This window comes from Varroa jacobsoni, unplaced genomic scaffold (assembly GCF_002532875.2).
Source record: "Varroa jacobsoni isolate VJ856 unplaced genomic scaffold, vjacob_1.0 scaffold_815, whole genome shotgun sequence".
Taxonomy (NCBI): domain Eukaryota; kingdom Metazoa; phylum Arthropoda; class Arachnida; order Mesostigmata; family Varroidae; genus Varroa; species Varroa jacobsoni.
In genome coordinates, this window is record NW_019213717.1 from 1 (window position 1) to 69,037 (window position 69,037).

The 69,037-nt window shown below is 40.6% G+C and overlaps 4 protein-coding genes and 1 long non-coding RNA gene across 7 annotated transcripts in view; 2 read left to right on the plus strand and 3 right to left on the minus strand.

The window, feature by feature from the left end:
* Positions 1 to 272: 272 nt before the first annotated feature.
* LOC111264062 (inositol polyphosphate-4-phosphatase type I A) lies at positions 273 to 20,013 on the minus strand. Of its 2 annotated transcripts, XM_022839637.2 has the most exons (17): positions 19,526 to 20,013; positions 18,362 to 18,511; positions 16,864 to 17,016; positions 16,341 to 16,550; positions 14,297 to 14,448; positions 13,904 to 14,097; positions 13,421 to 13,475; positions 12,963 to 13,120; positions 12,181 to 12,504; positions 11,538 to 11,817; positions 10,384 to 10,667; positions 9,879 to 10,166; positions 9,336 to 9,608; positions 8,779 to 8,937; positions 8,374 to 8,563; positions 2,960 to 3,114; positions 273 to 1,868 (listed from the first exon to the last, which is right to left on the minus strand). In XM_022839637.2, exons 2-17 carry the CDS (start codon positions 18,480 to 18,482, stop codon positions 1,736 to 1,738), a joined length of 3,129 nt encoding a protein of 1,042 aa, XP_022695372.1. In that variant the 5' UTR covers positions 18,483 to 18,511; positions 19,526 to 20,013; the 3' UTR covers positions 273 to 1,735. The 2 variants fall into 2 exon arrangements, with proteins under 2 accessions (XP_022695372.1, XP_022695373.1); XM_022839638.2 differs by lacking the exons at positions 18,362 to 18,511; positions 19,526 to 20,013 and having other exon boundaries at positions 16,857 to 16,935.
* Positions 20,014 to 20,120: 107 nt separating this feature from the next.
* On the plus strand, positions 20,121 to 30,819 carry LOC111264065 (uncharacterized). 2 transcript variants are annotated; one of them, XM_022839648.2, is made up of 6 exons: positions 20,121 to 20,909; positions 28,321 to 28,513; positions 28,803 to 28,968; positions 29,405 to 29,635; positions 30,004 to 30,132; positions 30,646 to 30,819. In XM_022839648.2, exons 1-6 carry the CDS (start codon positions 20,611 to 20,613, stop codon positions 30,723 to 30,725), a joined length of 1,098 nt encoding a protein of 365 aa, XP_022695383.1. In that variant the 5' UTR covers positions 20,121 to 20,610; the 3' UTR covers positions 30,726 to 30,819. The 2 variants fall into 2 exon arrangements, with proteins under 2 accessions (XP_022695383.1, XP_022695382.1); XM_022839647.2 differs by having other exon boundaries at positions 30,004 to 30,819.
* On the plus strand, positions 24,596 to 27,400 carry Ahcy (adenosylhomocysteinase). Its single transcript, XM_022839646.2, has 3 exons — positions 24,596 to 24,868; positions 25,280 to 25,443; positions 26,261 to 27,400. The coding sequence occupies exons 1-3, from the start codon at positions 24,769 to 24,771 to the stop codon at positions 27,305 to 27,307; spliced, it is 1,311 nt and encodes a 436-aa protein (XP_022695381.1). The 5' UTR covers positions 24,596 to 24,768; the 3' UTR covers positions 27,308 to 27,400.
* On the minus strand, positions 30,803 to 40,330 carry LOC111264063 (fatty acid CoA ligase Acsl3). The gene is made up of 5 exons (XM_022839644.2): positions 40,257 to 40,330; positions 38,666 to 38,849; positions 36,381 to 36,543; positions 35,995 to 36,198; positions 30,803 to 35,815 (listed from the first exon to the last, which is right to left on the minus strand). The coding sequence occupies exons 2-5, from the start codon at positions 38,845 to 38,847 to the stop codon at positions 34,154 to 34,156; spliced, it is 2,211 nt and encodes a 736-aa protein (XP_022695379.1). The 5' UTR covers positions 38,848 to 38,849; positions 40,257 to 40,330; the 3' UTR covers positions 30,803 to 34,153.
* Positions 40,331 to 63,724: 23,394 nt separating this feature from the next.
* LOC147752996 (uncharacterized) overlaps positions 63,725 to 69,037 on the minus strand; it is an 8,062-nt gene continuing 2,749 nt past the window's right edge. Inside the window, exon 2 of the long non-coding RNA XR_015312537.1 lies at positions 63,725 to 67,644. This is a non-coding gene — a long non-coding RNA (uncharacterized LOC147752996). The remainder of the gene's footprint in view (positions 67,645 to 69,037) is intronic.

Sequence of the window (69,037 nt, forward strand, 5' to 3'; positions counted from 1 at the left end):
CATTTGCATTTGAGTAAATATCCTGCAAGGTTGACTAGGTCAGCAGTAGCACAGGTAGTAGTTGAATACAACAATCTACTTCGTTAGCAATGGATATGAATATTTCCATCACAATTCACCATTTCATTTACATACACTCAGAACGTCACTGCTCTGAGTTTACGTAAACTTCTTCACTTTAGTTTTCCATATTTCTATAGAAAGAGGTCCACATCTCTTCTATGCAAAGACACGTTTTTCCTAATATAGTTGGCTCAAATAAAAACTGAGGCTTAGTTTTATACATTTCCTTGCAGCGTCCTTGAATCAACATGTCTTTATTTTACAACTATGTCACGTTATTTCCAGCAATAACTAGGACTACAAACACACATCTCTGCAATGCATATATGTGAGTATGTGGCTATGGATGTGAATATCCCATAAGTACATTTTACATTTTGCATTTATGTGACTTTTATCCTGGTCGAAATTTTCACTAGAGTTGTTCAGGTGTTTATTGGTTCGCTGCAGCAATTTGCCAATAAACGCAGATACATTGTCGGTTTTCCCTATTGTTGCAGGCGCAGCGGGGTCTCGTTCAGAGCAATCTCAATCGGTGAGTTGGCCGCACCTGCACAACCCCGCTTCACCATCGATAAGCGTCGTCAGAGGCATATGCTTTGAGCTCTTCAATAATTTGTTAGTGACGCGTGTTTCTGAGGGAACACCACGGCCTTTTACTTGCTCCAATCAATCAGCACGATGTGCGTGTTCCATTTACCAACACACCCCATAATTAACATAACAACAAAGATGTTAATGGCATGAATATTGTTTGCTAATATGATCACGTCAGCCCAATCTGATCACCTCTGAAATAAGAATCCGATGTGGGTGATGTGCTATTCTTCGCGAAATCAGGATACACTGCAAACGTCTCTCGCTATTGTTGAATATCATCACTATCGCAATATAGTTCCGGTCAACTTAATATCATATTAGCATTTACTAAACTTAGTAAAGTAAGCTACGCGGCATAACATTTGTGCACACATGTTCATGTATGCCTTTTTCTGACTATTTAACTGGTATGTTGTCTCAGTAGAAAATTGCAGTGATTCTCTGTGTGGGTTACATGAACCTTAACATGGTGAGCACTGTATCTTTTCCGAGCATCTTCATCGTAAAATTCTAAATACTGCACCTGATAGAATTTTTTCTTGAGTTCTTCGCCTTTTACAGGTCTAATTTTGGTGAAAACTTGTGCACTATCGTTGTTTCATGTATTTACCAATACACTAGCCTAGTCGTCAAAGTGCCGAAAAGGCTACATAGCGGGGGCTACTTTTATTTGCCTACGTCACGGTGAAAATTGAGACTACCTTCTATGTGGGATTCAAAAGCTAGCACGTATTATTTGTAAGCAGAACTCCGCGCTTCTAAATAATAATAGCTAGCATTTTAAAAGTTTGAGATGATTCGCGTCACTTCGAACTTTTAAAATCGCAAGCTTTCCCTATCGCTCTATCCGTTTAAATGTCTCTAGCCTCTGGCTACAGGCACATAGATATCGTCAATATTTGTGCTTATTAACGGCCAGCATTTCAAACACCGCAAAAGTTACGTGGCGTGCCTTTTAAATGAAGAATGACTGCTTATTAAGTTTTTTTTTTTTTTTAATAACTTCTTCGGTTCTCATGTAGATTTAAAAAGGCAATGTATTCGCTCTATTAAATTTCATGACTTTTGATGACTAAGTATCCCCATATCCAAAGGTACCGACTGGTGGTCGATACATCTTTGGCATATGCATAAGTTGTAATGTGTTGATAGCGTACTTCGGTGATCCGATGTTTTTGAAGCAGTTTTGCAGCCGCGAGCCCTCACTGAAAAGAAGCGTAGTGGCAAAACCGATGCAAACCAGTAAGAAACGGAAGTATGTACCGTAATTTTACTGTCTATAAAGGCGTGAAAGGAATGTTCATTGACTCTTGTCCATGTTGTACGCTGTTTTCACATGTACGGTCACTATAAACTGCCTTCATTCGTTGCAGGTGTTCAGTAGTATTACCTTAGAAAAATGGTTATATAATCTTGAATAAATTTAGAAGTGTCGGGTTAATTTGGCTTCTGCTTCTAGGGAGTCGCATGTTTTTTCCGAACGCAATTTTAGAACATAAACAGAACGATTCAGAGCGATTTCTACCTAGTGATCCTATGGCGTATATGATCATTATTAAAATGTTTAATTCAAATGCCGTTATTTAAAATAAGAACCAATTTTCGACATAGAAGCATAAGAAAAACGACAGCCCTGAACGAATTACGGTTATCCCAAAACTCAATTACTTGCAGCGATAGGCATTCACTTCTGATTTAAAATCAAAAATAATTTTCGCAAAAGTGTGGCAAACATGGCTACGTTTAATAATCGTTTCTCAGCCTACTTCATTTATTTCATCTAATTCATCAGTTTTTTTTTGTCTCCTAACGAGCTTAGCGCGCGTTCTACTCTTAGAATGAACAATGTGTGAGTTACCGCTTACAATGACTGTAACATTTTCCCTAACATCCCAACAAATTAAGTGTTTGACATCTCAATACGCTGAGATGTGCACCTTTGTTTGGCGGAAATCGAGAAGAACTGCATCTTCCGCTGTTTAGAGTGCAAGGCTGGGAAACTGCAAACTTCGATGCTTCTATTCATTCATAAATTCGTTCAAGGTCTTGTTGATTTAGATACGCGTTGTTCAACGATCGCATTAGAAACTGCTGCCATTAGAAACTTGAAGAAAAAATTGTTAGTACTTATGGTACTTAACATAACGTCAACGCCCGAAATCCAACTTTTGGCAAGACTTTGGCATCTAGCTCCTTACCTACCACGTAAATACCAACCCCGACCTCTGAACGTTAAATAGAAAGCGCAACGTGCGTCAATAGCGGCACAATAAGAAAGGGATTATTTTATACTGACCTGCGCATACACTGGAGAGCATGTGACACTTGATGGGCAGCCAAGTTGTGATCGAGCTCCAATATTGAAACTTGTTCCAGCGTAACCGACATGCCTGTGCGGTCTTTGGCACTTTTGCAGGACGTCATGCGCAGCCCGTGCATTAGACGACACATCTGAAATATTAATTAAGCACGTATTACACTGATTTCAGGCCCAGAGGTTCATTATTTGTGTTAAATCAACGACTAGAAATTTGGGGTTTCGCTAAAAAACGAATATATTAAAATCCGACCTCTCTTCCCCCTCTTTAATATTAACGAGCTCTCTTTTATAGAGCACCTATTACCTGAATGGTATAGAAAACACGGGCTCAGCACAAAAATACTGCATTACAGGGCCATACAAACCTAATTCAAATAGTTGGAGCTATCATTTGCAACTAGAGCGAGAAATAGAACGTTCATGATCTCTAAATATTGTATAAATGACAACCTTTAATTTGCAATAATCTAAATAACGCTGCTACGTGTAGAATAACAATAACGCAATGTATAGGTCCTTATTTGCTGGACACCTGAAAAATTAGAAGACAGTGCACGGTAAGGTGCTATCTTAGCAACCTTACGATTATAATCTTCAAGCTAAGTTGATTGACTTGTAAAACATGGGCCTAGATGGCGATTATTTCCTCTGTAATAGCAGACCATCTCCACAGGTGCTTATAGCCTGGCAGGCAGACACTTAGCGAGAATTTCAAAAAGCGATTCCAAAGAGTAATAAAGCAAAATCCTTTAAGGCTAAATCTACCTTAAAATTATTCGTTTGCTGGGATCGCTCGTAACTTTCTTCCCAACGGATTTTTGGGCTGTACTTCTACAACCTGCAACCGCGACGATCGATGCGACACCTCCTCCTACCGCTTTCTCTTTATATTATATTGTAGGCGATTATGCCAAGGCCGTTCCTTTGTTTTCTTGATATCCAGCTCCTCCGCCATCTCACCGCCGCCTGACTCATAAAGCTTTGCCTCTTCTTCATCACACAGGGCCTCACACAATATGCTGTAATATTTAGACCAAGGCTTCACGATAGGTACTGTAGTGTTTGACAACAATCCGTATTACCTGGTCTACTTCTACTTAGAGGACCGAATTTACCGTTAGAGTACCTCTGTCAAGGTTCGTGATCGAAATATGAGATACTCACATCGACGTACAGGAGCAACTTTGCCAATGCCTGCTGTGCATAAATCTAGCAAGGGAGCCGACGCTTACCCTTTTTCGCTTCGTCTACTACGGAGTACTGCCAGCTCGGTTCAGTGAAATCCTAGGGAGCAAACTGATAATAATGAATAGCCCGATGCATGTGCAAGTGTTGATTCTTCATGCGTGACATCAAAACGGCCGGCGCCCCCGAAGCAGCGTTGAGTAGTTGCATGTCACCCTCAGCGAAACGAACCATGTAGACAAATTTCTCTACGAATTTCATGTCCGCTTCTCATCAGACGCAGTGCGCTCGCTGAGCTATTCATTACTTCTGCAGTCATTTAGTTCCACGAGTCGTGGAACCTTCGTTTTTGTCCATACACTGGTGTCCATATATTCTAACATCGATGCTAATTCCTTCTGTATAAAGACGTCATGCACTCAGCTGGTGCTTCAGCGGTTGGCGACATATAAATGAGGATTAAAGGTAATCCTTACTTATTTCGCACAACATGATGCCGTACCAGACGCAACAGCCATCTAGTCCCAGCGTGCTTAAGCTTCTGTAGACTCACTAGCCAGCTAGCAAGCCATCCAATCATGACCGAGTGGCGTCCGTCTTAGCAGCAAAATATAGAGCAACTGCACAGAGTTGCTTGTATCTATGAAGCTTTGCACTTCCGATTCCGGGTGCAGTGAGCACCATGTGGATTGGATAGCTTTGAGCTTCAAACTCAATCTATCTGCAACATATAGCACATCCAAGTACAACCTCATAGCGAAACACAGCCACCATCTATCTCGATTAGTATCTTAAACAACCCATAGCGGCTTGTTGTCCGCGGGTGAATGCGATGTTGCCCATCCTTTGCCTCAACCGCCTCCTTATAATAATAGCAGTACCCCTAAGTGCGTAAACACACGTATACTCATCCTCCAGCAGCACTCGTAGAAAGCCACGACTATTAGCGTTTGAAGCAACGGTAATCACACCCAGTCAAACATACCAAGCAAGCAAGCGAAGCCTGCCTGACCAACGCACACCCATCAAGCCGCTCGTTGTGGATCGCCGGGCGCATCTATCCCATTGACTCCCAAAAGATCCCTAATCACGTCGGCACGTAGTGACGAACCCATTACTACAAGCGCCCACTACGGCCGACATCCATCCAGTACTTACCTATCGATTCTTTTACGTTCCTTTTCTTCATCTGTGCTGTCTCGCACTACTAGCAGACAGCTACTAAGGGCTATTGCATTCATGAGGTCTCTGTCTTTGCCATCGTACTAACTTAGTAGTCGACTGACCTCAGATTGCTTCAATCACTCTTGATAATTCACTTCTTTGCAGCTTCCTTGACCTCCACTGGGAGAAAACGGCTCGAGGAAGGCTATATTCTCCAGCCACAACTGTCTCGCGCCTCTTCTCTAGGTCAATGCTAGGAGAACCGCCCAAATAATTGCATTAATGTTCATCCCGCCTTGGATCGCTAGAAGATTTCTGCTACCTCCAATCAATACTGGACCTGAGAGACCATTGGAAACAGAGCACAGACACGCTCGCCCAAAAGCTGTCCAGGAAAGCGGAGGCGGCAAATTATGCACCCACCTAAAGACCACTAGAGCTCATCTCTGATAGAGGTGGTTACATTGCTGGCACACTATTGGCAAGGTTTACCAGCGTCTCGAAAGCGGCCAGGCTCGTGTTTGTGTGATGCCTGCCAAAAGAGCCGTATATACAGGACAGTCAGACCTTACTTTGTTTACCTAAAGGATAAGGATCGCACTCGATATAGAGCCACTATTTCTATAAGCACATGAGAGAATATAAAATATCAGATTCAAACCTACATGTGTTCGTAGTTTCTCCTATTATTTGCGTGCTATTATAAACATTATAGTAGGCACAGTATTGAGTAATCTTAAGGTACGGATTACATAAACGTAATGAGCGAATGCATAAATAATGTTTGCGTGATTCAATGTTGAGATTATAGTTTCTTACTCTTACCATTGGATACTACACACGTAAAAAGGTTCACGCTTTACCGTGGCCAGGATAGGACTATTTTGCTGGCTCCGAATGCTCTTGGTAAAAAACTGAATGCTAAATAGAATAGCTACATATATTTGACAGCATAATAATAATAATAATAATAATATCCGTTTATTTTATATTTTAAAGCCTCTGTTTTCTAAACCTATGTCTCATTAGCTTTATAATGTTAATCTTTTAGCTCAATATTGCTGTTACTATAAGAAAACCTGTTAAATCGAAACTACCAAAATGCGATGATGAAGCCCTGCGCGAAACCTTTTCCACCGTTACCAGGGGTTCCATATCTTTTTCAATATATAATGTGTTCGTCTTCATAAATACATCATGCTATCCAATGGGCCTAGCTACCCAAATGGGTTTAGGATCAAACATGAGTTGTATAGTAACACCTGTGAAAAGGACGCCAACTACTGTCGTAAACGACTCTATGAAAAAGTGTTGACGCCTCTATTCAAAGGTCCAACAATTCTAACTCAAGCCGATGTGCTATAGAAACAGCACATAAGAGAACCACACATGACTCGAAGCGACTTAGCGCAAACAAACTCAGACGGTACCGTTACTAGCCTTAGAGGCCGCCTTACCTAGCTTCCCTTCTTCATGAGGGGGAGGTACAGTGAGTTCTTACTCTAGCCTTCCTCTGGCAACTCTCTCAGACCAAGTCTGTCTGACTTGGGGAGCCCTTAGGGACCAAATCAGGCGAGCCAGATATCGAGAAGGAGTGCCAGACACGCCGCAATAATAACAAGGAGAAACAAAAGGAGAATTCGAAAGCAGGATAGGGGAGGAGGTGGATAGATACAATGAGAGAACCAAGCGAAAGAGGGCGGCACGAAGAGAAACCCAGCTGGACGTCTGTTATACTTGTCTTTTGAGGAAGAAGGCAGCTGTGCAAGTTGGTTCTTTAGGGGGTTCTGTGAGATCAGGGATATGAGCGTAAGAGCTCACCTGGATGTAGAGCGGCACACCCAACAGGGATGGGTCAATACGAAGTAAAGGCGAATTTGGGCTAAGCTGAGAACGACACGAACGCGCTCAAACAATTCGAAGTGCCGAAACAAAAATGGCTATAGGGTACGGGGCTGCTATATTGGGTGCAGTGGTGTCTTACCAGTCATAGGGCAGAAATGTCGTAGTAGAAAATTGCTACGCTAATACCTAGCGACTACGCGATCTCCGCCCTGGTACGCTTGCATCGATATACAGACAAATACATACACATACACATATAGACACTCTCGGCTCAGACGGTTCGGTAGGTGCCTCAATCTGAGTGGGGAAACAACGGGGAGCAGAACGAAAAGAAGATTCCCATCAACTGGCGCCGTTTGCGTTAATACTACTGCTGCTGCGAATCCTGCTCGTACCCCTAAATAGTGTGCGGTGGTGGCAGCGATTGTCCTGGTCTTCGGGGCCCCAGGAAACTCAGTCGGATTCGCTTTGGTCACCCTATGCCAGATCAGCCACACCGACATCCCTTGAGTCCTTGGCCAAGGTAGCTGCATCGGCAGAGGGTCAGAAAGTGGTGACTCTATGAGGGAAAGCGTCGTAGACGACACTGAATGCTATTGCAAGTCGAGTAAGTCATCAGCGGGAAGATAGCGGCTGGCCACTGAGGGAGTAATTTCTTTCGCTTTTCGCAAGGATGGAGTAGACACAAACTCACACCAATTGTGTTGAAGTGCTGCCAGAGAACAAAGCTCAAATCATCAATCAGGTAATGCCAATGGAATCGAATAAAAGGGGAAAAAGGAAAAAGTGCGTTAGGCAGCGAGCTGCTGGAGAAGGACTAAAGTCATTTTATAAGTAGATTTCACTACCATTAATTTCGAACGAGCAGATTTAGCTATATAGTACTAATACTTGGTGATAACGAGAATATAGTTTTCTCACATGCTCACTGAAAGCAACATTTTTTTAAATATTTTTTAGATCCACTTTGTGGTAATTTAAAAATAATGACTGCACAAGTGGTGGTTTAATAATAATAATAATGCAAAACCAAGAATACGATACATTTTTAAAGCTTTACCTCAGGATAGATTTTAATTTTACAAAAACTGACTGCTCTAAGCACCTCCTGGCAAGCGTAACGGAGTCCTTATAAATTTCTTAGCCTAGTTGTAACTCAATGCTGTACATGTACGCTGTGAAGGCTGGCAACATACTCTCATAGCTGTGTGCAGTACGTCAACGTTTTTGTTTCGTCGAGTGGAGAGCTGATTATCGAGTAGTTCGGCCAACTTTTGCAATTCAATGTTCTCCTTGACCTGACAGCGTTGGAAGCGTCGCATATAGCCAACAAGTAATTCTGCGCCGCCCGTATTGATGCGTTCTTGCAAATCAATGTTCCCCAGCCTGAGCGTCCACATAAAGCAAGTGAAATAATTACTGTTATGTAGCATTCAGTACGTAAACGAACGTAGAATTATTTACAACTTCTAAGTAAGTTAGATACAATAAAGAGGTACTATGCACTTCATTAGTATACGAATAACGCAATAGACACCACATTTAATCCTAAGTAGGAAGTATTCAAACTGTCCGATTTTTGCAAAGAACTCAGGTCTTACTTTTCGGCAATCGTAGCTTGTTCATTGATGCCGACATTGAAGTAGATTGGGGTCAGACCAAATTGCAAGCGGAACTTCGTATTGTCTAAAGATGTATTGAGAAATGCAGCCGACTCGATCACTGAATCTGGCACAGGCAAAACTACCCGTAAATTTACTCTGGAATGAAGTTCGATTGTGTTAGTTTTGAGTGACGCTCCACAAAAACGGTAATCATGAATTCAATCATTTATATTAAAGTAGGCCCCGTACATTACACCGGTACTTTAAGTTCCAATCTTTTTCAAAAGAAAAAACTATTTTTTGTGAAGATTGCGGCGAATCCTTACTATTGAAGCTGACTTTGCTTTTACTATTTTTGCCTAAAATAGTAATAATAATAATAGATTTTAAACACCTTTTTTTTTATTTCACGCAAATTAGCGAACGAACGACGTTGTTTAGTTGATAACCAGCCTCCTATTTCTGTTCGATACATATACTCAGACAATTCCATTTACATCAGTACTATTAAAATAGGCACACAGTATGGTAAGAAAATACGCTTCCTTGCTTACCTGCTTCCTTCAATACGTGGTCCAGGCCCAACCTTGCTACTGAAGGCTTCAATAATAAATGTGACGTTCCGGAGATCTTTTACAGCGACAAGCATATCTTCCATCATTCCGCGTTCGTCCCCGTAGCAACTAAGGTATGACGCAAAAGTCGCTAGAGCACTTCCGGTTGAACCGAGTGACCGTAGCAAAACCTGATCTGGACTCTGGCACCAAAATTTGGCCTGCAATGCTACGACAGTAGCCGTGAGCGACTGAGCGAAACAGACGTCGCGCCTATCGGATCAATGAACATTAGAATACTTATCAAAAACTTGCTATGCTACACTATAGTACCACTGGACCAACCGTTTTTAAATTCATATATTTCTCGACATAAAAGACCAATGAATTTATACTGTCCTGTTTCAAGTATTTGTATACAATGAATCGAAGGTAGCAAGAGATGAGGTACACACGCACAAGCCAACATCTTTCACCAAAGGAAAGTTTAGTATAACTGGTGGTGTGTAAAACACTCTGAATAGATGTACATGTATTCCGTACCGGTATCTTACGCTGTAGCTTAAAGAAGCAGTGTGTGATGGCTCCTTGAGCGAGAGCAGTCCATAGGTAACCCGGGCGATCCTATCCAGCGTCTGCATTGCGCTTCGGAGTTTACGGACACTCGGTCGCAGTTCTTCAGCCCAATACTCTTCTTGCTGGTTTAGATTGTACACTTTGGTTGTCATGCACATTGTCGATGCTCGAATGTTTAACGATGTAATATCCAACGGTTCGAAATCCTCGCAAAGGTCTTGGACTGGCGTGTGGCTACGCGGTGTGGGCGTAGATCTATAATCGATATATCAGGATGGGCTCAATTAGATGCATGTACACCTTACCTTAAGAGCTATAATGCGTACTTTACGTAGGTATGCTATTTTTACTTTCGGCAACTATCATTGTAAAAATGCCACCTAAATGCAATCTTGTCAAATCATTTTTAGAACAAAATTTTTTACGGGTCCAGTTTTGACGAGCCGCTATAGGGAAAGCATTAATGCTGTACCTCGCATTCTGCAGGGTCGTGCTTCCGCTATTGAAGTCTCGTTCATCCTGTTTGTTGTCTTGCTCATCATCCTCATCGTCGCTAATATCCTTGAGAGTGAAGCCTCCGCTTGAAGAACAGAGCTGACGTGGAAGCGAAGCAGATTTATTTCGGTTTAACGATGGAGGGCCAGCATCCATCAGGTTGAGTGGAAGAGCCTTTCGCAGCTCGGCGGTCGAACCGGTGCAGCGCGCTGTATCCCAAATGGCAAGCGCCTCTTCAATCAAGGATTTTTCACAGGAAACCTGTAGAATATTATACCACAAAATCAATGCTAATGGCCATTTAGTTTTTTTGCGAACTCAACGAGGAAACAACCCGAAAAATATACAAAACAAAAATCTAAAGAAAATAAGATGTTTTTATTATTATTATTATTAGTTGCCCGTAAGGGGCAGCATCAGAACCGTTTCCTCTTATCCTATATACAAATTCACTTATAAACATTGATCCTGCTACAAAACAGTAGAACACGTCGAGTACGTAACGATGTATTATTCGGTTATTATTAGAGAAGGCTATTGAAAAATGCACGCTGCGCTGGATCAATTAAGTATATCGATGGTCAAACATTTGATTTATTTTAGCTTGATTTTTTTTTTACCTGATTTATTTTTATTTAGAAACTGTAACCCATGACTCCCTAAAAAAAAGCAAAATACCTTCTCTCTTTACGTGATTCTTTTCGCGTTCTGCGAGATGACTTTTAGGTGTGTTAGAGTTGGTACAGAATACAAAACCAATTCATGATGAAAAGCTCTTACAGATACAAAAAGCTTGCACGACGTACTGTTTTTAGGTGTGATGAAGCTGTTTATAACAATGTTCTAGGAAGATTACACATCAACGATCTAAACATGATTAATAAATTTAAAAAAATAGCCAAAACGTGCCCTGAAGTGTTTTTCATTGTGTGAACAATCACTAAAGCACAGTAATTATATAGTCAAACGGCAGAAATACGGCCTTCGATCAGCATTCCCTTCGCGTAACCCGCTTAAGAATCCCAAAATGGCACCTCTCTATACTACATCAAATGGAACTAAATCGAGCAGTCGAATGACCCAGCTACGCTAATTAATGTTAACGGTAGCCCCCTACCAGACCGAACTTACCGAGAGTTTTTTTGCTTTTACATTGATCTTTTCGACCAGCGTCATCATGACGTGTACGTTTCGCAGTTGCGCATTATATAAGAGGCTTTCGAGGCTCGACTCAATGTCTTCCCGAAGCTCCTCGATTGTCAATATACTCTGTGCCATCTGTGACAGCCTATCAGGCCCCAGAATTGACTGAGCCTCCCACGAAGCGTCCATAGCAGCATTCTGGGCTTGCGCCGTCGAATGCATACCCTTCAACTGCTTCAACTGGCGATGAAGACCTCCATGCGCGTACCTATGAAATATTGACATAAAATTTGTTTACAGATAGTGCAATAAGCAGAACGCAAGACGAAGTACTTTGACAAGTGTAATGCATTTGAGAGAATCAAGAATAAAGCTAATCTTTGTAATAGGAACGTAGCGTATTCATTTTGTGATTTCAAAATGCGTTCGATATCACGTATATCTGCCAGCTAGTTCTGAAACACGCCCTAAAAATAGTACCCAGTTGGGTTTATTTATGCGAAGAAGTGGTAATGCATACATAACAATCAGAATTTTTTTTATTGACTACTTTTACCACTTCTTTGATTTTGACACTAGATTTACGTTTTAGATATCCTCATTCCTTTTAGAGCACTTAAAATAGCCTTACTTATGCGGATATGCCGTAAACGCGCCAACAGTGACGACATCGTAATCACAGACATCCTTGTTCTTATGCTGGCGTACTGCCATTCTTTGCAGATGCAGATTGACAGGTACAAACTCAAATGGTCTGTCTCCCTTCATAATGCTAGTCTTGAAAGCACTGCCGCAATAATCGGCGAGTGTATCAGAAGCTTTATGGTATGTCTCAATGAGATGCATGTGACGCCGTACTGCAATGGACTGTAGCGACCTCCACTCGCCTTCAGTAGCTGACTCCATGGAAAGAACAATCTCCAGCAATCGTTTCTCTTCTGTCATCCATAAATTTCTACAAACCAAATACTCATTTTATGATGTGTAAATAAATTTTAAAATGTGTGTGTGTGTGTGTGTGTGAGTGTGTCGTGCACTAAATTTAAATTCAGTTTTTAATAAAAAAAATAATAATACTACAGAAACTAAATATGTTTGTAGAAAAACGTCTTCAATTATATCGACTAAGCATAAATTTTCCCTTTTCGGATTAGATGTACTGCTAGCTTTGACTCTAGATGTTGCAGTTACACTATTTCATTCTAATAATTATCTATAGAATTTATTTGTAAAGCTATAGTCAAGCTACTCCGAAAGATGCTTGGCCACCCTCAAATTATCCTCTAAAGCAACAAGCAAGCCATGACTAACATGATTCTAAGGAAAAAAACTAACGTTCGTTTTAATGATTAAAAAATGTGCATACACTAATCTGTGTAAGTAACAGAGACCCATCTGAATGAATATGCTTACAGCAGAAGTTGGGGTATTGTAAACGATAATCTGCTTTCGGCCATAATTTCCGAAACAATGAGATGTGCCCCAAGTCCTGTGTGAAAACGGTACATTGTACAGAACAGATTTTCAAAAAGACCGCTCCGAGAAATACGCTCCTTAAACGTTGATGACGACTGGAACAGTAAAAAATAAATCGAATCTGTTACATAACATAGTACAGTGAAAATATCTATTGGCTTAACTAGTAATTTATTACGTAGTCAATGTGCATATTGTACGCAGTTAGGAATTTTTTCTTAAGCTAGTTAGGAAAGTTAAGAAAATTTTGCATTTAATTTTGAAAGAGTCATGTAATGAAATAAGTTTTTCTCTGGTACGGAAGCTGGGTGACGCATAAGACCTCGGATTTATATAGCGGAATACTTATAATTTACTCAAGTCCTTGTCTCAACTCTGTATTGTTCTACACTTACAAAATCGGTGCGTGCTGCAATAGTGACAAACCCAACCGTCTCATGATCGGGTGATCTGAAAATGATTAGAGATGGCTCTGTTACTATCCACGACAAACTCTATATTTGTGAGTCAATTTAATAAACTCTGTAGGATGTATCCAAAAGCGCTAATTCCATGTGTTAAGAGTATGATTATTCCACGAGCCAAAAACACAACAATGACACAACGTACTTATGGCAGCGGGGCAAGATTTTAACATGTCTTTTCGATGCGGTTTAACAGATAGAGTACCTTGAATACACTGGGGCCTTAAGTGCACACCTGGCCACAAGATTCAACATTAAAAAAAGACATCGTTTATATGTACCGATAGGTTCTCGTGAAGGTCCATGGATAGCGTATCTGACAACTAAGCTTGAAACACGTGAATCGTAAATTCCAACCTTGAAATAGAGCTCATAATTTTTCCCGTTAATGGGCTGAGCTATTGCAAAGCTTACATGAGCGGCAGCCGGGGTTGATTATCTGATGGCATCGTGAGTGATCTTAGGGAAAGTGAAGCACACCCGATGAATGATTTCGTTTTCGTAACGCGCTCCTTTACATCGTAACAACATACACGGATTGAACTTGACGTAGTGCAAAATCGTCCAGTAAGTTCGACATTCAAAAGATACGTTGGATTCGATGAACGCTGTCAGACAGATTGACTCACGTTAAATTTAGAACAAGACTTTCGATTGTTTTTTCAACCGAACTGGTGTGAAAATACTAATATATAGTATTCATACTTCGAACATCAATGCTATTCAAACTGATAAAGAAATTGTTTTAATGTCGTTTAATCACTCAGACTGATAAAGATGATTGTTTAACTTTTGAGAACCACTTACCTCAACGACCTCTGTGTGTCCGCAGGTGTCCCAAATAGCAGGTGCCAGGCTGCCCATGAGAACAAGCATTGAGTTTGGCGGCCGTCCAGAATGATCGCAACGAAGGTTGTCGCAACTGAGCTCCAATAATAACGGCCGCAGCTCATCAGCACCTAGCAACAGAAAAAAAATTACGTATAAAAATAGGGAAAATAACAAACAAGAAGCAAAAGACCAGTTATATATATATATATATATGATGATAGATACACTAAAATGTACAACTTCATAAATCAATCGTGCCATTTGTCTTAACAATATTTGTGTAAAATTATAATTTCCTTAAAAAACAAGTACCATACGCGCTCGATGTACTTCCTAACGGCTACAAGGATTCTCGCTTTCCTTTAGTCTACTCTGTTCTGAAGGAACAAACTAAATTGAATTGTGCACCGTTCGCAGGTACTTAACCGAAGCAAGTGGAGGAGAATCTGGCTGCATCTTGTAAAAAAATACTATGAAAAACACAACTCGGCAGAGCTATAAATAGGTATATTAAAGGTACGTAATCACTGAAGGCTTTGCGCTTATCTTTCGACAAGTATGTCATCTTCAACTATAATAGATTACAAAATAAAAAAAACGCTCGATTAAGCGGACCCACATATGCATGTCATCCGAGCATATATTACTACAAAAGTAAATAAAAACAAATTTGCAATTCAGTTAAAATGACATTTATTACTGTAAACATGAATACAGCGCATGTTCGTCCCCATGTTACAAATTGCACTTAAACTATTAAACAAAGTAATTCGAACGTTCTTTGGTGTCGTACAGATATCGGTTTTCTAATTGGGATTATAACAGTAGTATTAAATAAAGCAGGAATCGAAACGCGGCAAAAAAAAATTAACGCAAGTTATTAATTGTATGACTGGATAATTTTTAGGTGAAATGACAAGCAGCCTTCCGTCGTTATCCTTGTTTTCATATTTAGGTAGAATCATTTCCAGGTGTACCGCATACCTCTTTTGTTTGACATATCATACGACCTTGTACTATATAAATATGAACGCGCTAAATAAAATAAAGTAGTTATTTTATTAGAGAAACAAGTAGTGTTTCTCATCTCAAGCCTAGATTCTCATTCACGCTACAGTCAGATAAAATCTTTTATCATTTGACTTTAGATATACAATAACTGTGCAGCAAAAATCACAGATGCCATTAAGGTAGCTGAGTTTTATTTTGAGGTAACAGGAAAGAAAAAAAATATGGATATCAGGTCTCGTATTTAGCTATCTATTAAACCTTTTTTTTTTTAATTACATCGAGTATTATCGTATCTGGCTTTCTATAGATATTCCACAAAACGCTTTCTATAATATATATATATATATAATCGGAGACTCCCTGCTAGTGACCTGATGTGACCCGCCGTAGCAGTTAACGATTCCGTCTACGTCCGCTGCTCTTAATATTAAAGCCTTCAGAAGGTATTCTATGGTAAAAATACGAATAAACGCTCATGATATAAACATATCCTCGTACATACTTATTTTTTTAGCTCACATTTAAAGCGACAAACCAAGTAATGACAACTTTATTCTCACCTTTACTTGGGGGGGTGGGGTGGGGTGGGGGGGGGGGTACGCTAGAAAGAACTAGGTAAACGATTAGTATAAACAACAACAACCACCACACACAATGGTATGTATGTCCGCTATACTATGTCATTTTGTAAAACTGTTAACTTAAGGAGGAGCCTTAAAAGGAAGTAAGCTATGGATAAATATAGCAACACGAACTCCGTAATTAAAATCTTTCCCATCTAAACCAACGACTAGTCATAATTCGTCAGTAGCCACGTTTGAGTTAATGATTTATTGCCTATTGGCCAAGTGTGTATCGAATATGAAATCTGCAAACTCAGTGGCTATTCCACTAGGTTCTTTTTCACTTGTGTCAGTGGGAATGATGGGAACGGAAGTTATTACTTCAATGACATAATAAACCTCTACGCTATAGTTTCAGTCGAAAGTAATCAAAGGCGCCTGCTCACATTCCTCCGATCCGTAATGGCTACTATCCGATGGTTGAGGCGACGAGCTCTTGGTGAGCGGGCCTTCTTGGGCCAAGGCCAACCCTGCCCGCAGCTCTTCCGCGGTTCGTCGAAGGTTTTCTATCGAAGCACTTGTGAATGCGTGCATCCACGAGTCACGCTCGGCCTCAGACGATGCGCCCAAGTAAATATGGTCTTCCATGTTATACACTGTAATGATGGAAGCAATAACAAACTGTAAGACAATAATTTCCATTTCGTGAATTCTGATTGCCGAATAGTTCGATGTTTATTCGACGACAACCAACAATATACTACTCGAAAAAGACTCACTTCGAAAAGCACGGACACTTAATATACTATATTAAGATCTATTGCAATTTAGATAAAATATTTATACAAGCAGTAGCTAGAACACTCCGCTGGCAAATTTAATCAAATCAATTTAATAATATAACGTAAGAAAGTGATGCGGAGAAAACTTCTGCTTGTGTCAGGTATCGACCAAAGCCATACGTCGGACCTAACGAGAAGCAAAACATCGTTTGATTTCGGGGTCCCATTTCCACGTGGCAATGCTCCAGTACAATTAGGCCTTGTGGCTCCGAACACGGATCTCGGTTACGTAGATAAAATAAAAGATTGCCCTTTAGTCTAAACCATCGCTCCGTGTACACTGAAATGTAGGAAGACAACATTAGATTAAACGCAACACTACGTAAAGCTATCATAGAGGCAAAGCCATTGTATTCGTTTCGTTTTCGTATAAGTATTTGTTATCAATAGAATTAGTCCTTAATCTTTTTTTACTAGCGCTAATGTGTACTTTTTTATAATTACAGCAAAATTAAGTTCTTCAAGGTACTTTATACGGTAAATTACCGCACAACTATCAGGTAATTCAAAAAGTAATTTCAGCAACTTTTGAACTGCATTTCTTGTTTACTTTGCCCTTTTTACTGTTTCGCGTTAGCACCACCCTTGATAATTCGTTTTAGTCCGTTAGTACCAATTACTGAGCAAGAAAATTACAAGACCGGAAAAACGCATTTCCCATATCGTCCTTAACACTAACTTTGGGCTACGAATCGACGGATGCGGTCAAATACTCTGTCTGCGAAAACTAATTTCAATATTTTAAAACCGCAAATCTAGCTACAAGCCACGCTTCTGGAGGCCACATTAGGCGCGCAACGATGCAACGCACACGGCAACTTCTATTTCACGAAAATTCGACCTAGGCATCACATAAGCCTTCTGAAGGGCTAAGCCTTTGCTGTTGTACTATTTGAATTGCCTGTATGTTTAAGGGAAAGATGTTTAAGGACGAGCATGGGTTACATAAAAGTTCAGTAAAAATGCCAATGCAGATCCTTTGGAGATGTGGACATCACTATTTGCCGCAACAAAGAAAAACTGCGATCTCTATACAAAATCGATAGAAAATAAACGCGGTATATTTTATGACCTTTCACGAAAAACAAATGTTTAAATTCTAGATTGCTACGTCAGAGGATTTGCCGGAATCGGGGATGTTCGTAGAAGACTTTAAAACACAGTGGACTAATGAATGCAGCGTGTGGCTCAACCCCGCAAACACGAAGGAAAAAATCGAAGGTTATGAAACAAGGGGATCATGTTGAATTACGACGTTTAACATTGAACAGTTCCGATGAATCGGAAAGCTACAACAAACCCTGGACATTTTTGTACGATCATGTTACATATCAGACCTTGCCCTATCGAATTATAAGAGTTTGGCCTTGAGTAAAAATGACACTAAGAATAAAAATTTAAGAATAGGTAGCTTTTATCAATATCCGTTCTTTAATTGAGAAATCGGCTTGTCATCTAAACACCGTAGCACTGCCATTTAAGGCCAAACATGTTTGGTTTTAAATGGCGAACGTTACGTATAACCTTAGAAAGGGAACTGAAGCTCTTTCAAGATTTGACAACACTTAAAAAAAGCGAAACGACTTTCTTTACCGACCTAATATATCCGAAAAAAATGTCCATACCATCGCTTTTTCGAAAGAGAATTCCATCTTGCTTGTCTTTGAAGAATAACACTCCCTCTTTATCGAACTTGATGGCGGGCTGTGAGGCCACTGCCATCAGCTCTTTCATGTTGTACCTCATCGCGACACCAATCGTTCACTACCAGCTGTCTGTAATTAAAGATTGTAGTTCAAAGTGCTTGTTATTATTGCCATTTCTACATGCTTCCTGATAAAACATCATTTCCAAAAGCTAGAGTGCTAGTTAAATGTTTTACATGTGCTTAAATTAGCGCTTTGAGAACACAGGTGCGTAAAAAGCTCTTCATGCGTTTTACATCTTAAACCAATTTCATAGTGACCCGTGTTTGTATTCTTTCTCGAAAAACGAATAATTAATACAAATCAAAGGAATTTATTGACTTCAATTTACAATAGTGCCGCCGTAGAGAATGCCAGGAACTTATCGACTGCTTATAATTGCAACATTTCATTCATGGACTGGCAATTAAATTTGTGATGAAGAAAAAAACTCTGTCAATTACAACGAATTAGAAGTAGAAATACGTGAAGCGCTGTCATATAAAATAAAATACAGACAGTATCATTAAAACCGAGAATTTTTAGTAACGCATCGAGTATAAAGCCAATTAACTTAATTGCCCTAAACTTAATGACTCTGTTTCACCGGTATCTGGACTATTGGATAATGTTATCTATAACGTTCTTTGCTTCTGCGATTTATAAGCACAAAACACGGTTTGAAAAATGTACGCTACATGAATAAAGATACCCTACAAAGGCCCCCTACTATGAACGTGGTAAGCCTCTTTTATCCAGTGAATTTTCATTCACTCTTAAAACAGTAGGTTTTGATTTTTCGATCGATGATCGATCCGCCGATCTAGTTCCCAAACACTGACTGGCACTATACGAATCTTACTTAGTCCTTGCAGACACAGACGTCGTCGTTCTAAAATAGATTTTGCACTGTTCCATGACAATATCACTACTATACACACCGCAATATATGAATAAGGCAAAATATTTATCGCTATGTTATAGCTTCGTTATATTTTTGGATGAGGTTGCACAACAGCTTCCATGTGTGGTTAGGTAATTGTACCGTTCTTCACAGAATGAGGCCCCTAATAATCAATTATTTTACGCGTGTATATCGTATACCTTTGTTATTCTCCAGGCGCTCAACTATTTTCTCCATCACGATCATATGATTCCATGTGTATGCTCTACAGAGACATTTCGCGAACACTCAAGTTCAGTCGTTCGGCGAAATTCTTCTCATGAGTACAAATGGAGCGCCGGAAAACGAGAGCTTTTCAGAGATTGCTAGTCGTATGTTCGAACCACAGTAAAACCACTTGAGCTGACGTACCAACACACACATCTCTACGCCATCGTATCGTCCGCACTAGCGCAGAGCGTAGAAGCTTAGTAACAGTAGAAATTATACCGTTTGGTTGTAACCAGCCAGATCACTAAGTCCGCCAGCAGCTCTGTAATGACAATCCCCCTTTCACTTAGTTACTCTCCCATGTACCGACGATAGCGAAAGCTCACTAAGCCTTCTACCATCACAAAGAACTATACACAAGCAGAAACATTGCTCACGAGGGCCCTTTTTCTCCACAACACTCCGCCGGAGATTTTATCGACCCCTCGGGTAAAACAATGACTGTGTCAAGCAGACGACTCTTTGCAGAGAGGGCCACCTGTGAGGTTAAGAGAGACACTTTCAAAAGGTGTGGAGTCCCAATTGGTGGAAAGAGTCTGACAGTAGATGGCTTACAAAAACAGATACGGAGCAGGTGTTTTGTAGATGTCTACATAAAGGGGAAAGAGACATGTGAAAAGCAGCGGATGAATCTCTAGATGCGTTGCAGCCTTTAAGAGTAATGCAGATAGCAGTCAGAGCTAAATGGCTGTCTGACGTTAAATAAGCATCTAGGTGTGATAAAACATCATTCAAAGCATAAAATTCTAGGTGTGCTGAAATGCGCGAGCAGCAACAAACGACGGAATTATTCTGCATACTTACAACGTAAAAAATAAACCATGTTTTGATATTGACCATCGGGTAGACCTTATCCTGGTCACACGACTTCCGATTCGAACACGCTGTGTGCCTGTTTTCTGCGCTGGAAATGCGCACCTAGACAAAAGCTATTTGAAGTCCAATCGTAATAGCTTCACTATAGTTGCACGCTGACTTTATTATTTTGTTAGATACTAAACATACAGCATAACCCATGGGCACATTCTCAGGGCCACTAGCTTCAGCTCGGGTTATGTTTCAAGCCAGTTTGTGGCGACCAGTTTCATCGACAACGATTATCTTCAACATTCGGTGGAAACATATGAAGACTCGGTACGTGAAAGCCCATGTGAAGGGCAGGAAAGTGTCAGTCGTAGAAAGTATAACGTTACCGCATCTCCAAAAGCAAGCCGATAGACTAAAGCGACAACAAGTGGTTGACTGGGATTATGGACAAGAGGACCCCGAGGAGATGTTTGGGCAACTGTCTGAGCTTTACGACGCGGTAGCCGAGTGAGTTCAATATAGTTAAATATTTGGGGGTTCGTTTTATGCATGACAAACAATTATCGATTTATATTTGTGTTGAGATTTGTGTGCTGAATAGAATTCGCTTATGTATTGCAGTCGAATTAGCCAACTTGAACACTTCGATTATTTCTTGCGAAAAGCTGACCTCTCGAAATTACTGGTGTAAGTGGCAAAAAAAAAGTTTTTTTGTTTGGTTAAAACTAATATTAAGAGATGCAACATGTAAGATATGTTGCATTGCTTAATGCATACAGATATAAACTACCAGTACGAACACTGTAAATTAATCTTTTCAATAATGACGCATTCAAGAAGCGTTATTAAACAATTTCCATTCCGACATTCCACCGGCGTTCTGGAAAGGGGTTTTGAAAATATTAAGAATTGTTCTCAAACTAACCGAGCGGTTGAGCTGGTTCTACTCATCGTTCTAGCAATTCATCGTTTCCAATTCTAGCCATGAAGTCGTTTTTCCTTAAGAGATCTATACTTATTTTGATTCTATGATGTTTTCACTGAATTTAAGCGTTTACTTCATACGTTTTTTTTTTTACTTCACAATTTAGCGTTTTCTATTATTTACTACTAAAAATTACACGAAAATTACACTAAACTTTAAGTTAGTGCCGGAATTTCTGTAAAGAACAAATTCAATAAATAAAAACAAATTTTTTAATAAAATCTTAAAAATTAATATCTTGGCTCCACGCCTCTGACACTAATTCCTGCATATATATATATATATATATATGCTATTACGTTATTATACAAAGGAAGAAAATAATTAGCCAAATTGTAGTTGTTGGGTTCGCAAGCCCTAAGCAATGCAAGCGTTAATTAATGTCGGTAACGTGTAGCCATTTAAAGAAATTAGACACCCAGAGAAATCTCTAATGTAACTCCAGACTTTGGAGCAAACTGAAGTCTAAGGAAAATTTGAAAAATAATTGTCTATATGTTATAAAAATTTCTAAAAAACCATTACTTTATAGACGATTGTGACAAATTGTATAAATTTCGCTCAAACACAGTTAGTGTACTATGATGGACGACACAATAACTGCATTTTGCAAAATTTGGAAGATCCGTTTCTAGCATGACCTATGACAACAGTTCGATCTCGAAATCCGTTTTTAAAGTTTTGGACGCTAAAAGTAGCAGTGCAGCCCGATAACGTCAGAACTCGAAAGAGGCACTTTACCTTGATATCATTTTGACGTATTTGAAGGTAACTAGAAAATTGAGGATATATAGGCGATTTTCCTAAACCCTCTCCTAACGCTGTAGCCGTCCAGCGAAGGAACATGGCAATCGCGCCTTGAGTTTTCAGGTGCTCCAGGTTTTGATGTCAGCTACTCGGTGCAATAGACACCGTATTGTTCTCGTGACTGTAGGACAACGAGTGGTGGGTAAATCGCTTTAGACGTTACGTCATATTTGCCACTGCAAAAACACCTTGATATCACCCCGCTGCTTACAATTGATAATCTAGAAAGAATTCGAGCATCGCGGATGCTCCCATTCTTGAAACTGAGCTGTTGTTGTAAACTTCAATTGTATATTCATTTTACGCTAGACAATTATCATGTAAGGTAAATGTTTTTTTTTCGTGTCCGGCAAAACAAGATAGCTTTTACGCGCATATGCAGTCTAGAAATGCAAGGAATAAGTTCCACTTTCTTCAGGCTGCGCGACCTCAGCGGTGCCAATCCCCGTCGCATGATCACATATAGTAACGTTTTTACATCCATTGATTCAAAGTATAAAGGCATTTAGCGCTGGAGCTGATTACTGAGCCATTCGATACTACGAAGCAGCAATTCTATTTTATAATATCCACATCTAAGATGTTATATGAAATTGCAATAAAAAAGGCGATAGTGATGTTACGGGTGATTAGACCGCGGTCAGAAACCCTTAGAAATAAATTCAAATCAGTCTATCCATAAATATTCTCTCTCAAATAGAAAGCCTAATCCTCGTAAATGCTATGCCTTATTTTATTCTGGTGGGCTACAAGAAAGTAAACCACCAAAAGTTAAATCTATGGACTTGTAATAACAAACATAGATAGATAAATATTGTATCGTATCATTAACGACACAAGTGCATGCGGCAAACAGTGTGTAGCGAACGGATTATTTACCAGAAGTGCCTGTTTCTTTAAGAGGCCTCTCATAAATCGTTCGGTCCGGCAGATAGTGCGCGCATCGTGGTCACCCACCAAAGCTGGAACTAACATACGTTATTTTCGTTAATTATATGCCGCCATTTCATTGAACATATGCGATTTAACATTTTTCTTTGCGAGACTGAAGGTAGCTATAGGCACTTAACCACTTATTTTTAATTGACTTATGCTGACACATCTGTTATTGATTTTATTAAATTTACCACTTACGACGCGATCAACCAGCATCAGTGATACAAAGTCACTCCATCGTATAGATCATTCAATAATTGTTGAGTGAAAGGTTATTAGTTACCTATCACCACTTAAACAGATTTACTTTAGAACAAGTTAATGACGCATATATTTTCCATACGCCTCACATATAATCGTATCTATCCTAAAAATGAACTTCTGTGATTTGTATATAATCTGCCTATTATTGTTTTTTATTCTAAGGATTAACGTAGCGATTGACGACATGTTTTATAGAATAACTTAAAACCATTTATATATGTATATATACATCCCGATGTACTACTAAAAGTGAACGTCAGTGTGCGCCCCTGTGACAACACCTCTCCTTTTGACAAAATCTTCACCGCCCAAATCGCTTGCCTTCTAACGTTGTGTTTTAACAAACTCCATAGAGTCGATATGGCGATACGATATTACAATGCTTAAGAGTGTCTTTTGCTGAAGTCGGCCCAATAAGTTTTTGAGAAAAGGCCATTAAATAAAGCGTCAAGTTCTAAGTAACTCTGTGATATCGGTTAGCCAGCGTCATTTCTTTTCAGTATGTGCTAAAGCCAACCATTGTTGTGTTGGCTGAAGTTCACGCAGCGATGCTAACATGGATGCGTATTTTATACTCGGTGTGATACAGAGAGGTGTCATCACTCTCCACACGAATTGTCTTCAACGATATCCTACTGAGCGTGGCGCAGAGCTTGCTGATAAATTTAACATTATAGAAGAATATATCTGCGGAGCCTAAGATTACGCTTCCACTATATGGATTATTCATGTAGATCCAAATCGGTAAAGGCTTTTTGGTCCAGCTTGCCTTAAAACGTTATTACAAAATATTACTCTGAGCTTCATTTTTTCTCAATTTTTCATCTCGGCGTTATATGAACTTTTGGGTACTAATACTGGTATTAAAATTTAAGCAATCTTAGTGAGAGAATATGAGAGACTTCGATTCCAGCCTTGATTTATTCACTTAGAAACATTACAAGTTTATTAATAAAATGTAAGCATCTCCCTTAAGTAACACAAGTCATGTTTTTAGCATAGTGGATGATTTCTTACAATCGGCGGGTTTTTATGCCTCCCGACAATATTCACTGCACAGCATATACTTTTTGCTAACAATACTGGACTGCCTACCTTTATTCGTTAGCTGAGCACAAAAGTTATCAGTAAGAAATAATTACGGTTACGAAGCTACACCGATGTTGATGTATGTCACACGCAATGGTAGATTCAAATATTCGCGCGCTCGGATCGCCCTTTCCTTTGGGACCATCACGCATTCTTCCTAGCGAGCCGGCAGCGAGCCGGTTCTCGTACAAAACACGTGTGAAACGCGTAAGAGTAAATACATAAATTGTGCGGAGCTGCATTCGCGTATTTCCGTAGGTTGTGATTTGACTCGTTGATATAACAATGGCCCCAGCCGCATCAAAACCTCCGTACAAAGTGGCCAACATCGAACTTGCGGAGTTGGGCCGCAAGGAAATTACTTTGGCTGAAAACGAGATGCCCGGTAAATATGTTTTTTTTTGTTTCTACATTAGTTGCCGATTTTAACGAATGGAAATTAGATATGCGGTTGCACTCATATCTAATTTCCATTCGCTGCGATAGACATACGAGCGTAATCGAAATTTATATAACGTAATCGAAAGCGTTATGAAGAAACCAAACGTTAGAGTTCTTGGTTGATTAGGTTTTTTCTTTAATAAATAATAATTAATTCAGCGTTTCCCGATAAACGGGGCTAATTTCGATTTTTCATTATATATAACTATAAACTGCGTAGCTGACATAATTCATAAATAATATCATAACAACACCGTTCTCGAAGGCAACAAGATTTTAGAGTAGCATCCTATTGAGCCTCATGCACAGTAACTAAAAGTGAAGGCTTACATCAATATTTTGTTTTCGAATATAGGGCTGATGACTTTACGTCAGAGGTACGGCGCCGAGAAGCCATTGAAGGGAGCTAGGATCGCGGGCTGTCTTCATATGACTATTCAAACGGCGGTTCTTATCGAAACTCTTCTCGAACTAGGTGCGGAGGTTCAATGGTCTAGCTGTAACATCTATTCCACTCAGGTAGGTAAAATTAAAAACTTTATTTTTATAGATATTACTTAAAGCGTAATATCTGTTGTCCATGCACGTCAGTGAATACCAAATTAAATACTCATGATAACGATTGTCGAGTATAGTGAAAAACACAGGACTCACACGAACATTCTACCAAATCCACGAAATCATGGAGAAGTAGGAACCGTGTAATCTGTAAAAATGCCGATAATTTAGTGGGATTTCGGAGATAACTAGCCATTGTTTATAGCAAGTCCAGACTGGACTCCATTCGTCTACATCTTACGTTCTATTCTTATATTGTCATCTATATCTATTGTTACCGGCATTAGTAGCACTTAGATAGACTGTCTGTCTACGCGGCTATGTTTGGGTGCTCTTTGGTAAAGTAAAAAGGTTTTGTGAAAAGGAATTAATATTAAGGGGCGTCGGTGCCGCCTAAAGAGGGTAGCCGGATTCAAGAAGGTGGCGTTCTGTGTTGACGAGTCAATCAATACTGAATTGAGGGAACTTAATATGCATAGAATAAAACGCTATCCTACAGTTACATGTGATAAATACTACTAGAGAACGGAGCATAGCTGAAGTTTTTTTAGTTCCTTGTACGAGTCAATCGTCAGTCGTCATAATATATCATTCACTGAGTGTTGGTTGCCCTGTGTTCCGCTTAAGTAGATTAGAAATTATATCCTTTAAAAACGGGGTTTCTATTCCGCTTAATTAGATGTTGTCGTAAACAGTACTATGCAGCGACTGCCATGGCTCTGAGTGTGGTGTTCTGGAGTACGCAAGAAATTAATTTGTTTTATATGTTTATATACAGGATCATGCAGCGGCTGCCATGGCCAAGCGTGGCGTTCCAGTGTACGCATGGAAGGGGGAAACTGACGAGGAGTACGAGTGGTGCATTGAGCAAACGCTCATTTTCAAGGACGGCCAGCCGTTGAACTTAATCCTCGATGATGGTGGCGATCTCACCAATATTGTACACAAGAAGCATCCTGAATACCTTAAGGACATCCGAGGCATCTCGGAAGAAACGACAACTGGCGTGCACAACCTGTACCGCATGCTGAAAAAAGGCGAACTCAAGGTGCCCGCCATCAATGTGAATGACTCCGTAACAAAAAGCAAGTTTGACAACCTTTACGGATGTCGGGAGTCTTTAGCGGATGGTATTAAACGTGCCACTGACATCATGCTGGCAGGCAAAACTGCTTTCGTCGCAGGTTTCGGCGACGTGGGTAAAGGCTGCGCTCAGTCTTTGAGCGGTTTCGGTGCCCGTGTAATCGTCGCAGAGGTCGATCCAATCAACGCACTTCAGGCGTCTCTTGAAGGTTACGAAGTGACAACGCTTGAGGACGCAGTCAGTCGGTGCAATATTTTTGTCACGTGTACAGGATGTCGCGACGTTATTCGAGGCGAGCACCTCGAGAAAATGCCAGATGATGCCATTGTTTGCAATATTGGACATTTTGATCTTGAAATTGATGTTAAATGGCTGGACCAGAATGCTAAAGAGAAAATTGAGATCAAGCCTCAAGTGGACTGCTACACACTTAAGAACGGCAAACACATCATTCTATTGGCAAGGGGACGCCTGGTAAATTTAGGCTGCGCGACTGGTCACCCCAGTTTCGTAATGTCATCCTCTTTTACAAATCAGGTACTTGCTCAGATCGAGCTGTGGACTAAACCCAAGAATTACCCAGTTGGTGTATATATGTTGCCCAAAAAACTTGACGAAGAAGTAGCCCGTCTTCATCTCGATAAGTTGGGTGTAAAACTGACAAAACTGACGCCGGATCAGGCTGAGTATATTGATGTTCCTGTTGGCGGGCCGTACAAGCCCGACCACTATCGGTATTAAAGCTCAACAAAAAAGCAGTACCAACGACTCTACGATACAGAGATGTATAGATTGCAGCGCATGACATAATAAATACAGGTGGTATTTAACAGATGTGTAATGTGTATTTATTAATGAATGAACGTGTAAGAATCATCGTCTGTTGGATGTGATTGAAGATCTGGGAGTGTTTTGATATTGAACCTTAAATGTTTTTGATTTTGATGAACCTATACTGTTCGACTATCCAATAAAGTTAAATATGCACTATTTAGTAGTTTGAGCCGGAGATCAGAAGAGCTGGAGATATAAGAAACGATAAAACAGCAGGAGAAAAGATGGGGGAGTACTATCGAGAGCAAGTTGTTATTACATATTAAGACAAAGCTGGAAATCTAAGCAACGGTTGAAATACACTAGCCAGTGACATACAAAGGAATATATCCTTAAGGGTAGAAAACGAAAACAAATATGTCAAGTTACACAGGTTTACGTACTCAATTTTTATGTTGAACTACAAATTATCTGTTGAATTCAAATTATTACAAATGCAGAGTATCCCCGGGCTAATTTACGGAATTAGATGCGATATTTTTTTAGGAACAAGAATTACACCTTTGTTACTTTCGTGATAATGAAAGACGGCCCGACGATCCTTGCCAATCCTCGATTAGGACAGTTTCGCAACTTTCGGAAGTCTGTTATTACTGAAAAATCGGATATGTGCACTACCCGGCTTTGCATACGTCCGACCTCATGTGCCCTCCTGATTTTGCATCCTACTAAGATAGTTTTGCAGTATTGTCCATAATCGAGCACTTACGAAAACTTTCCGTATATTGGTCAATAGTCTTTTGGAGTGTCGTAAGTACCGGCTTTAGCGATCGAATAGCGTTTAAAAGTATCAAATTCCCTGTTCACGAGCCACCCCATATGGACCTTCAGGTCAATTGTCTTAGTTTATTTTAAACCTTGCCTTGTTTCATGTGACTGTACAACCACCACCGGACGTCATCTGATGACCACCAATCCAGAGAAGAACGAGAGCAGCGTCACCGGATAAAGAAAATTCTAATGAAAAAAGAGGAAAATCCTCATCCTCCTGAGAGCAACTTACTGCACTGGGCAGCTAAACAACAAATTATTTACCTTCATCGAAAGAATCCTGAAGAATGGACTCCAACAAAAATCGCAGAGGAATTTCCAATAAGTGCTATAGGAGCAAAGGTATATTTTATTTAGCAAAGAAGTGTAGGTACCTAGGATTGATATACAAAGTTGGTTGATTGGAGGAAAAAAATCTCTATAGATCAAGAATTAACCTAGGTTACCCGGCAGCGGGTGAGATGGAAGAGTGTAAAATATAGAAAAAATAATTTATAATATGAAACTAGCAATTCAAGAAAGATGTATTTATATATTTGTTAGAAATCCGATAATCTTTGTGAAAAGCATAAAGCATAAATTGCTAATTCTCACGCTTCTAGCAGTGGATTTGGTGTGTTAATACTTTTAGAGATTGCTGAAGAGTAAATTCCTTATTGAAAAGAACAAAATCGCCGAGCATGATGCTGAAGTTGATCTCAGATGGAAGTTACTTAAGAAAATTAAGTATTCGGGACACTGCCCAGAGGAAGGATCTGTCACATTACACAAGAAGACAATTGAGCTCTACCTTGGAGGTGAATTTCCAACTATGGTTGTGTAAAAATTGATTCGCTACGATGTGTAGATTACATTATAATACTTTAAAAAGAATAAAAGGCAGCGAGTCAATTAAATCAATAAAAAAATTATTACTTTTATTATTTACTATATTTATGCGATTACAAATCCAGTTTACAGGAGGTTCAGCTTTATAAAGCCAAAACTTTTTTTTTTATAAAGGACGTCATCTCCCTCGTTGGCGCGAGTCTATAACGGCCAGATATTTAGAAGGATAGCCAGTCTTCCATTTTTAGATTTCTTCCACCAGACCATAACAATTCTTTTTAAAACTTGTATCTGACCAGAAAGCTTGCTGATCCACCGTTAGGACCAAACATCAATGTTCTGTACGTAATAGAAACAAGCAATAACAAATTATTGTATAAAGTTTAAAAACATGTATTATTACAGATAAGCTACAGTATGAAGCATTTAAGTCAGGCAGTTCCGAATTTCCAAGGCCAGCGGCAACTGCAGGTATCCGTGTGCCAATAAGGATTGGCCAGAACGGAGAACATTACAAAATGCTTCAGGAGTACAAACTCCTTCTTGGCTCAAAACAAGAAGAATCCGAAGACCAGAAAACATCAAAAGAAGAGATAATCATTCAGCATCGTTCGGATGATAAGCCGAATAAATCTGGTATGTTTTTTCTTGGTTTTTGTTTTTAACAATTATTTGTACACACGAGTACCTTTTATTAGGTCACATCTGGTCGATTAAAGAAGCTGTGGAGGATTTGACATATCAGAATATCGCAAAATCAGCCGTCTGAATGCATCAAAACATCAAGTCTATAAAGAAAAGTTACGAAAGTTGTTTGCAAATACTTTGATGTTTAATAGATCTTTAATAAATCAATTTATAATGGAAAAAAGCAGGTAAACTGTCGAAAACAGCTGCAGTAGGTGCTAGTTGGTCTAATTTTATCTAATCCAAAAAACATTCTGGCTTCTGTTTTGTGATAGCGGTTTTAACACGCTGTATATACTTATTTGTGCTACTTGCAGAAAAAATAGCTTACCGACTCAGTAGGAAATATATACGCGAAGACTGTGAGGATGACCCTGAAGCAGCCACCACACTCGATCTTCCAAAGAACTTCAGGATAGAATTTGTGAACGAGTTCAGTGGAAAGGGTAATATTAGTTTAGGTCAATTTAAAGATATCGCTGGCCATAAAGAGCTTCCACAGGTAGAAGGCAGACGAACCCAGAAAAAGCCTAGAAAGAAGGATCTAGCAAAGTCAGATGAAAATAAACCAATGGTTCTAAAATATAAACAACCGCCAAGAGCAGCCATCGCCGACGAACACTTCTCAGATGGTACATATAGGATACGGAATACAATTTACGGTTCCGATGGAGAAGCTTTATATCGAATCAGATCATCGAAATAATAATTACTTACTACCCCTCTGAAAATGAGGTTTGGCTGTTACCGATGACCAGTTATTGCTTCGGCATATTGCCTTAATTTTAAGGGGCACACGACACAGCGATAGCCTTGGTGTCCAAAAGCTCCTCGCGCTATGATTGGTGTTTTCAGTGCGTCTTTGTTTGTTGCCAGTTTTAACAAAATGTTTCTTCAGCTATTTCAGAGAGAATCTAATTGGTAAAATTCTTATGTAACTCTATTTGTATCTAATTTAGTCAAAAGGCCAGTAACTCTCCAACTCACATGCAATCCCGGTTCGGTCTCCGAATTATTAAATCGAGCTGAAAAGTTCTGATCCAGTAGATTTCTATATATTATAATATATAGGAATCTAATACAGCAGAAGTTTAGCGACGAAATAAATGAAAGGCATTACTTTTTGAAACAAATCGTCTACGGTATATTCGTTTTTATTATATACATTGAATGTTGTTGTTGTTGGTTTTATTTTGTTATTATGAGCAACGCGAGGGCCGTGACGTTTTTCTTAGTCATTTTGATTCTTAATGCTGGTTCTATTCATCAACTTTTCGAAACTCATCACTTGCTGGGTGCTGCTGAAGATTTCTGTAGTTACGTAATACGTAATAGGATCCAAAACAATTATCGCTTATTCAGCTAGCTTTGAGTGTAACATGGTTTGTAAGACTTCTAGCGCCTTTCTAGTAGTTTCTCGTTAGTTAGTAGAGACGTAACTTTGCAATCCTTTTCCGTAGTTTCCGTATAATCTTTCATCTCCGCATAATTTTTCGCCCCATTAATCACTCTTATATCGATCCAACACGACAACTTAAGATTTTTGTTATTGGACCTCACAGTAGCGTAACCGTTAAGCCCCAATACAAAAGTTTTCTTTTTTTTTTCCGATCTCCTCTTTGTCCCTCCTCTCTTTACCCCACATTTCACTCGGTAGAACTGCGCCTAGTTTCTCTTTTATTTCCTTATTAATGTATATTTACTTTACGTATTATTTAGTTCGTGGTCCATGTCATATACGCATGGTAAACTTGAAAACCTTGAAAAGTTAACTGCAGTTGTTTGCAGTTAAGTTTTGCATGAGTTCTGCGCCATCTCCGACCTCAAGCTTATTTTTAGCTTAGATAGACGGCTCATCTTCCAGCTTACTTATTGACCCTCAAAATATTCTTTCTTTTCGTGTCTACCTATGTACAACTGACTCGAGGAAGGGAATATGATTTTTTAACGTTACCCGTCCCCGCTCCTCATCAACAACTTCCGTGAAATCGTTCTATATTTCTCTTTATGTTATCCTATATGGCCGCCTTCCTTGCTTATCTTTAATTTGTGTCAAAGCGTCATCATCAACCATTCTGTACCTCCTACTTCTTTTATGATCTGGTTACGTTCTCAGGAGTGGTCTACAATTGCCGGAAACTCCAAAAATCCTCTAAAAAAACCGCAAGCCCCCGTTAAGCAAATCCAGCTTCTCAGATGGTCGGACAGTGTATATCTTCCCGCGCTACATTTATTTCCTGGTCAGGCAACATTTTTTTCCCCTCTGTTATATCGTGTTCATCCGATCAAACTGCTGCAGTTATGCCTAGTAATCAGTTAGCCCGCCTTAAGATCACCTAATCATCACACATGTGTCTGTCCGGCGCATCGATTCAGTCGCCTTTCATAGCTTCCGCTTTTGCTCACCCAGTAAACTTTTGTTGCCAATGTTTTCTTTTTCTATGTATGTATATCCCGAAGGCGACCCACAAAGGTGTGTACGTGTATATAGATGTGATATACTGGCTGTCTGCCGCAGTCACTTCGATGTTAATAATACTATTAATATCATAGTACATTTTATCTAAATTCCTGAAAAAACAATAAGCATAAGGGTAGTAATTAGAATATAATTAATACATTTATAGCTATTGTTAAGGATAATGATGATTAAATTTCATTTAAGAGCCAGTCGCTTTGCTGTGTAAATATACTAGGTCGTATATATATCCTGTATATACGAACACGTCTTTCACTTTTTTCATTATTTGCGTTAACATAGATATAAATCAACCACATAACACCTAGGCGTTTGTTAGCTAAACGTTCCACTATGACTATTATTTATTACGATTAGGTATAATATCTTATTAACATTGTTGTTGTTACCATTATCATTTCATCATTCTTCTTTTGTATCAATCATTATCGCTTAAAACCGTTTATTCCATCTTTATTTTCATTCGCCATTTCTTTAACCGATTGGTTACATAATCTTATGCGATTCCGACATTTATTTATATTTCCCGCGTTCCTCCACCCATCCCATTCACTCGCTACCAGCGCGGCGTTTTCCCCAATCTATTTCTAACTACCCTTTTAGCTTTCTTCTTAGAAATCTTCGTAAATCGTAAATCGTACATGCATCCCTATACAATTAACCCTAAAAATTAATAAATTAACTGTACCCATTAATGGTAATCATTCGTTAATAATCCATTGGTAATTGAAGCAGATTCAACGGAATTGTATATGGTAGATACAAAAATATATATTAAAACATAATGTACAAAGCTGGACCCAACATGAACAGTGTATTCAAAAGACTCATTGTAGTTGTTAGAGTAGCAATGACTGTGTAAATGCCTATGCACGGTACCGCGTTCGGCTTTGCAGCTATTAGTAATAACAAACAAGAAAACTTTGTTGTTCCTCTAAACAAACCGACTGATATGTACTATAATAATGTAATATTCGCATGACATATTTCAGCCGCAATGGCCTCTAATACGAATTGATTGCTACGCTAATAATTCTATGTTGCGGCTCGATTCATTTGCGCAATTTCAAAAAAAGCGCAATAAGTTATGATATTGCCTTATTATAATAACGCAAGCGTAACGCTAAGCAGTGCAGTCATTATCAATAATTGTCCTGAAGTTCCTATACTGGCGAACAATAAACGGTGTAAAATTGAGTGCGGTAGCGTGAGAAAATAGCAGCGACCGCGGCCAAACGTCCAATACCTGATCTCTTATAAATGGCTCCACACAGTAATCGAACAAAGTTCTCCATTGCTTGTCTTGTTTTTTCAACCCTGCCCTTTCAGCCTGGCTCTCAGCAAATCCATGGCGATTAACCCCCGTTCCAATGTGTATGGCCCCCTCTTTTTGGTAGAATATATACTCCGTGTTCCCAGTTGAATCCGCCGATAACCTTCCCGAATACATAATCATATTACGAATGAACAGACGTAAGTTGAGGAAAGGTGTTCGTCAACGGTCTTAAATGAATTCGCCTTTCCTCTTAGCAACAGAGTTCTCTTGTTAGGGAGTGAGTGTGTATGTGTGTCACTGTTGCTGCGTGTTTTTGTGAATACGTGTGCGTGGCTTTCAGGCCGGCACCTCCCGCCCTCATCTTGTTTAATTTTTTTCTTAGTTTGTTTTTCTTTGTTTTCACTTATACTGCTGAAGGAAACATTCTGACGGTAGAGCATGTGTTAAATTCAGGGCGTGCCACACACAGGTTTTTTGCTGCAAACGCCTTTACAAAAACCATTGCAGATGATTCTGCTGTGGCTGCTGCGGTTGTTGTATCGCTCAGTTACAGGGAGGTGACTGTCCTCAGTATGCTCGTTTATATTATTGTGAAGCTATTTTTTCTTCTACTTCTTAGCTTTCTGATTCAATTATGCGCTCCTGCATCTTTTCTACCTGTTTTTCCCTAAATGGGATTTAACATGGGGCCTGCTAAGGCTCGCTAGTACATCTAAGTGGACTTTGAGTTGGCGTGCCTCTTGGAGTAGAGCGAGTCGATGGCCTCCTGGTAGAAATCCTGAATCTGCTTCCGGCGGATCTTGAACGCCGCGGTCACGAGTCCGTTCTGCGGCAGCCAGTCCTCATGGCACAGCTTTACCTTCGTAGGAATTTCCATTTTAATTAGCTGTGCCTCACGTGCGTGCTCTATAATCAATGCCGTCGCCTCTCGTACCATTTCAACATCTTCACACATAGCTGTGAAATTCTCTTGCGAATCTTCGCTATTTTTGCCCAATTGTTCGGCCAGCTGTAATAGTACTTTACGATTTGGGACGACTAGCGCCACGAGATACGTATGGAAGGAGCTGCCATAAACACAGATGTTGTCCACAATTGGGCAGGTTTTTAACTCGGTTTCGATCTTACCAAGCGAGACGTACTCGCCATACTGCAGTTTGACGAGATCCTTCTTACGGTCGATAATCTTAATTGAACCATCTGAGCACATTTCGCCAATATCACCCGTATAGAACCAGCGGATTCCGTTTTCCTCAAAGAATACTTCACGAGTAAGAGCGTCGTTCTTGTAGTACCCTTTAGCGACAGTGTCTCCCCCGACGACGATCTCGCCGCGTGGAGGGTTGTCCAGTGCGTGGTAGCCCGCTTCATCCCAGTCGGCCAGTTTAACGGCTACACCGACCAGCGGTGCGCCAACTTTGCCGCAAGACTGATCGCAGACCTCCATAATGGCAGCCCCGGCTGCTGTTTCAGTTAACCCGTAACCCTGCACGACTGCGCAGTCAAGCGCATTTCGCACGAAATCGTGGGTATCTCCAGATAAGGGAGCCGATCCGGTGGCAATAACACGCATGCGGCCACCAAGTAGTGCCGCTACTTTGTTAAAAACGAGCCTGTCTATAAGCGGCGTTCGATAGCCCAGCCTTACCCAAAAGTTCTTATAAGCCACAACATGGCGGAAGAACATCTTGGAGAAAGGACCCTTCGAATCAGCGACCTCCGTGATGGCCTTTCGCACTCGGTCAAGGACAAGCGGGACTGATACCATAATGGTAGGCCGAAGCAAGGCCGCATCGCCCTTCTGTCCGCTCTTAATTCCGGTGGATTTGTCCGTAAGTGTCAACGGTGATGAATAGCCGATCTTACAACCCAATGCAAGTGACAAATGCTCTGCAGCCAGCTCAAGTACGTGGGCCAGTGGAAGATAAGCTATGTATGCGTCATTGTCATCGAGCGTTTCAGGAACGATGGTTGCGAACCCGCGAGCTGTGGCCACAATGTTCGATTGTGCGATCATGACGCCCTTTGGAACACCTGTCGAACCGGACGTGTACATAATAATGGCGGTGTCGTCAGGTCCTGGAACTTCTCCTTGCAGCTCTTTATCAGCTGAAGCTCCAATAACCTCGAGTTGTGAGAACGGTATCAAGTTGATGCCGGGCGGACTGGAGGGCTTTGTTTTCATGATCGGGTTCTCCATGTAGATGACGTGCGTCAACGAGGACATTTGAGGGAGTATTTTGACAACCTTCGGTAGAAGATCGAGAGAGGTGACAAGATGCGTCGCTTCTGTCTCATTCACTCCGTGAATGATTCCGTCCTCACCGAGCGTCGCAAAAAGTGTCACAACCGGGATATTCAGCCGCAGGCAGGCCTGAAACAACGGAAAAACCGCAAACAAAAAAAAACAATATAAATGTTGAGCTTTCTCCGATGATATTTTCATCATAATACTGGATATTTAACGTAGATACTACTTATCTGTGGTAAATACTATCTGTACGAGTATTGTGCATATTATTGTCGTTCTGTCCCTTCTAGCAGCGACTTTACCTGCGCCGTGAGCATCCACTCCATTCGTGTCTCAGCTAAGATAACGACGTTCTGACGAGGGCGAACCCCGAGCGACATCAATGCTTTCCCGATTAGGTCCAACTGTTTGTCTACTTCCCGGTATGAAATCCATTTATAATCGCCCAGAATAAGTTTCCTGAATGATTTGCCATCCGCCTGCTGCTCCATCTCTTCTCCAAATACCTAAACCACACAACAAATATCATCGAAATTAGGTAGATGCCTGAACTACAATAAATTGTTACATGGGCAGCTCACACATGGTGGATCTAATCGTCCAAAAATAAGACAAGTCAAGACAAATACACTATCGTTCTCGAGAAATACATAGCGATAAATAAAAATAAAGAATTGCGAGTATTTACCTCTCTGGCACCGAAACATGGCTTGTCGGGATAGGCTGCGATAGCATTTCGGGTAATCTTGTCTACGGTCTTTGCTCCGTTGAAAATGTCTCCATTCCGAAGCACGCGGCGCACATACGGGCCTGATGAATCTGGTCCACGAAGTTCTGAATAGACCAGAGTTCTATAATAGCACACAAATAAAATGGATGTAGTGTCGTTTACGTATTATTTGTTATGATTTTTATGAAAGCTAGTATAAAAGGTACCGCCTTTCTTGTAGATTACTCCACTTTTAACACTGTCAACGGTTTAAGACATCAACCATAACCTCATTAAACAGACATGCGGCGCTATATGTGACCCGAAATAGTGTACAATAAACAATGGTGTATCACTTTTAATAAAACAGGAAATGTTTAGGAAGAGCTATAAGTAATAGAGAAAAACAATATATTTGTCCTTTAGAAATTACTCATGCCTGTTTCCAAAATCCCTGAAATCATATAGTAAATAATGTTGAGCCACACTGCCAATGGACGTTCACACAGGTAAAACAATATCGGCTATAATTTGGCATCGTCACAGAAATAACAAGGTTGGAAGAGGTAATTTTTTGACCGCATAAAGCGTCTTGTAGTTTCCCACTCTGATTAAGAAAGTAACTCAGTATAAGCTACTTGCGTTTATTTGTAATTAAGCTAAGACGGAGCTATAGTTCGAGGGTATTCGCACACAGCGATAAGGAGCCCAGAATAACAAATGATGAGCACTGCTTATCTTATTTCCCATAAATATTATTTCGGTGCTGTTGTTAAATAAATAGTAGTTTGTATCTGAATGTGACAAACTGCAGCCCAATTACTTTTATAATCCTAGACTCGTACAATGTCAGGCCACATTGTGTCACCTCTGATTTAGCTTAGCCCAGGCTACTTAACAGATAACTGGGAAGCAAAGCTGTTTAATCGTAGAAAGTTAAGTTACTACATATAAAAGTGGCTAGTCTGAAATTGTGCAAAGGTAAGTTATGCCTTTTAACCTCAAAACAAATCTATTTGATTAGAAAACTTAGCTGAAAATAATTTGAACGCCCAATGTTCATTCGAAAAACTAGGTTAATGTAAAATGTATTTCCAATTACTTTACGAAAAGCGTTTTCCTTTTGACTAGTCTTTTGTACTCAGTTGCTTGTATAGAACGGAGTGGAATTCAGCCTTTAGCTAAATAAACCGTAAGAAACCTGAGCCTTTGGGTAATTAGTTCAACTAGCGGAATTGACCTAAAACGTTTACTGATGTATTTCTAAGAAAACGAGTAAATACAAGATCCTCTCGCAAATGAGTGTGTCAATACTAAAGGGACGTCTATTATGTAACAATTGATCTAATGAACAGTGAAGCAGATATTGCAATCAAACATGACTATACTACTAGAAAAGGTAAAATCTTATACAGATTTTACTTTTTTTTTTAAATTAAAAAAATCTTTTATACAAAGATTTTTCTCAACGTACCGATCTTGTTTACGGGACTCAGCACAGGCCTGTTACTACCGGATGCGATCGCATACTTACAAATGGTACAAATGACTTCTATTTGTCTTCCATATGCCATATTCCGAAGATGCAGAAAATGTGTTTGTGAGAAATCTCAGGGTTGGAATAATTACTGCTTTGTATCGTCTACGCTACCCGCTGTCGTCTAAAGTCGATAGATAGAAATGGTCGAGTAAGTCAAAATCATGCTGAAAAATCGCCATTGTAAACTTCCTATTGACACAGCTACCGATGTCGCCACAGTTGTCATTGGCGTTTACTTAACTCGGCACGTAGCAACAGCTCTCTGCTCCTATCGACTTACGGTCAGCCTTTACAGGCCTACATTTAAATAGCAGTGGATCGATATTTAGGGATTTTTTGATATAGCCTTCGGACGAGGCCTTCAACAGCACGATGTAGATGATCCGACCGACTGAATATCTTAGTACTCAAAGGCAAGGATTTCTTTCCGAGTTCCCGCGATTCCCGTCAGTATACCTATCCCAGTTAATTGACATTGTAGAATCAGATAATATATACGTATATGCTATCTTTGTGTGACTATTTTCTCCAATAATAGTGTAAATTATTTGTTAATAGTAAGAGATCCTCATATACCGTAAACATTATACGTATATTACTAAATAGCGTATCAGCACGTTCCACTGACTTGAGGGGATACTTGAAGTTGATATAATTCTACCATTGTCGATTGTGTAGTAAGCTAAGCTGTAGTTATCTCATGCTTTAGGACAAGTAAACGTACCTGTTGTACCACTTCCGCCAGGGCTGTTGGGCGATGGTGTACAATGGTAGCGTAAGCACATCGTAGGCATAGTTAAATGCTTTGATCGCTCCGATGGCTACGTGGTGCGCGAGTGTGATCGACCCACCCTGGCTGGCAGTGGGTGAGGAACCCGATGGGGTTGAAGGGCCACCAACGCTCATCTCTGTAAACCATCAAAGAAATGAAAGACAGTAGGTTACATTTAGGACATACATTATACTAATACGATGTAACATGATGGATGATTTATAATATATATATAATCATTCTGTATGGGACTAGAACAGAGAACGAGATGACATGTATGCATTATGCTCATTATCCAAAGGCGACCTCCGCAAACAATGAATCCGAACGGTTCCGTCGACATTAAACTGTCTACAAGTATTGATGAGTTGGATCAGTGACAACTGTGTATGCACACTCGTAGTTGTTTCCTTTGATATAATGCTTACGTAAACCACAGTTTTTTCCCATATTAGAAACCCTTTTTGGACCTAGGCGTCGGAACGGGCCTTCGCACTGAATCTTCTTACGTCTTTTCTCCATAGCTAGATCTGAATTTAAGAGTCGAAGCAGTGAGAGTTTTTCGGCAAAAAATACGCGACACTAGTAGTGTATAAGCCAATCCACCATCGAAGCTGGTACGTCCTTGGTGTACGCATTTCCGTTTTTGAAAAATCTTTCAAAATGGCTAGACATCACTCGTATGAAGCTACTCCTTCTACTAACTGGATTGTGCGATCCTTCAGCACAAGTTCCAATGCGAGCTTTCCACATCATTGTCAATATTGGTTTTGCGGCTCCGCCTAAGACGACGATCGTTTCAAAGGCTCCTTAGTTCGTCTACGACTTATAGCCTGGAAACCAAAAGCCTTTCACTGCATTGGTACCACCTATTACCAGAACGTTATGCACGTTTCTTGCTACTCCACGTTTATTCTCCAGGAAAACGAGGGACTGTTAAACGTCGTTGACATCTAAACGCTTGCAAAATATTAAACGCGCCTTTGCGTGCTCTGAATCTAGGTGAGTTAACAGCAGGTAGGCAGGCAGGCGAGCGAGCGTACCACTACAAGCTTGGCGTGCTTCATCGAAAAAACCTTAGGGATACTTTTTTCCAGTATAATGTGCTCAAGGAACTCATCTACATTCTGTTCAGCTACACAGTTTTTTCTCGTAGCTATTTATTCATTGGGATTACATACTGCTTAGTAGATTGGGTTTTGGAACAGGGGCTATACTATTTCTGACAAAACAATTTCATCATACCGAAGGTGTTCGTAGATAAATGATTCTACCCAATTTAATTTTCGTCAACCATTGTTTTTCGTACAGCTTGTCTACGTCATATCAATAAGCGATTTTTAGACATTAGCTTTTTAACTATCTAACTCGAACACCGATCGAACAAGAGACACCGAAGAGGTTTTGAGCCATCAGTGCGTATTACCGTTCTCTTATAATCCAGACCATTTGTGCTGTAAGTCAGGCTGTCGAATTGCTGTTGAACCATGCTTGGTTAGCAACCAATAAGTCGCAATGACTGTTAACTTAACCGATCAATTACCTTTGAGCAGTGTCAGAAGCTGTAGTGCGACTATTTCAAAACAGGGGCACGGCGAACGCGGCGTCAACAAAACTATAGCTCGGAGACAAAAATCACTGCATTCACATCTATCTGCATCTAACGGGAGGATAAAGATACTTGATGTCTCGATAGGCAAACGTCGCAGCAATGACGACTTTGTTTGTATCGCTATTCTGCGGACGCAGATCTTTTAGCTGCCATGGTCTCCACTTTGGTAGGCTTGCCACCTTAAAAATGTAAGTTCACTATAATCCGTTTTCGTCTGCTCCTCCTCCTCCTCCTTCTTTTCCCACTTCCCCTTTATCTCTGCTGGCTTGGTTTTCCATCTCGCTCCTCGTACGATCCGTATAACTCAAAATCGACCTATCGAGCCGCGGTCATCATTTTTAGCATCATCAGCGACATCATTGCAGTTCATTTATCACATTGTGATTATCGATGAGGAATACTGTCCTCTTCCGCCCCCACTGTTATCGCCTATTCAATTCAACGAAAGCTTAGTGGGCTTGTTGCTGGCTGGTATCAGCGGCATGTTAAGAGCTCCTTCCCCGTTTTTCTTTGCTGCTAGCTTGCTTGACACTTTACGTTACACTGTAATGTACATTTTTGTATTATCATGGTAGGCCGCTTCGTGGTAAGCACGCTGTGCTGATACAAAACGATAGAACCTTTGAAAGCGTTTTATGTGCGCTGGACATTACTTCTAGTGGAGTCTTAGCGGGTAAAGAACCCGAGTAGATACAGGGCAGATCGCTCACTACAAGGAGTAAAGCAAAAGCAGTTGAACAAGAGAAGGGGAAAAAAGTACTAAATGGCCAAAACAGACAAGTTGGGTAGCTGCCTGGCTGGCCTCTACACATCACGCCACCTTTGTTCCAGTTTCAGTGGCAATAACGTGGTTCATCATTTCATTTCACGTATGACCTCCAAAGGTACCACACGACCATCCACTCTGGTGTCTGTTCGGGAGGATGCTAGTTCAAATATATGCGCAACAAATTATATCCATTGATCGTATAGCTATCGTCTAACACGTTCAGAAAACTAGCCGTTACAATATAATGGTATTGATCAGCGAGGACACGCACACAGCAATATCATTAAGTCTCATTTGCGTCCATACAGTCTTCTGCCCCATTTGACAAAGGTGCGCGGTAATTTTCTCCTGGCCACTGCTAAAAATACGTAGTAGATAGAAAAAAAGGGTCTTTGGCTACAAAGTTAAATATATCACGGTTGGTGGCTTCGGCAAGTGGGAGATTATTGCTTGATAAATTATTAAAATGCTGGCTCATACAGCTTCGATACAGTGCTTTACTTACTCTTGAGCAAAATTCTGGCTACTGTAAGCTGCTGTAGGTGATAGTGGTACCAAATTATGGCGTATCCGTGACTAAAAAAGAGAAGTAGAATATTTTTATTTTGGCTCGCAGCTACCGCGCCTGCGTCCCCTAGATTACAACGCGAATTGTGCTTGCAGGGTCAATTTTTATCTGTCTGATGGCTGCTACGATAAACACTAATATTCTATTTATCACTAATTATACAGGTAGTATATATAATCCGTTTGGTGTAAAGCAAGGAGGGAAATAAAGAAATGCATTTGAATTGATAGCGCTATCTATTTGAAATATACAGGACGTACGGGTCATTGTTAACTAGTAGTTGACGCGTCCTGCAGCCCCGTAAGAATTGTTAAAACGTGGCCTGCGCTTTATTGATTTTACATCCAGTCCTTTGCTTCCTACGCAAAGACATCAAACTCACTCCCATATCGATAACTGCATAATGACGAGAATGCATGTCGACACGTAAGCACAACCCGCGAATTTAGATAAAGTAACAACGAATATTTCTTTTTGGCGAACGAACTTTTTCGATGTCGAGCGGAATCACAAGACTGGTAGATAAAACAGTAGCCCCGTACTGAAATAGCTAAAAAATATCAGGCTCGTTATGGCCTGCGTCGATACTGACGCAAGTACGGTGCAACGAAATGGTCGCGCATAAACAAATTCGCGTGACAGGAATAACGGCGTCAACCAAGTCTCAGGCAACAACGGCCGACCAGCCAGCCAAAGAGCCAACAGGGACATATAGCTCTGACGAATCGTCCGGCGAAACTTCAATTATCTGAATGTATATGGACACCCCATCTCAGGTTAAGCGTACGCATTTAATGGAGTAGTTTGCCGCGTACATAGGTACACAGGGTACTACAAAGGGGAACTTCATTAATATCATGATGACTCGTTACGTATAGGTTTAAAGCATTTAGCATGAATTAGCATTAGTTTAGACATTTTGCACGAATCAACTCATCTCACGAAATGCAGGTCTGCCATTACCTTCAGTTTTTAATAAAAGTACACCAAGAAACACAAGGAAAAACGCTCCCTCAAACTACAAACAGATTCTGCGTTGCCAACAAACACCTCCTCACTGACTAGAGTTGACAGCCGACGGTAATGAATAAATACTATTTCTTATACCGGAACCCAGTAGCTGTCTAACGATATGAATATTTATCCAAAATTACCTTTGTGAAACAGGATGTGAGCCGTTTAGAACGTGCAAGAACGAATCCTACTGCTGTCGACAATTGTTAAACAATTCATGAGTATACGACGTTGGCAGGTTCATTACCTTCACCATCGTGACGCTTTCGTTGGTCATGGGTTTCTCGCGCCAGAAATAGTCCACTGCAGCCTTGCCGCATATTGAGTTATATATATTATATATTGAGTATAACGAGCCAATTGATTTCATCAACATTGTTGTTTTATGCTGACATTGGGTTCACTGTACTGCTATTAGTTCCTTCTGACCTTCAGGTGTTAAAGGAGTCATGAGCATACATGTAAAACGGTCGAAGCACAACAAACTATTGTTCATCTTAGATAATAAAATATTTGCCATGTCCTCAAGGGCCGAGTTAAGTGCGAACTGTTATCTATTACAATGCTACTGCTAATACGAAGACATTCGTTCATTCTTCCGTCCTCAATAATTAGTACTTGCATTGCTTTCGATAGCTAGAGGAAGAAGTCTGGCGAGTATTGAAACTATTATTGTCTGTCTCAGCGCACAACAATCCGGGAAACATTAATAGATGCAATTATAGAACTTGGAAAACTATTAAAAATGCTACGTCGCGTCTGAAGTGGCCAAAGTTACTATCCTCAGGTTCCGATGTGATTTTGATTGTAGTCATACGGTCCACCAGTATTTCAGTTACTGGACGAGCTGCTTCGGTGACTCGCCTGCTGTCCCTTAAGCAATAAAGGTTAAGCCACTAGTAGGAAGGCTTACGGACGAAGTAAGCAACAAGCAAGGGAACAATGACCGCAACGACATCAACAAAAAGAAACTAAGGTCATAATAATAATAGCGTCGGTTGAAGGTCAGTAAATTGTGGTAACACTGCCTTTTTGGACCGGCGAAGGCTGCAAACAGCTGTAAAGCAGGACCATGTCCAAATCTGAAGACTTCACCGAAACCTCACGCCCAATGCTCTGTTAAATGTTTACAGATTGCATGTAGGAAATAGCGAAGTTTCTCAGCTATTTTAAAATGCACTAATATATAGCAGTAATAGAACTGAGCATGCCAACATTTTGATATGAATAAATCGATTTTCTTCTACATATCTTTTCGTAGAGTTCTTATCCACAGCAGAAACTTTCATAAAATGCATCGAAATACAGCAATTAATGTAGCAGTCGTGATAGGAACAGCAATGGCTGCCACAAATGGACACAATAAAACATTAGACACGTAAAAATGAATCTGGGACCAGCTGACTGATCGCTGTTGCTATTGTCGAGTGACTGAATTTACTCGCCCACCCAAACCATTAAATTGTTTGTAGCTTCGTTCCGGTTAGCGAATGAGGTGGACGGAGAACCCTATATATTTATGTTGGGAGCTTTGAAGCGACGCATGCTTCATAGGGGACAGCGGCAGTTGCAGTGGGGGCCGTTCGCACCCTGCGGTAACGTTGACCTCAGACGTGAAGATCGGGTCAATGCCACAGGTGGTGCGAGGATTAATTACGCTGTCGTCGTCATCGTCGTTGTTGTATCTTTATCTACGTTTGCGAGTATTGATGACTGCTGCGCCGGTGGTGGCAGCACCAGTCGCGAACTTTAGTCTGCATCACTGTGATTAGGAAGTAAGGGTAAATGTGTCGGTGCGTCATCCAGAAATAATGGCTGATGTTGTTTATGCGTAAGAAGCAGCTAATGGCCTGCTCTGTTAGTGCTGCCGTTTGACGCGTATCAGTCGCTCATTGATGGCAACGCTAGCGTCGAGCAGCCCCCCATGGCCGTATCAATCAGCAAGTCGCAACAGAATGAAGATGAGCGGAGGGTCGCCAAAAGAAAATAAAGAAAGAAAACTTAAAGCTAGAGAGAGACAGCGAGAGAGGATCCTGTTTGTGCTGTAGACATCCGATGTCTGTATAAAAGAGCGTTACAAAGCTTATCTGATGGTCGTTGGATGCCGGTATGCAAACCGACAACGAACACTAAGTGACTACGGCGCCACCTCAGGGCAAGAGGTAAGCTATTATAATAGCAGCGGTCATGCCGCACTAGCAGACGCACATTTATCTTCGTAGACAATGGTATAGGTTGAGCCAAGCTTAGACCACGACACGCAACGCATACGTCTATATTCGACAATGAAATGAACAGATTTTCGCTAGAACAAATAAGAAGCTGTCAAGTAGTAGTACAGCAGATACCAGGACCACGGACTTCTGAGCAGGGCTTAGAAGAAAGAAGATGTTTACCTGCCTTTGCCGCTTTTTTAAGTGGTCTCGAAAATCTTTTGCTTACATAGCCTTGTAATCAATAGAAAATGCAAGTCGAAAGATTTCAGATTCACTGTGTCCATAGTTCTATCTTAGTTTCGCTTATTTTTTTTCACGTCTCCGTACCAAGAGATAGACACACAGATAGAAAAATCCAAATGAAATTTAATAGTACTTGTTTAAATCATCTCGGAAGGAAAAAGAGGGGTCGATGGTTCGACAGACCTTCTAGAGGAATGTAGTAAATCTGTTGATTGCTGGTAACTTAATAAGCGCAAATATAAGAATTGATCGTGTTTGCATTCAGCTATTCCTAACCTGTAGGGCTAGAACATAAATGGGTAGGTTATCAGGGCAATGCCATCATTATTAGCATTTGACCAGTCAATTGTCACCTAACGAAACTTCTTACAGACACCGCGCAGATCCTAATCTCTCAACTCGAGCAGTATTGTAGTTTGTCCTAACCTGAGAACGTCAGATTATTCGTCAACTACGAAAACGACAGTAACACCGTCGTATTAGCCCATTTTTATGTTTTACAATTACAAAATGTTTTCATTTCTATAACTTATACCTACCTAGTACTGCCGTTAAAGCCGTATGCTGCATTACCGTGTAATTGGTCGGAGCGTAACGACTGACTCTACCTTGCATTCTGCTTTCGGTTCTTCTAAAAGAGGCACTTCTAACTTGAAATCATGTCTAATATAAAGATTAACGGGAAAAAGTCGCATTGATTTTGAAATTATTTTACTAAATCTATTAGCATAGCTTTTAACCACGGCATAGCTTTTAAAATATAGAAAAATTAGAGCTTAATTCAGCCACGATGATTCTATTTCAGGTGCAACTTAGTGTGAGCCAAAAAAAATAAATCGGACGTTTTAAGCTAGAAAAAATAATGAACGCTACGAAATTGCTTCTTTGTTTTTTTTTACTTTCTTCCCCCAAAAACTACGCGGCACTGACGAACAGCAAGCCTTATTTATTTGTATAGATATTCGGATATAATCCGATATTATTGAACAAATTTGGTGTATGTGCCCCACGCAAATGTATTAACTGTGATCTTTAGTGCACTTCTCTTAAGTTGTACCTTGACATCTTCCAGGTTATAGCTAAAAATTCGTCCTAATGGTTGCCCAAAAAGTAAATCGCAATCAGATCTCACGAAGCCTGCTAGTTTTTAAACAAACCTTGTGCATTTGTATCGCTCATGTAGACAAATCGATTTATTTGACCATTTAGTGCTCGATGATATCTTCACCGACGCTGGGTCTTTCCTAATCAGCCCTAGAAACATCCCGTCACTGATTTCGCTCAGTCAATACCATATCTTCATTCACGTTTTTCATTGTCATCTATACCAACGCTTCTGTTACCTTTGGCCCTGAGTCAGAAACAAACGGTCAAGTGCGCATTCATTGGCAAACTTCAGATCGATGGCGTTTACCTCTCTGCGTTTTTCCCTTTCTTTTAATTAAGGGCAACTGTGGCAATCCTTGCCGTGGTGCACAGCACAGAGCAGAAAATCGCGCGCTGCTTCCCTATACATAATTATTTTACAGGCAATGGCATTTAAGAAGCTGGCGTAGCGGACACCAGCCAACACATGGGTACTATTATACTATGAGGAACATCAGGGTTTCAGGTGAAGTAAAGCAAAACGTCACCAATGCATTTATGGTAATAAGCAACGGACAAAACATAAGTCGGGACTGAACAAAGCCATATATGTCACTTGCACAATCAGCTGATCAGATCAAATGCCACGTCGTAGCTTGCACGTTCAGCTCCTTTGGAAAAATAGCCAAACGGTCATGACGAGCGCCGACACAGGACCTGCTCAGGTGAACCTGAGAGACGCACCGTCGACTATATAACTACTAGGTAATACAACTTATTAGCAAATTTACGAGATTAATTGTCATTGCAACCACTCATCAGGGAAAAAATACCAAATAAGTGGCGACGAGGCAGCAAAGTTGTTCTTCCATCAAGATAATGTTGCAAACAATTCTGAATTAATGCGAAGGACAACAATAGAATAACCAATCACTTCTAATTAGTTTATTAATGCAAACTATCTGGCTAAAAATATTCCGTACAGCCCTTCAGCTTGATCGTGCTTTTTCGCTACCAAGCCAATCAGAGCAGCTTTTATTCCAATTCCTTTTTCAAAGGAGACCCGCTGTTGCTTGTGCAAGCAGACCCCACGCTTACTGGCTTCAGAAGAGTCGCCCCTTTTAGCCGTAGATCCCGTATTAACTGATGCCGAGTCTACTAACTTGTAACACATATGCGTTCATCATATAAGCCGTTCCTTAGCACGATATCAATGCTGTTTGCTCTGCAGTTCCCTAGCATTTTCACTAGCTACAGCGATAGCGGTGGTCCTCACACAGCCACAATATAGGCCACATTTATTAAATCTGACACTTTTAACCCATTTCGGGGGGGAAATTTATCTATTTCAGAAGGTATGTGGATTTCTCCCGAAGCCATTTCGGATAACCCTAGGTCACCCACTACAGGACTATTTGCCCCACCCCGGGAGAGGGGACTTCTCTGGTACTGTACGCGGCTACTCCCCACGCAATATTACAGTCGTATCTAATGTAGAGGCAATCAATAGTAGTAACAGACGTTACCGGTACAAGACATCAGATATTAGGAAAAGTCAAATTAGCGGTTAAGTTGTGCGGTTAGCTGCCTATACATACATATTTGGTTTAGCAAGGTTCGTCTTACAGAAAAGAAAATGGGTCAACTTTTCCCAGATTCTGTACTTCGATCTGAGGCAAGTCGACCAACCATCATCTACAGTAGATTCAAATAAAGGCTTAAGTTGTTGAAAAGAAACGCATACTACCGTTGCCAACATTCATCCAGCATAACTCCGATGCACACTGGTTCCAAGGGTTCTTACATTGTTATAAGGGGAAGTGTACCTTATGTTGTATACTACGAGTTACGTAACTTCGTCAGAGTACCTCGATCCAGAGTTTTCAATTCGCATGCGCATAGATATTGACATATGGTTTTGTACGCCTCTCTAGTTTGTTACCTAAAAAAAGCCTTAGCTCAATATCCGCAAATGGCCTTATACTCGTTATAATCACACTGGCTACCGTTATTATTGTTGGTCTTGGTAGTAATGGTACAATAACTTATAGTCTGTTGTGAGTGCTCCCGCTAGGGGCGAATTAAACACATAGCGAACTCAATGGCCTATATTACCGCGGATTCTTATGACAACTGTAATTTGCACTGTGCACGTAAATTGTTTACAATATATATATATATATATATATATATATATATATATGTTATATGTACTAGAAGCAAATAAACCAGGCTTGTGCAGGTTATACCTTTGAAAACTTGAGATGGCCGGCCAGCGCCAACCATTCGCTGATTTAACCATTACGCTCAGTACATCCCGTAGACTAACAAATTCAGCCGAAACCCGTTGCCTGTCATACAAGACAGAGCTTCCGGCGGTGTATATGTCATGCCACTCTATCGAGTGGCAGTTACTGGTGGGTTGAATATAATTTTTCGTCTTGCTCATTATTGCATGACCGCTAGCCAGTTTGACAAGCAATCCAATCAGTAGACCCACCATTAAACTAACCACCAACACCTATCCCTGCGTCAAGCCAACCACTAAGCTGGGTCGCCAGCATCGAACCATGTGTCAACCAACGCCACTGCCGAAAACAATTACACGATCAGACATATAAGCACACACTTCTGCCTGTACTCTTTGTGCATGTTGGACGAGAATCAGACTCTACAGACGATAATACTATACACGAATACGCAACGCATTGACGAGTAGTTCCACGTGGGCCGTTCTGCCTAGCTCGCCTGTGCTAATTAAGGGAAAAAAAAGGACAAATTTTTGCCACGACCGCCTTACCAAATACATTGTTCTTCTCTTTAAGTTGCTTTGTAAATTGCCTCCATTTCGTTGACGAACCGTATATCGATGACATGATATAATATCAACAACGTCATACGGTATAAATAAATATTGTCTTACTTGGAGACGCACTGTTTTGCAGCGACTTTTCAACAGAGAATACGTTTTTTGCACCTGGCAGAAATGCAATTACGATTCGCGTTACACACGATTATGTACAGATAAATGCATATAGGCACACCTACGATAGCATATGCAAAGACGCACAATTCGTTCACTCGATTCAGTCTTTCAATAGACGACAGTAAGGCAAATGGACAAGCTGTCCTCGGTCAGTGATCAAACGTCTAAATTGATAATACAGATCAGACAACCGTGGCTGACAACTGTGCAAGCTCGCTTAAGCCGCTTTGTTTACTAGCGAGGTAAGGTGTGGCGCTGCTGTACGCGTCCGGCGGCAAAAACCCCAATTCTTGGTTAGTTGTCTATCGTTGTGCCGCTGTTGCCTGTGCTTTCTGTCCGTTCTACGTACGTATATCAGTCTTTCCGGCACCCTGTCGTGGCGTATGCGCTAGTGCTGCCACTGGTTAATCGACAAGAAGTGAAGCGCGGGCTATGGACGAGTGCGCAGGGACAGTTCATGGTCTTTTTCTTCTGTTCGACAAATGTCAATGCGTCGATAGAGAAAACGATACGGATTTGTCCGTCCGTTCGGACACGAAATTCCTCTGTCGTGTCACTCTCTGACCCTGTAGCTGCTGTTTACAGTCAATGTATATTTCTGGCCTTTTTCAAGCTCGTGCGCTCAACGAACAGTATAGCGGATAGAAATATAAATGGACAGATGCCACAGGCCTTATTTGAATCTTGAAACGTATGTTTTTTCCATTCGGATTATCGTCGTCTTATCTCGTTCGCCGCGAGAAACTGTCAGCGTATATGGCATACTACAATGTCGTGGCCCACTCATAACATTCGGAACACAAACGTTACACTGGCAGCGTCATGGGTGACGCGACTGCAGTTTGTCGAGAAATCGTTTAATAACGGTCAGAGCTAGCTAGCGTCTATGACTGGCGCAATCGTTATGCTGTCAAATGACGTCCTGAGCTCAACGCTTGACTATTCGACGAACGTTTGTCACAATATCCCCGCAGTACGATTCGTCTTACCTTTGTTTCTGTATGATGTGCCGTTTCTTCGGTCCCGTGGCTCGATCTATTCGCCTATGTGCTTTCGATTATGTGCCGATGTGCCTGTCACCGTGTCGCAGTTTTTTGCGTTCAGCACCACTCGTTTTTTCACTCTACTTACACACTACACTGAGTATGGTATCAGTAGCACTTATGGTAACGCCTCATCGAGGTACACATGCATGCGATCGCACTCTCTAGGCGCCCAGTGAATATTATTCGTCTTTTTTTCTTTCTGTTTGTCGTGTTGTGCCTATCACTCGTCTATTATTACCTGCCTGGCCTGGCCTGCTGATGGCTCTCAGGAGCGGCGGCCTGACTATATCATCACCCAGCAGACTGCCGCTGTTGGTCCGCAGCAGGACGGTGGCGGCGCTGCGATAGCATAAATAAAATCGTACGATGTCTCTCCCTCTCACATCAGACGAGAGCGAGGGGGTCGTTCGGTCGATCGGTCTGTTCGTCTCTTGGCGGTGGCAAAAGTAACCAGCCAACTAGCGAGCCAGAGCGCTGCTGCTAGTCAGAGAGATAAATAGATAGATAGTAAGGCAAGCGGTTGGCGGCGCTCGCGCTGCTCATGGGATCTGTCTTTGCGACGACCAACATCACCACCCCCATTGTAGTAACCACTATTACTATCAAACGTAGGGACAGCCTGTAGTAGTGCTATTGCTGGCCGACTTAGACGCAGCGCAGCAATCGCTAGGCGGTTGCTGGCAGCCGCCATTGCCGTTCCATATCCACATCGTTGGATGCGATGGCCGCAGTAGTACGCGCAGACGGATGGCCAGGGACGGATCTGGAGTAACAACCGTTCAGCAGCAGCGGTCGTCGCCGTTGCCGCCGATCCGTAATCGTTCGTATATAACCGTAGTTGTTATAGCCGCAACATTTGAGACGTACCTTGAACGATCTAAACAGCTACCGCTGGACGGTCGCCGGGTGGTGGCTTCTTGCTGTTCGATTCTGTTCGGCTCCAGACGGCTCTGCTACCGTGTTGCGTTCTCGATTTGATATCGCGTCGTCAGGATGATTTTTCTCCCGTAGCTGATTTGTAGGAGACAGACACCTGGACAGCAAAATATAAAAAACTGCAACGTTAGCAAGCCGTTGGGGGGGGGGGGGGGGATGAAGACCCTAACGTTTACAGAACCGATACTACCACTACTCTACGGCTGCTGGCTTTTCCCCCTGTTTGTCGCTGCTATCACGCCGCGGGAATAAAGAGCTAGTCCACCTGCAGTTTCTGTTTGTTACGACAGCTGGCGGCGACGGCTGGCCCCAATAACAGCTGCAGCTGGATGACTACTGCTTATTCTATTGACAATTTCGCTAGTGATGTCGGCAACCAGTAGCAAATAGTCATCGTACCTATCATAGACCGTGCCTGAGATTTATTAACGGCTGTGACAAACGACCGCCGCCGCCGCCGCTGCGGCTTCCATCCGTCGATAAAACTCCTCGCTACGACAGTGATGATTGTTTTGGCGCCGACAACGAATGCAATAACCGCTGCAGTTTCTGTTACTAAAAAGCTATTCATTATTATGTCGTTAATGTCTACAACCGCAAGCATGCCGGCCGTTACGGCGACCCGCTCAGCGAACGGCGCGCCAAAACAAGAACTAAATCTCTCGCAGACGTTCTGTCCTCGTTTTCTCACTTCGTCGTCACCATTGTTAGCTACTTATTATGCTACTGCAACTTCGAGCAACGTTGAATGCGGCATAACGCAGCTCACAGATTTAATCTAGTATATCAAGGGTTTCACATAGCCGCGTGATGAACACCGTCTTGAACAGATGCGAGAAAAAGCTTTTTGCTAGACTCTTCGTAATTGCGTAAAGGGTATCTATCAATCTGCCTACCGGTTTAGACTAAGGCAGCAGTATGGAGGATTGCTGTTAGTAAATGATTGCAATTATCATAATGACACCAAACACACCATGGTGACACACAGACTGCGCTTCAGCTCCAGTGGCTTTATATTAAGGGCATCCTTTAATGGAGATAGGCCGATTACTTGTGCAGTGAGTACCTGCAAGCTACTAGAAGATTACATGTTTTCCCTAATACGACCAGAAGGTAAAAACTACATCAAATAGTAAAAAGGCATTTATGCCTTTAAACTCGAACCGTTCGCACCTATAACAGGGAATAACTTTATAGGCGGATAGCACGATTGTTAACGGACAGTTCTTAGCGCCAACATAGGTCACAGTAAATATGCGCGCATTGATAACTTGGACAAACTAGATAAATACGAATAATATTTACTATGTAATCGCTCGGTATAACGCTGTTCGGCTAGTAATTTTTCCGCTAAGCACGAAACGAGATGCCTACGAACGGCTTCGAACCCAGACTACCGTTTTCCCTGAAGTTCGGCAAGCATATACGTTACCTCTTGCGCTGTCGCGAGGGCAATATTATTATGTGGCTTCGTTTAACGTATCGTTATTACTTGGGACAAATTATAGAGGAATTTTCTATCACATGAAGGTGCGAAAGTTAGCACTGATAATGACTCAAATCGCTTTACCGTTTTAAATAAAAAAAAATGTTTAAACTAGTGGAATAACAAAACAATGATTCCTATGCTACAATATTTATAGTATGTAGTCAGCAGTATAGCGTGGTTCGAGGAATTTTTCCTTTAACCTCACTCGAGTTTTTTTTGTATTACTTATATTCATTAAGGCAAACTGTAGTCAATTTGGAATGGTCCCATATGTAGTCCTAGATTAATGTTAAACTGCGTTTGTATAGTAGACTATATATCTAGGAAGACGAATTTGGTACCTCTGTTGAGCCACTTCGCCGTACGATGTGAATTGTATGACAAATTCTCTATAAAGATCTCATCTGATCCTGTTATTTAATAATAACAATAAAAGTAATAATAAATATATTTCTCAAGACTCTAGTTTAACATTTAAGATACTTGGTAGACCTTAATGGTGATGAAGGTATAAAGGAGCCAAAGATTTGACTCGAGCAGATTCGGTCACTTTTTTTTAGGTAAAAGCAAAAAAAAAGCTCCCATACCTATTTGCATTCTACTACAAGAAAGTCACTGCTTTTAAACGGTACGCTAGAGATTAATCAATGCTAGATATGAAACGAATCATGCTTTTGACTTAGGCTTTATAGAACCAGATCAGTTTTATTGTCGCTTTCTAAATTGTTGTGCTTCTGTGTATACAATAGCAATGTACATGTATCCGTCGTATTCAGGTTATTCCTTATAGATAACACTGCTGCGTATTACATTTTAGAGTAAAAAGCAGTCTTTTATTGATCTTAACGAATCCTTATTACTAATCAAGCACAAAACCTCGGTGAGTATTTTTGTGCTGACAACAACTAACATATGCTATTCATGTTAGCGCTTATCATATATTTGCCTTTTGGGTGGCCTTCCAAACGTGTAGGTTATCTATTTTCAAGACTTTCTTTTCCAGTATTTAGTAGACCTGGTTCAACCTGGCCAGATATGACTTATTTATTGGTTATAACTATTTACGTTAGAATATAACGGGAAGTGAATTCTTTATTAATTGGACAGTTTTATGTTGTTGATACGACTAGTTGACAAAAGTAGAGCGAACCGTTTGAGCGAGGAGCAGCATTTCTAGACGTGTTAATCGGTAGTTTTTCACGTCTGTTAAATCGTAAGCGAACAAGTAAGGCTCGTGTCAGGCGAGATGGGAATAAACACAGGACTCTATTAGAAAAATCTACAGTACAAACACAAAATATCCAAGTTTCTTACGTTTTCAAGCGCGGGAACCAGACATTTAATAATGCACGCTAATTGAAAGACCATTGTTATTTTTCCGGGAAAATTGTGTCAACGACAAACCGCACTACATTATAACCGAGTCGAAAATACGTGTCTACCCGCTTATTTTACGTTTGCCCCTATATCATATTCTCCGAAAACAAGAAGCACACACACACATTGTATATTTAAATTTTGCTTGTTGTGTATACGTACTCGTTTTTTCTAGCTACGCCATTATAGGTAACAATGCACCAGCAGACATTGTATGGCAAGGAACGAAAATAAACTACAATATCTCAGAGGACTACTAATTTTCTAATAGAATTAATATTTGTTTTGAGCTAATCCGTCCTTGACTAAGTGACGTCGGGTAAATGATACCGTCGTGTTTACGAAAATGATGAAACAAGGGTTAGCTTTCAAATAGCTTTATTTTCAGTGCTGATAAGTACTAGTCTATACTGTCTGCTGGGAGCTGGCGTCTAATTTTCTGAGATCCAGAAAGTATCTAATAGTTCGTAGCAAATTTCATGTTGAATTGTCGCTATAATTAGCTGCTCACTTTTCTCTTGCCGTTATCTTTCAGTAATGTTAGTTTCTCAATGTAAATCATCTGCTCCCAAGCGAATAACGGGTCCCAGTTAAACTTTGCCCCTTTGTTATATGAACAAAGCATAACGTTGACCGGTCAGGGTTGTTGAGGAAATAGAACACAGTGATTATTGTACATCAATTTTATTGGTCTGCGCGTAGCTCGACAACGATGCCAAGTGTGCCAATAAGGAAAAAGGAGTATCTAATGAAGAGGAAGAGGGCCTTTTTAACGGCGCTTAGTTTATCGCCACCTTTGTCCGCTAATAGTCGATCTGCGTTATTTACATTTACCGGTAGAATCTAGAAAATAGTCGTGTTTGACGGTATACTCGCGTAAATACAATATTCGTTTGGAAGAAAAGAAATGACAGGCTAGATTGTATTTCAATAAAATCTAGGGTAACTTTTTATTGTTCCCTAGATAGCTGATGACCGACGCTGGTAAGGTGCCGTTATCGGCACTCAGTTATGACTAACAATCGTAATGGTAGTATAATTTATCGCAAATGGTATATACGTACATGATATATTTCTGTATTTGATGTTTCTGGCACTATCAACCAACGATTGCTCAAATATGACGAAAAGCATAAAAACGATACCAGGCCATAGTGCTGCAATTGCTATATAGAAAATAAAGTTCGATATCAAATAGAGTTACGAGCAGATTCGTTTACTATCCAACTATCTCTAAACAAAAATAAGTTGTCATGAAAATTATGCTCACGCATGCAAGTAAGTTTACGTTACCTCAGAATTACTATTACTGACCGCTGAAACGTCTTGTAAACAGGCATCGTGCACGATACGTTGAGCGCGCTTTTCGAAAACTGCACGCATGGGTTGCCGTGCAGCAACAGCAAAAGTAGCGCATGTGTGACATCTACTGGATCGTTTCAGAGACACGTTATAGACTTTTCTAAATAAAAATGTTCATGTATTTCGGGATCTCTTTTCAGGCTAGAGCTATATTGATCGTTTGAATGGAAAAACAACGAAACCATATTGTATTTGGCATCCGTAAGACATTGGAGTCGGACTCGGATGTGACCTCTTTTTTAAAGGCATGCAGACGAAAATTAAATTGTCTCAGGCGAACGGTTAGTCGGTATTCATAATTGAACTTCAGTGCTATACGATGGACGACTCAGTTAATATAAATCCAATAAAAAATTCTGCAACTTCTAAATAGGTTGCAGTATCGTCGAATATCTGCCAAACACAAACTATCGTTTATTTGAATTTTACTAATACAAGCTCAAATTTGAACGCAAGATAGCGAGGGGCGTTAAATCAGGCCGATCTTCACAGGTTAACTTTATCCAATCAAAATTCAGTTGCTAGTATCGTGTGAGAAGACAGACAGTGAGTCTTTTCAGAGCATTACTCGATGTGTGGCATCCGTTTATGCAAAACATATAGTGGAAATAAGAATTTTGTAAACTAATCGAACGGCTGTAATAAATGAAACGTAAACTTGTCAAAGATGCCGTTGCGCTTCCTTGACAAGTCAAGGAACAGAAAGCAAGGGCTCTGCAGAGACAATTCACCGCATTTACAACTAGATGTAGTAAATAAATTGTAATAATAATTGTATATTTATCAAAAATATGCGGCGTGTCGTCCAGCTTCTGTAGAAGGTCTAAATTCGACGTTGTTATCTAGAGAAGTAGCCGTATAATGATTTGTTTTTAGGCTGTTCAGAACATCAATCTGTGGTTTTCAAGGCTGTTATGCTATTCTGCTTTAGGCAAATCTTGGCAAAGCACAGCGGGCACACTATCCAGATTTTTTAACGAGGCCCAAAAAAAGAACCAATGGACAAACGTAGGGCACGATATCTCGAGATGAGTGTTTACGACGGACTAGACTTTGCGTAATACCTAGGGGTAAAACGATTAGATATGCGAAACAAAGATTTAGCCTGTCGCACCCATTGCACTAAGGAAATAATAATCAACATAGAAATAACACATTCAGTCTAAAACAGGCCCATTTTCGTCACAGATCGATCGTTTGATAGAGAATTTTGATGGGTAACTATATAAGCGTAGATAACCGGGCTGCGCAGTTACAGCCTACTCAGTCATCTCGTCCCAAAGCAGAAGTTTTCGAAGTAATGCATGCTATCTATTAGCATCGCAAAGCATTGTGCGCTCATTGACTAACGCACCGTTGGATACAAAACCTCGCATATTTACATGATTGTGACGACGGTTGCGCCGTTGACTCTGATGATTAAATCTCATCTACTAAATTCATAAATTAGCTACGCTAATTTATGAATTTAGTAGGTGTCCAGTTGTGGGAACGGCTTCATGGGGTTTCATCGAACCCATGAACTAGCCTCGCCTTTGTTCGATAGACTAACTTTCTTTCCGTACGCGGCCCATTGCTCTTCTGCTACGAATAAAAGCGGCGTTATTGAAAGCAATAACATCATTGTCTAGTAGTAAGATTGTGCTAAATTCGCTTGGAAACTCGCACAGTTTCGTTGCCCAGTAATAATAGTTATCTTTATCACCCTTAATGTTTGACAAAACCATCATTTAAGAAAATCTACATATATTACTTTTGCACAGGGCACGATAAGCCACAACGAGGTACAAGACGAAAATTAGTAAACATAGCTTATTGTGTCCATAAGTGTTTTGATGACTATAACCGTTGCTATAGTTAGCGTTACGGCACAAAGCTAGTTTGAAGACCACTAGTTGGCTACTATTAGGTAAACGACGTATAAACTATAGGAAAAACTGTTTGCTAGCTATATTCAGCAGTAGCTTGAAGTATGTCTATTCCTACATACTACATTATGACCATACAACCGTTCCGTATATTGCCTCTATGATCCTTGGTGTATGCGTCCCGTTTGCGCAATGAATAGTCTTTGCAAAGAGGCCATCAGCTGGCGCGTTTCGCTGATAGCGGAGAGTCAAACAAAAATAAAGGATCTCAGTCATCGTAGCCGCTGTTTCGAATCAGTTGCCGAGTCTTCATCGAAACACAAAAGAGAATGATTTACTTTGCCGGTATATGCAGCTATGTACAGGGTCTATTACTGCAAATGATCGATATAGTCGTAAGATATATTCGAGGGCCTGAATCACTGTAAATCTTATGGCATCACTTTTAAATACTTCTAGGCTTTGTCCTTTTTTTTTCAGTATCCTCCTTTACCATCATACAGTTCAGTTGTTCACTGTCGACCACGGTAGTTTACGCCGGATTACGTCATAAAACGTGTACCGCCATCTCTGGAGCTGCATACCACTTTGTTTGACTTCGATGCAAGCGCATGTCGATAGCATTGTCGAAGGCAAAATTGCTCCCAATAGCAAAATAAGCAGAACACAATCATGACGTTATTACGTCATGTCTCAAAAAATGACAGCGAGAGAATGCACACGAGTGGTCCACGAATGTATTAAATCCTAGCCCAGTAAACTGCTGTAGTATAAACACCGCTTATATTTACAAAGAACTAAAGTTGGAAATATTATGAATCAGGCCATTATCAAACACACGAGCCTATAGAATAAGTGCTAGTAATAAGGCTTTTGTTTTCTATCTTCGTTTTGTCCAACATTACGCAGCAGGATTTCCACTGAAATCAAATATTTCAGTTATGCTCGGAAATTCAGTAGCGACAATGTGCTTCAGCAATAGGCCGTTCTGGTCTTCTAATGGTCACCGGCGTGAAGACGACCTTAAAAAGATCAGGTCCATCCTATAGAATCGCAGGATCAGCAGAATAGATCACAATAGGGCTGTAGCATGTCCTGTTGTTCAGCTTTCGGATTACTGCATAACATTGTCGCATGAAGGCTCTCCGACAAAAAATCGTGGACCAGTAAATTTCTGATGGGTATTTAGTCTTCATGTACAACTTCTTTCACCTATGGTAGTCTGGATGAATGCAAACAATGACCATGGTTTTGTTTCTGGAGTTGTACTTGCTCAATTAGCATGAGTCGTGACTTCAAGGAGGAAGGGAGGGCAATAGACTCCACCATATATGGTCTAGACCGCGCTGTCGAAGGTGCGTTGGACGGTAGAATGATAAGGGGTCACTCGAGCAATGGAATACACACCAAATATACAAAAAGAGTACAGGAAATGATTCGTTGCGTCTACTTAAGATTGATTCCGTATGATGATTTGCCAGCTATATACATTTAGTAGTTTGTGGCCGCACATGGTCATCGAGCTCAGAATGCCATTATCTGACAGGCGTTTACGTGATATTTCATTGGATCTCGTAATGTTACAAAGATGTGCACAGTCAACACATAACTTGAGCATAACATATGCACACCTACAAGATGCCTTACGATATAACAATTCCTGTAATATATTCAGCTATAGGCAAGGCTTCTTACGAAGTTATCTTGTTGCCGGCGTTGCCTATTTCTATCTTTTCCTAATAATAAGGACAGCCGTTGGAGTTGCATCATTGTTAGGATAAATTAAGGTTTGGATCTGCTCATTGGCTAATCCTTCTTGTTTGGGTGGCTCTGCGACCACTTCGAACTGATGGGCGGAAACCCAGAAGCAAAAAGGCCCATCCTCTTTCAGGTTTATTTACTGATGCGTTAATGCCCGCTATCGCCAACCAGCAGTTGGTTTAAAGCACTGAAAAAAATGAAACAAACGCAGTTCCCCTGGACATCATAGCGTCAATTCTATGCAAATAATATTTGCGCTCCCGCTACAGATTAAATTTGTGCCTTTCAAAAAAAATTAAGCCTGCCGACAATGGATATTAACTAGACACTGCTGTTTTCACTGAGCTGTGTCTGCATGCACGAATTGTATACATGTATGGGGAGGATCATTTAACTTGGCGCCAACTTTAGCGGGCTCTTTGTTGTAGCGAGAATGCTTCTTTCAACGTTGTAGACTTCCCTTTTTGCCTTCATAGATGTTGGATTTAAAGGGCTCAAAAACCCATAAAAATTGGTCAACAAGCAATTTTTAATACAGCTTTTTTTTTTTTGTTTATGTTGACATTAACATCCGTTTCGGACAATATCAACTGTTAATTATGTCGTCCAGGTGAGCTTGAGCGATTAGTCTGAAATTTTTTAGGATTTTGGCCTGCTATCCGCTCAAAATTTAACTGCACTATAATTTTTTTTATATGTTACTTGTTTATGCCAAACTTTATAACGAGTTGACATCTGCCAATATGGCTTAACGAATACTTAATATTAGAAAATTATTTGCGATATAAAAAAAGGAGTCCTCTGAAAATGACTTGTTAGTGGTTTAGGCTCCGATTCGAAACTGCAATATCGATGGATAGTGGTTATATTATTAGATAAACATGATCGTCAGAGATGACACTTTTGGCCCGTTGAAGAAACAATTTCATTGAAATATTAGTTTTTATTTGGATAAGGAGCGTAAGAAGTAATCCCAATTTAGGTGCCGCATCCGGTAATATTGACAGAAAGTTTTTTCCATGCCCTGAAATTAGGCAGTTGCGGACATGCGTCATTACACACGTGAAATACTCAGGAGGTATAATAAGCGCTTGTTAGTTAGGTAAGAGGGTGGTCCATTGCACTTTTAATATGTACTGTAGTATAAGGCCCTGTTGTTCGTTTACTAACGGAACATAATAGCAGTATTAGGCTGCTCCAGCTACAATTTGCTGACGACGGCGTCGTCTCCTGATATGAGCAGGAAAAAACTCTCTAACAGTCAAGGTACTTTTTAAACTGTATTCATTCCTATGTCTTCTATGGTGGAATCGTTCATCTAATAGGCGTATGCGATAGATAAGAGATACAGTGAAGTAATATAAACATGTGTAACTCTTATAAAGTTAAGGCTAATTGTCGACTGAGACAAAAGTTTAAGTCTATGGCAAAACAGGGGGTCGGCCTTCTTACAGAGCTTGACGATTAATTACAAGATAGGGGGCGCAGTAAGTATAGCTGATATCGCTTATTGATTTAGTAAGCACTGCCAACTTCGTTGCAGACAAACTGCTAGTACGTGATACTAATGTGAATATTGTAGATATTATTATTGTTGTTGTTGTCATTAGAGCAAGACGAAATCAGCGGACCGTAAAGATGTTGCCTATGGACAACCGCAACGATGCAGTCTCTCTCTCTCTCTCTCTCTCTCTCAAGCGCTTTCTGTCCGCATCGCTTATTCCATCTCGTCCAAGAAAGCGCCTAATTCTGTTGATATCCGTAAACATTTATGCAGATTACGTAAAAGTACGTGCAAAAGTTGACATGACAAAGAGAACAGTAGCTGGCTGTTACAAAATGCCCTAGGCAAGCCTTTAGAGTAATAGATTATATTAAAAAAGCTATTGGTTAAAATCTGTGCCGTTTTACACGGAAATCTCAATCAATGCTTCACCAGCAGACGCAAGCTACAAATGGTAAGACCTGTCCGTGATTTATGGGTTGCCGTGACAGTTCTCCACGGAGCACGTGGCATGTCTAGTTCTTTGCAGAACAAGCCGCCTTAACTTATTACTTCGAAAAAGTCCGACGTTGCATATTCGGCCACTCAAAATGTATGGTTAGCCATTCATCACGACTCAGTCAAGTTAATTTGATATAGAAAACACACTGAAAGCCTCAACAATGCTACATGCAGTGCCTTCAGATATCGGTATGAGAAACAGTGACTATAAATCCCACCAGCGCTTGATAGATTCGACATTGTTACTGAACAAACGTACGAGCACAGTCCCAAAATTTCAAAACGACACGGTTGAGCCGAGTAGCAGATCTCATAATAACATTTCAAGGGAATTTATAGCCGAAAGTGCGCTGCGCGAGCAATCATAGAACATTATATAGCGTGTTTGTTTGGACGCATACATACATCATGTGGGGCAAAAAAAATCTTCGAATACAATGTGCAATTATAAGAATGAATAACGATCATCAACTAATTGTAGAAACGATAAATGGCTAATAGATAAGATATCTTGCCCAGATTAATTGGTTTCTCATCTTGTGGCAGCCTTCTTGATTGTTGTAAATCATCTGAGAAGAATGGTAAATCCTAAGGAATAGACGCTTCTGTGAACGGCAGCAACTTATATCCACGATGAACTACTCTTTGTTTGCTATCGAAAGCTGATGTAATGATTTAGTGGGCCAATTGTGGACTAATTTCTTAACTAATAATAAAAAATAGAAAGTTAATAAAAATAATTCTACTTGGTTTTTATCACAGTTGCCACTATTTTATGCCAAATAAGCGGAAGAGCTGTTTTGCGTGCCGTTTTCTACAAAGAGGCGAGGGCTCGAATGACACTGCAGTGTAAAAAAATTCATTCTTCAGTAAAGTCCGTAGGGCGCACGTGATGTTATTTCTCTGTCGATTACTCAGACTTCATAGATACATTATACTAAATCATATTCATAAGGCGCTCCTCCGCAGTTATCATTGTCTATGTAACATTGAAATCCGTGTCGGTAATGGGACAGTGGTGTTCTGCCTACTAATGAAACCTTTCGACATCGTAACAGACCTGAATTATTATTCGTCCTAACATATTGATCGCGGTTGCTTTGGCATTTACTCGATTTGAAGTTACGCCATGTTTAGAGCCTAATTTGCTTGTGAATCCATTTAGACAATTTCCCCATACTAAAGGATTCTTTAGAATTCCTCTACACATGTGTACATTCCCCTCGCGGACTATGGAAGCGATCGACACTATTCAGCAGAGAGAACAGAATGCCGATATCATTTTCTGCTTCACCCTTCGTATTGATCTGTACGTTTCCAAGTGTTCATCTATACGACGTGATCATAAGTCAGAGGTCATATCACCTTGATTCGCAGCGAGAAGAAGGTAAAATATATCTGTGAGCTTCTAGCTGAAGCTTACTACTTCGTCGACTGTCAGATATCTACGATCAACGAAACTCCTAGACAAGAGATACAATACCGGATATGCGAGCAATTGCCGTGAACAAGGGAGATTGGAAATGCCCCTCTTCTTTTCAAAATCAGGATGGCAATGCGAAACCCTTTGCTGGAAGCGCATGTTGTGCAATATATCCCCAGCAGTGAATGGTGATGGCGCCAACAGAATGACTGTTCCGTGGTAGGCGGAACTTGAAGTTCGTTGTTAGAACAAGAAAACGAAATTACTTCTACTGGATCTGCGCTGATTTTGAGCCCGTTTTGTCGCTCGATACTAATGCAGGTGTTTCAGTGGCGCTTCGTGGCAATAGTGCGCACACTTCAGTCGATCGATGCAGGAAGACAAACATACCTTCATCATCATAACTGTGTAACAATTACAAATCGATGACGCAATTTGATTATACCTTTATAACAGACGTTCGGATTTCATCGTCCAAAGTTACTTTGACGTACACACGTTTCAGGACATCATCATATGTATTTATAGTCTTAACATTCGCAGCAACTGTATAGCTTCAGTGTATCTTACCCGGTAGGACTAAGGCAGGCGAGGCACACGTAGTGTCATAGGAAATAGGATTTCACGTAGGAAAATAGACGAACTACAGATTTTGAGCTTTACTTGAAACATTAAAAATAATAACTAAAACGTTACTATATTATTTTACTTCTGTCCTGTAGGATCACAGTACAAATTTCGATTCCATTATATAGTCCTTGCGAGGTCTGTGATAAACCATTACATTTGTGACGATATCATAATTAAGTTACAGGGTGTAAAAAGCCAAACAATTGCATTGGCCCTACTATCAGGGAAGCACTGTTCAAAGCGCTGCCTGATTCTAATGCTTTCTGTATTGATGTTTGTTCTTAACGTCGCTATTCTCGCAGATGTAAGTATTGAAGTATCTACTTCAAACCGAGATGGGCAAAATCAGCATCTATTTATGGCATTGTTTAATTTGCCACTCAGTTGCGGACTTTCCTCTGTTTACCATTTTATAGCTTGCCTAGATCAAACTGACGTAGCGTAAGGCCTAGCTTTATGACTACAAGTATATACGGTGGTATGAAATTACACGTGCTCATGTACATAGTACTATCGCAGACTATGGCGCATACTCGATTCTTTATTGTGAGTTTAGATAACGGCGTTCTTCGATTCAACCCATTGTTCTGTTCGGACGTGTTGTCCGAAATAGGAAATAATTTTATTTTTTTTTTTATTGTACAAGTGAAAACTTGTGCCCTTGTGAATCTTTCGTTGGCACATGTCAATGCGTTCTATAATACATCTTATTTTCAATAAAAATTTCGTAGAAATTCGGATTGACCAGACATTCAAAGAATATCGCTGCTTTTCAGACATCAGATCTTTTTTCTGCGGAGGTACTTCAAATGCATATCTATCAAAATGTTGTCGAAAAATGTCAGCACCTGCATATTTTTTTACAAACAGATTACCTTCTTTAAGCGACAGCTTCGGTGGTCGATGAGTTAATCACATGACGGTTACCATCTGATGAAAAAATGTTCCAGCTTAAAGAATGCCTCAGACTACCTGAATGAGCCGTGAAGTTCATTATAATCATGTAAAATGGCTCGCGTGGGAAGAATTCACACGCACCCGTAATGAAATCTCTTAGCCACCGATGGCGTTTAGTTATAGGGCTATAAAAGACTGATGCTGAAGTCACACACCGCCTACGGAGAAGCTGTTGTTTGGCGTTAAAATTATCGTCGGTCGGGTATTGACAACGGAAAGCTTTGCCTCTAATCACAAATGTTCATTGAGCTGAAGAAGTTTTTGAAAAACATTACAACGTTCTTCAAAGCCTGAATCATTGCTATTGGTTGAGTCCCCGTCAATATCATTGCGCTATTCATTAAATACCTATTCAAACAAGCAGGCCAACGGACATTCACCTTATTAATTAGGAATCAAAATTCAGGTCGTTGTTCGGCCACTTCTACCTTCGATGATGAGATGACCGCTGTTCACATGACCAGCAAATGTGCCAATCAGAATCGACCAATTGGATGAGCAATTTCTAATATCATGCGTCCCACTCGGCCCTTCTCTGTTCACTAATCCGCCCTTTGAATGCCTTTAATCAACGATTTCCAGCCATCTCCCCTCGATGTAGTTCACATTTGAAGTGACAGTGAAATCCATGCATGTATTTCGTATACAATACGTCACTGGTTAGCTTGTTTATACCGTATGTCCACTCTTCAATATGTACAGCGCTGAAGACAGAAAGCTATCTATCTGGCTAAGTGCGTAGCAATGGAACGAGCACAACCAAATGGAAAAAACCTATCGTCGATGATTTTATCGGCAGTATTAATAACAGGATAGAAATAGCTGGCAAATGCTCTTGCGCCTGTTTTTTTCTGGACAGTTTCAGGTCGAAGTTCCTGCCAGGCCGACCTCAATTGTTCATTCAGCTATTCGTTTCTGCTCGTCCCCTCATCTGCCACAGGTGCCACAGATACTATTGTCGTTCGCTGAAGATGGACCATGTCACATTGCGTACCTTCCCTGCGTGTGGTAACGCTCGTGGCCTTGTGCCACATTCAGCGCCACTGGGATCAATACTGTAGCCGGCAGCAGCTTCGCCATCAGAATGCGGCAGCTATTGATCGGTACTACTTTGGATCAAACTAACCTCGTTATGATTAACAACGACAAACTTCACTGGGGCCATCTCTATCGCTGTCATCCAGACAGATAGCTAGATAAGTGCAGTAAGAGACACAAGCGCACCATATAATGATGGAATCATATAGGACCGTACGCCGCACGAGTCTGTATAAGGTCGTAAAACTGCACGAGCGCCTAAGCATTATCGGGTATCAACTGACCTAGAGCGGGCAGATGATCCGATTTTTTGGCAGTAAGTACAGAACAGCCTGAGCGGGAGGAGGCAGCTGATAAAACGTTTCGAGTAAATGAAGCTGCGTCATCTGTAATAAGCTATATCTCAAACAGAGCATCACGCCTGACTGAAAGGATGATTTCCAAATGGACCATTCTAATAATGGAATTATAATTATTATACTTAACAATGCATTCTTCTACCATACGGAGGTAAATGCGTGCGAGGAATATTTTACGTTTTTATACAGGCGTAGATCGATGCCTGCGGGCGAATTAGCTCCACAGAACGTTAATGTAGTTCGTAACGCCCTCGCTTCGGTCAGCTGCTGCTGCTGGGCTACGTATGCCTCAGTGTTTATTCATATTATCGAGCTGCGGGTTGGTAAAGCCCCAAAGTCACCATTTCCTAAGCCCCTTGAGATAGGTATTCCTGAAATAGATTGCTCGACACCATAGTGGTACGGTACAATGATTTCTAGTCGAATCAATTTAATCTATAACAATTAGAGATGTGTCACAATGTCCACAATAATTCAACAGCACTACAGAAGACTCAACAAGGTCTATACGTTCAACGTCTAGCTGCCGATGTTCAAATCACCTCCTGTTTCTTTTTTCGTTAATTATCGAATACCGCTGGTGCGTGTAAAAATAAATTACGCAAAAACAATTTCGAGATAAAAAACAGATTAGTGGTGAGCATATGACGTTTGAAATCAAACTTAGAAGAATAATGAGCGTTGCGATATGAGACAAGATTGACGGCTATTATTGTAACTCCGTTATTTTTCGTGCGTACTCGTTTTATAGACTAAACACCTAAAGTAACGAGTTTTTTTTTTTTTGTTTTTTTTTCTATAGGGGCTTCCTAAAAAGACCCACTAAATTTGCTAAGAGTTTCTATATTTGGGTGTCGGATTTCTTCGGCGATATAGGCTATACGCAATACGACCGGTGGGGTTGGTCTGACACATTTTTAACAAGAATCTATCCCAATGGACAAGTAAATTTTGCTTCGAAAAGATGGGGCACAGCATTCGTAAATAGTGAATAAACAGCCATTCGTTTTTATGAAATAGAATATCACACATGTGTCAGTCCAGAAACTGTATCTGAATGCACAAAGGTCGCTAGCTGGAACTCACTGGTCCTCGATACGCACCTTGTGTCCGTTAGAAATGGCATGGAATGCTGTTTCAACATACAGTGATAACGTCTAAAGTTATAGGAATTAGTTGCCTAATGTATACTTATATGCTGTAGAAGAGATTAAGCAACGAATTGATATGAAATCCCATCAACGACCGAGTGGTAAGATCCAACAATACTTATTATTTCAATAAACGTATTTAATGAGTTTATGTAGTATATTATACTGCAAGCAACGATAATGATGACCGTCCGTTGAATATTCGCGAGACGCAAACTAAGTGCATACGAGGTTACCATAATCGGGCACACTGGCAGCCTAGGTCAGAACAGAACGCTATTGCACATGGATTATACATCCTGCTCTAAGATGTAGAAGATAAATGGCAGTTGGACTTATAGTGAACTACATGAGCCATGTCTGGCGGCGTACGTCCGTCGATCCTGTGCTCATTCATTCTGCCGTTATCGTTATCTAGTCTTAGATATAGAAATAGTTTTATATGTTTCTATTTCTGTATTTACGTACCGTATTTCGGTGATGACTAAAGTGAAGAACACGAGCGTATCCGATTATGGCTTCGGTACAACGGATGTGCACGCGAAAGTGTACTCGCACGTAAGTGCAACTTGTAAGTTTTGCTAAGACACACACACATACGGCAGGTCACAGCTTTTCAGATTATCACGCTGAGGAACGCTCCGACCGACGACGATGTCCAGCGATTCGACGCGCGCGATCGTACGTTGCTCGATTGAATGCGCGTGGACCACTTAACGAATCAAACTACTGAGTAATCCACTTACTGACCGTCGTAGAAAGAGAATTTGCTAAGCCCGAAATAGTTAACTTAATCTTAGCTACCCTTTCGGATAGACTAGATAAGTCGTTCGTTTAAGTCGTTGTCGTCCTTGTTAGACCAACAAGTCCGTCCGATAAACTGAAAACCGCCGACGATATGCTTGGTGTTTATTGTCGAATCAGTCCATTGGGAAAAGCTGGCAAGAATAGATGATCACTACCGAAAGAAGTGCATCAGGATCCTCCTCAAGCAACGCGTGTCGCTCCGTTCAACTGCTACAACGTCCCTTTCCGCTGGGCGTTAGAAAGGAGAAGAAGCAATGGAATGAAAAGTGGTACTTTTGACGCAAATCTGATCACTTAGGCCTATCTAAAATGTCATGTAAGAGTCCCTAAATCAACAAGGGCCACCGCAAGTGATGTAGAAGTACAGCAGTAATTTGCTGCTTCCCTCCTATTTTTGGAAATAGGACCTTTCTAATCATCATAGGGAAACAATGATATATAGATTATATCTTCGAGCTAGTCACATAGATACGTATCACTTAATTATAGACTCTATTATAGGAAATAGACGTCTCATGTCAATAGTCACGTGCGATTAAGCATCAATCCAGCAATTGTTTGGCATCCACACTATCGGTTGTGTACGAGGCATGAATCAGTGTTACATCACAGAACTTCAATAGTATTATTCAGTACTGGCTCTCGATACCCTGGTAAAAATTACGTACATACCCGGCTCAGAATTAAATACTGGCCATAAATTTGTATGCTCTTTAGTGCAATCAGTTAATTCGTCCGTCTTTGAGTGGTATAGAAAAAAAAAAAGATAAATTTGTACCGTCGGAGTTATGCTTCCGGGTGCAGCTTCTTATATGCGGACAGCATTAGATAGAAGATGAGTTTACGCCGTTCTGTTTCGAGCAGACTTTATTGTAAAGTAAATGGGCGTTCCGATATGGTTACTCATATTGGTGACACTTGATAATACTCAATCAACTGTAACTGCTAAGAAACATGAATGCGGAAGTTGGTTCATTCGTAGTCCATAGTTGACCAATTTTGCGGTGTCAATAAAGGATATTGATTTTTAACACTTGATTCTATTGTAGCAAAATAAGTAAACAAAAACGCCAAAAGTTTCTACTTGATACATTTAGATGCGCATTTAGGACGCATCGAATGCCTATCCGGAGCCTGTATATAGACTGGCGGAAGAAGTTAACGTACACAATACCATATCATCATACAAAAAAACACCAACAACAACCATCGATTGCAAAACAGAAAAAAAACAGCTCCATGCGTGTCATTAACGCAGCGATGGTTGATTTGACACGCAACTTAAATTGCGGTCTACACGAAGAGTTGTTCAGCATCCAGTAGAATCCATCTGTAATCCGCCGCATCGCTCAGATTTGAAATTCAATGAAAACCCCGTTCTGTTGTCGAAAACCAGTGACACGTGCACGCATATGAAGAAATGTTTACGGTGAGTATCTGCTCGTATCGAACAAAGTCATACAAGAATACCTCCTTCGAAAAGATGTAAAAAAAAAAGGTCAGCTCTCGCCTTTTCGGCCATAAATATATCTGTGTTTTGCCACCGTTCACATGTTGAAATTTGCCATATTCAGAGGCCCGCAAATAATGATCTGCGCACCCATTCACTCAGCTATATATA

Bases quoted from the DNA above. Each gene is read 5' to 3' on its own strand.
- LOC111264062 (XM_022839637.2), bottom strand. From the start codon at position 18,482: ATGAGGTACAACATGAAAGAGCTGATGGCAGTGGCCTCACAGCCCGCC. The intron at 10,167-10,383 runs GTACAGCATTAA...TATCGATTATAG, and splicing joins ACGACCCTGCAGAATGCGAG to ATCTACGCCCACACCGCGTA. The intron at 8,564-8,778 runs GTAAGACCTGAG...GTGGACGCTCAG, and splicing joins CAAGCTACGATTGCCGAAAA to GCTGGGGAACATTGATTTGC.
- LOC111264065 (XM_022839647.2), top strand. From the start codon at position 20,611: ATGGGCACATTCTCAGGGCCACTAGCTTCAGCTCGGGTTATGTTTCAA. The intron at 28,969-29,404 runs GTGAATTTCCAA...GTATTATTACAG, and splicing joins AATTGAGCTCTACCTTGGAG to ATAAGCTACAGTATGAAGCA. The intron at 29,636-30,003 runs GTATGTTTTTTC...TGCTACTTGCAG, and splicing joins TGATAAGCCGAATAAATCTG to AAAAAATAGCTTACCGACTC.
- Ahcy (XM_022839646.2), top strand. From the start codon at position 24,769: ATGGCCCCAGCCGCATCAAAACCTCCGTACAAAGTGGCCAACATCGAA. The intron at 24,869-25,279 runs GTAAATATGTTT...TTTCGAATATAG, and splicing joins GGCTGAAAACGAGATGCCCG to GGCTGATGACTTTACGTCAG. The intron at 25,444-26,260 runs GTAGGTAAAATT...GTTTATATACAG, and splicing joins GTAACATCTATTCCACTCAG to GATCATGCAGCGGCTGCCAT.
- LOC111264063 (XM_022839644.2), bottom strand. From the start codon at position 38,847: ATGAGCGTTGGTGGCCCTTCAACCCCATCGGGTTCCTCACCCACTGCC. The intron at 36,544-38,665 runs GTACGTTTACTT...GTGCTATTATAG, and splicing joins TGGCGGAAGTGGTACAACAG to AACTCTGGTCTATTCAGAAC. The intron at 36,199-36,380 runs GTAAATACTCGC...TGTGTGGTTTAG, and splicing joins CATGTTTCGGTGCCAGAGAG to GTATTTGGAGAAGAGATGGA.